Source organism: Bidens hawaiensis, unplaced genomic scaffold, assembly GCF_021521415.1.
Source record: "Bidens hawaiensis isolate Kalapana, Puna unplaced genomic scaffold, B.hawaiensis_p1.1 tig00024637_1, whole genome shotgun sequence".
NCBI classification, from domain to species: Eukaryota; Viridiplantae; Streptophyta; class Magnoliopsida; order Asterales; family Asteraceae; genus Bidens; species Bidens hawaiensis.
In genome coordinates this window covers 153,640-214,587 of record NW_027493896.1, presented here as the reverse complement: position 1 = coordinate 214,587, position 60,948 = coordinate 153,640, and the positions used below count along the sequence as shown (strand labels likewise).

The 60,948-nt window shown below is 36.7% G+C and overlaps 4 protein-coding genes across 4 annotated transcripts; 3 read left to right on the top strand and 1 right to left on the bottom strand.

Annotated features, from left to right (window-relative positions):
• Positions 1–1,544: 1,544 nt before the first annotated feature.
• LOC143569677 (deoxypodophyllotoxin synthase-like) lies at positions 1,545–5,285 on the top strand. Its single transcript, XM_077055531.1, has 4 exons — positions 1,545–1,785; positions 2,195–2,312; positions 3,747–4,071; positions 4,888–5,285. Exons 1-4 carry the CDS (start codon positions 1,545–1,547, stop codon positions 5,131–5,133), a joined length of 930 nt encoding a protein of 309 aa, XP_076911646.1. The 3' UTR covers positions 5,134–5,285.
• Positions 5,286–8,570: 3,285 nt separating this feature from the next.
• On the top strand, positions 8,571–10,920 carry LOC143569676 (uncharacterized). Its single transcript, XM_077055530.1, has 3 exons — positions 8,571–9,154; positions 10,040–10,225; positions 10,539–10,920. Exons 1-3 carry the CDS (start codon positions 8,681–8,683, stop codon positions 10,818–10,820), a joined length of 942 nt encoding a protein of 313 aa, XP_076911645.1. The 5' UTR covers positions 8,571–8,680; the 3' UTR covers positions 10,821–10,920.
• A 2,469-nt stretch (positions 10,921–13,389) lies between these two features.
• Positions 13,390–18,123, top strand: LOC143569694 (uncharacterized). Its single transcript, XM_077055547.1, has 9 exons — positions 13,390–13,561; positions 14,910–15,542; positions 15,640–15,728; positions 15,817–16,170; positions 16,260–16,529; positions 16,615–16,827; positions 16,912–17,133; positions 17,221–17,740; positions 17,825–18,123. The coding sequence occupies exons 1-9, from the start codon at positions 13,390–13,392 to the stop codon at positions 18,034–18,036; spliced, it is 2,685 nt and encodes an 894-aa protein (XP_076911662.1). The 3' UTR covers positions 18,037–18,123.
• A 9,332-nt stretch (positions 18,124–27,455) lies between these two features.
• LOC143569675 (mitochondrial arginine transporter BAC2-like) lies at positions 27,456–29,865 on the bottom strand. The gene is made up of 2 exons (XM_077055529.1): positions 29,632–29,865; positions 27,456–28,188 (listed from the first exon to the last, which is right to left on the bottom strand). Exons 1-2 carry the CDS (start codon positions 29,863–29,865, stop codon positions 27,457–27,459), a joined length of 966 nt encoding a protein of 321 aa, XP_076911644.1. The 3' UTR covers position 27,456.
• Between the last annotated feature and the right edge of the window lie 31,083 nt (positions 29,866–60,948).

Sequence of the window (60,948 nt, the reverse complement as noted above, 5' to 3'; positions counted from 1 at the left end):
ATCGGTGGCACCCATAGGCGGATGTAGCATGGTGGCAATGGTATTCGAGGATACCTCTGAACTTTTACGGCAAAATTTAATTTTTTTTTTTCGTTTTATATATAGGGTACCCTTAACAATCTCTAAACAAAATTATTTATTAAAAGCTCAACACCTTAAATAAATTATTATTAATTAAAAGCTCATATTTAGCTCAAATACAAAGTAATTAAAGGCCCAATGTTAATAAAAACCCACTTATTGTTGTACATGACATAAAAGAACACAATTCAAAAAAAAATGGTAATTGAGACTTTTTATTGTAGAATGGTTTGATGTATATTCGTAGTTAGAATATAGTACTAAAAATCCTAAAAAAGGAAAAATCTATTAGGTATTTGTTTAATTTTAATTCTGAATATTATTATATTTTTTCATTTACCTTGTATGAATGTGTAGTAACGCATGGATCATAACTTTAATCTACTCATTTTTTTAAAATAGATTTTCTTTTAACGACTATCTAACTTACTCCTAAAAACACTACACCAATGTTCACCACGAGAATCGAATACTCAAAAACCCTGGGCCTATATATTAATATTAAATCTATTAAGAAATTATATAGAAAACTAGTTTGATCTTCCCGTTATTTAAGTTTTTATTTTTAATCGTTTTGCTATTTTATGATGATTTATTTTAATTTTTAGCGTAGTTTGTTTTAATTTAATACATATATATTAGTGTAGTTTGTTATTATATTTTTTTGCGTTTGGGTATTTTCAATTGAGATGTGTAGGTTTTTTAGATTTTTAATGAATAAAAATACACGAATGTGAACATGTTAGATTTTTTTAAATGGACAAACATGAACACAAATATTTGTCTAATGAAAAAGGGGACGTTGATGTAGTTGACGATAGCCGGTAGTATCGGAAGTTAACCGGCGATGGAGATGATAGACCAACAATGGAGAACATGTAAAGAAGATAAATTGAATTAAGATTTGAGGATGAAAGTGTTTACCAATAAATAAGATCTTATAACCCATTTGAGAGCTATTAGGGTTTGGTAAGACCCATAACCCGTTGAAATTATTCTTTGATGATTAAATGGTTATTTCACAAATAAATGAGATGTTATAACTCGTTTAAGGATTATTCGGGTTTAGTGAGACCCATGACCCGCGAAAATTATTGTTTGATTATGAAATGGTTTCACAAATAAATGAGATGTTATAACTCATTTAAAGACTATTTGGGTTTGTAAAACTCATACCCATGATTTTGGGTCAAATGCATGAGAAACCTCCATTTAGAAATTAAGCAATCTGGTGGCTTTAGAGAATGGGGGGCAACCTGAGAGCGACACGTAGAATTTCATAGTAGGCAATTATATAGATAGTTAGATTAGATAGATGAGGTTACTAAAGTTATTTAAAGACCCGTGTTAATATGTATTAATAAACTTAAAATCATTTAAAATAATATGAAAACACTCCCATCAATTCATCTATATAAGTATAACAAAGAACCATTTGTTACAAACTAGAAACCTTGTTCCAAATGACTTCCCTTCCAGTTATTACCATGTCCGTAAAAGAGTTGAACTCGAGTTTGAGCTCTTGGGCGACAACATGCCGTGAAGTTACACGCGCACTCGAAGAATACGGGTGCTTCATAGCCGAATATGACGGGGTGTCTTCACAACTTCATGATGCAATCTTTGTTGCATCACAACAAGTGTTGGATCTTCCCCATGAAGTCAAGATATTAAACACTTCAGAAGAAGCAGGCCATGGTTATTGTAGGGGTATGGTACTAAACCCGGTTTTACAACCCTAAATTTATTATATTTGGCTTATTTTATTATATGGACTAATACAATGTTATTGGGCTGAGGGGGTTTGTGGAGGTAACCCTAACTGGGCTAGGCCCATTAGCGTACCATGATGGTGGCCATGAGGCTCTCTATATAAGGAGGTCTCCACCTCCTTGTTAAGGGGGGATGCTCAATAAGAGCCACCACCATATTTTTGTGTCTGTAAACAAGAGATCCTTGAGATTTCTTAGCAGTCACCTCCACACCCCCGAAAAGCCATTGCAGGTCTCAGGCAATCGAAGAAGAAGATCAAGTCGTGGTTCGTTCATCTCGAAAATCCGTGGGAACATCGTCATGGATCAGGTCAGATTCATTTCATGCTTCGACAGTTATGCTGGCAAGTTACCTGAGATTCCATGTTTTGAAAGATTGAGCATTGAAAAAGCAACCACTAAACAAGGAGTTGAAATGTTTACAAAACTCATGTGGCCCTCTGGAAATGACACCTTTTGGCATGGACTCTCTAGTCTCTACTTACCTCTTGTGTGTATAATCCAGCATAATCTCGAATGTTTACGGGGCCTTGATCTAGTATGGCTAGTCATTGTTCTATAGGGATACTCATAATTTAGAAAAATTATAATATAGATATGAAAAACAAATAAAATTTGGATAGAAACTACGCCTGTTCACGAGCCGAGCCGAGCCCAAGCCAAGGCAAGCTCGAGCTCGGCTCGAGCTCGAACTCTTAATCGAGCTAAAAATATGAGCTCAAGCTCGGCTCGGTTTAAATTGAGCCGGCTCGGCTATGCTCGATTTGGCTCGAGTTTACATATAATAATAACAATTATATGCAACCGTCAAGTTAAACTAAATAAATATGACGTTAAGATCAACACCAACTAAATACAAACTTAATAAATACGTCTAATACAAAATTAAGCAGAGAATTGGCGGTCGACGGCGGAGGATGAGCGGCGGCCGATGGTGGAGGTGAATATGAGCGCGGCGGAGGTGAATATGAGCGTTTATAGTTAGGATGGAAAATGGAACATATACTTTGAGTGCGTGAACTATGAAGTACCATTTCTCAGTTACTCAGTATATGAAATTATAAATATGGACTATGGAGTGAGAAAGGAAATTGGGCCGGATTAAAGGAAAACCCATGTGTTAAAATAATTGGGCTCGATAATTATATGCATGTATGTATATATATAATAAATTAAAATAAAATAGTTCGAGCCAATCGAGCGAGCTCGAGTCGAGCCGGGGCTAGCTCAGGCTCGGCTCGTTTAGAAATCGAGTCGAGCTAGGCTCGGCTCATTTACAATCGAGCCGATTTCGAGTGAGCTTTCTCCAAGCTTTTTTCGAGCGAGCTTCGAGCCGTGAGCTTTTTGAATAACCCTAATAGAAACTACAATATGAGTTACAATTGAATTAAACCAAATAGGAAAGGGTAGAACTAATATAGTTAAGAGGCACATGTTTGACATAGTTCACTTAAAACAGATTACGTGTTTCATTTAAAAACGTGTATGTGGTATGTCTCCAAAGATATAACAATAAGAAGCAGTTTGTACTACTGGAGTTGACCAGGGAGCCTGTAATTCACTCTATAAAGAATGATTTGTGTATTTTATATATTTGAGTCATTTTAGAGTATACAAATAAAAAGTCTCTAAAAGCTCAAGTGTTTTTAGCACCTTCAACTAAGGTAGAAACCTTGGTTTTGTAGTCAAACCAAGCATTTATAATTTTATATATGTAAGTAACTTAAACATTAGATTTAAAATGTAGTAAACGTCTCTAATGACAACTTGGTAACTTTAGTGATATATAAGCTTAAACCGTTTACACTTTTCTATTACTACTATTGGCCATAGTAGTAACCGTGGGAAACCGAGCAGTAGCAATGCTTACAACTTATGATTCGCACGTTTCAGTGAAACTGCATTGACATTTACAAAGGCTGTGGCGGAACTAGAGGTGATAGTGATGAGAATGGTGGCAAAAAGTTATGGAGTAGAGCAACACTACGAATCGCTCCTTGGGTCGACAGAGTATATCCTTAAGTTCAATAAATACCACAAGCGTTTAGGGGATGAGCCACACTTGGGTCTCATTCCTCACACGGATAAGAGTTTCATAACGATTATCCATCAAAAAGAGCAAGGAAAGGGCTTGGAGATTCAGACAAAGGATGAGAAATGGGTTGAAGTTGATCTTTCACCCTCGTGTTTCATAGTCATGGTCGGAGATGTTTGCATGGTAACTTGTTACTAGTATAAATACGACACGCTCACACGCACACAAGTAAACCTGGCAACGAAAACTATCTTTAATTTGAAAACTCGTGAAACCACTTTAAACACTAACTTTTTAAAATTTTAATTTCTTTCATTCTTGTTATATGTTATTAATCTTTGTCAAAACAAAAAAGAAAAAAATATATGTGTAGATTCTAGAAATACATATGTGTATCTTATACGAGGTAAATATTGTACATATATGCATTTTCGTGAACTACATATACTTTTTTTATTTGATAAAAATCAATAACATATAAATAAATAAATAAAAATAAAAAATAAAGTGTGTGAAAGTGTTTTCACGAGTTTTCAAGTATTTTAGTAGTTTTAATTGAAGCCTTTCACTTATATGTATATGTGATGGTATATATCAAACAGAACCAAGCATTAACTTTTTTTCTATGAGAACATAGATTTTTTTACTTTTAACATTAAAAAGTTTTATGATACAAGAAAATAGATGAATAAAGCATAACGTTTATAACTTCCAAAATTTAAAAATATGTAAATAAAAAAACTGTTTATAAAGCGTTCTTAAACACTTGCAAGTCATGTATATTGTATAGGTTATATATTATCCACACATGTGTAGTTAACTATTCATTCAAAAGTTTAAAAACCATATGTACAAATTAGTCTTAATGTTATTTTTATGTACTTAACATACGCATTTGTACGTATAAAAAAATTATGAATTGTTGATAAAAACGTATGAACTACTTATATATAATATATACAAAATATCTTAGTGTTTTTATGGTTTGAATTTTGTTAGGCATGGACAAATGGAAGAATGGAAGCACCATTCCATAGGGTGATGATGCAAGGGAAGAAAGATCGATTTTCGATGGTGGTGTCGTCGTATATCCGAGATCTCAAGATACAGGCACCTCAAGAACTGGTTGATGAAGACCACCCTGTGAAGTATAAGCCATTTGATCACTACAAGTATATTAATTACCATACTAACGTTAATGGTAGAAAACTTAAATACCCCCTTAAAGTCTACTGCGGAGTTTGATCGAATTTCTCTCTTTTAATCTCGTTATTGTGTGTATTACTTGTGAAATAGTTAATTCCAGTGTGCTTAATAAATTCCACTTGTTTAAGGTTTTATCGTTTTCAGTAATTATCATTTCATGGTTACAATGATTTGAAATTGATTATTGATGGGATGTCTAGTCCTATACCACTAATATTTCTTATCGCATACACATGAGCGAATCCAAGAACTTTTTTCCGCTTGTGTCACCTTTTCGGTTTATGAATATCTATTGACTTAATGCATAAGTCATTTTTTTTTCAGTATTTGGTTTATAAGTTGTTGGTTAAGTTTAGTTTTGATTATATGAGCAAAATCAAGAAACTAGATGCATGCATGTGTTTTGGTGGATTTTGACAAATATTAAGAAGAAAATTTTATGAATTACATAAACAACATTATTGAATCATAAAATGTAAGAAAATTATAGGTATAATTCCGAATCTTGGGTAAAATGGTGACAAATATCGACTAAGAAGAGAATTTTAACTAAAACTGACCTAAATGCAATTTGACAAAACCGATTAATCAACTTGAGTAAAACTAAATTGAATGATCAATTATGCTTCCACAAATGTATTTCAGCCTAAACTGTATTGAAGGTGATCTAAAAATTCACTTATATTTTGGTTTTAAACAAACAAGCCGGTTCAAAGTTAACATTACTGTTTATTTGAGCCTAATAAGTTGTTTTCTAAAATCCATGTTTTTTTAAATAACTTTTTATTAAAAATATGATTTTACCAATAAGATCTAGCTAGCTCCTCATAAAAATGGGTCTTGCATCAAAACACTGACCGAGTCAGAGTAACATAGGGCCCATAGATGGGCTTTTCATCAAGTAGAATTAACATGGCCATGGGATATAATTGAATATGGGCTTTCAAATTTCATTTGACAATTTGACCCACCACCAGTCCACCACAACTAAAGCCAAGGTGTACAAAACCGGGTTTTTTTTTTCAAACCAAACCGAAATGGTCAAACCATGGTCAAATCCGGTTCGGTTAAAAACCGGTTTAGGAGCATGAAAGATCGAACTGGTCTAAATCGATTTCGGGTGAGAACTGTTTTTTTCTCAAACCGGTCCGGTTTTAAATTGTTTTGGTAGTTCAGAAGGGGAACTAGTGGGTTGGTTTGGGATCCGGTTTGGTTGAAACCGTTTTTTTTTGTCATAACGGTTCGAGTTGGCTTGCAGCGAACCGGGTCCAAACCGGTTTTTTTACACCTCTAACCACAACGATGGGATCATGGGAAGGTTGAGTGACTTGAAATCTTGAGATCATGGGATCATGTGTTTGGAGGCCTAAAACGTCGTTGATTATGTGTTAGCTAACTCGTTAGCGAGACTACCTAGCACATCTTTGACAATGCGTTAGAAGACAAATCTTAAAAAACCATATTGATAGGATATATTTGAAATCTCACCATTAAAAGACTATTTTAATAATTTTTTATTTATAAAATATCACTAAATTTTACATGTTAATAAAGGCTGATAACATCATCATGCTTCAATTCTACCTTCATTAAATATTCAACATCCATTCTACCGAATTCCCGACAACCATCAATGACGACATACTTGCTGTTAATATGCATGTTAGTAATATTATTTATTTAAATTTTAGAAAAACTAAAGAAACCATTTAACTTTTAATATTGTACAACTATCAATATTTCTATAGACGTTAAATAAAATGATATAAATTAAACATTTATCAGTCTTTATTAATTATTATTTTCTAACAACAATTTCTAGATTTTTTTATTTTGCAGGATTTGAACGCTCAAGCTTTTGGTTATTAAAAAAAGCCCTAATAATGATCAGTTTTATATTTCTTTCGTTCAATTTTTCAATCTAAATCTAAATAGTCATGCAAAGATTCCATAATAGTGGAAAAGTATTTGCTTATTGAAAAGCAAAATGCGTTTGACAAATCTCCTAAAAAAAAATTGTTTTCGCTTTTTAAAAAACAAATCAGCGAAAAAAACACCCTGAAACTTAGATTATATTGGTAGTTACTTCATCAAATAATATTAATAATAATTGAAGTTAGCTTACTATAACTTTATTTCAATAACTAATTAATAAACTATCATTATTGATATCAAGGTGCTTAATGATTTAAAACCTAAACTATAATTAAATGGCTTTTATTATAATAACAAACAGTTACTCCGTATAAGTTATTGATAAAATAACTTATATTTATCACACAAACATAATAATCACCTATTAATGGTTAAAAAAATAATTATATAAATCCATTTTCTAACCAAAATATAAATGAAAAAGGCTGGCTAGCTACCGACACTGTAGATTTGCTTTATTGATGCAAACAATTTTTGTAGCCATGGAGCTAGGCTCGGAACCAGGTTCGGCAACCGTTGTTTGGTATAGGTAGGCTCGGATTATGGCTCGGTGTTTGGTCCTGCCATGCATAAGATTGCAATTTGCTACCCCACTTGACCATGTTAACGTCACTCATCAAAACATATCAATAAAATGACCAAAATGTCCTCGCCTGTTATCGTTGACAAAATGTCCATTGATGATAAATGTTTATCCTGAAACTCGTTGAAGAAATAATTTTTAGTTATTACTAGACGAGTTTTATCCGACTAGATTCTGCCACTTGTTTAAAATACTTGTCGGAAGCCAAAATATATTTTTTCGGAAGCAAAAATAAATCTCGTAGGAAACCAAAATAAATCTCGTCGAAAGCCAAAATAATCTCGTCAGACTCCTAAATAATAATGTCGGCTCCGACAATTTGTTAAAAGAAAAACCATTGACCTGACAGTTTTTTAACACGTGACGGTATCTGATTTATTAAAAATCCCAGGTCATCATCATCATCGTACTAAGTAAATTCCACAAATAGCAGAATTATGGTAGGGTCTGAGGAGGGTAAGATATAGACATTCTTACTTCTACCTCACAGGAATAGAGAGGCTGCTTCCGGTGAGACCCCCGACTCGATAGTAGTTTTGCATCAAGCCTTGGACATAAGGCACATAACACAAAACCAACGGGACACCGGCCGATTGGTGCATGTACCCTTGTCTTTCAGCTATCATCGCCACCACATGATGTCTGATTAGCCTTCCAACATTTTTAACGTTATTTTCACGAGATTAGTAAAACAACGTCAGAATTAGTGCAATTTCACTGTTGCCCACCCAAAGTTCACATATATATACATTATATGTGTGCACCGCAAGCAGGGCGTTTAAAAAACATTCAAACGATTTACAATGTAGTGGCGGGTAAGCAAGCAACAAGTTGCGCCACAATCCCTTCTAGATAGCAAATTCAATTCTACTAAAAATTTAAAAAGTGATCAAGTCGACAGATTTTATGACAGCCATTGTGGAAACCAGTCGGTCAAAATGGGCATTTTGGTCATTATCCCAAACATATCTCCATTCCATAATATAGACACCAAGGACACAACATGTGTGTTTGTGTGTTTTGTGTGTTTCTGTTCTTGTTTTTACAATCTTTCCTCAAAACAAAAACATGTTGCACACAAAATCTGAGTCAGATGTCACCAGTTTAGCTCCATCTTCGCCGTTAAGATCACCGAAACGACCGGTATATTTCGTGCAAAGTCCATCAAGGGACTCACAAGATGGTGATCATAAACCATATTCAATACAAGCTACACCTAATTACACAAGTCCTATGGAGTCTCCTTCACACCCTTCAATGGGTAGGCACTCAAGGAACTCGTCATCGAGTCGGTTTTCGGGTATTTTTCGGTCGCATTCGGGCAGGAAAGTTGCTAGGAATAAATTAAGGAATGATAAGGGGTGGCCAGAGTGTAATGTGATAGTAGAAGAAGGAAAGTATGATGAGTTTGATGATGATAAGAAGTTTACTAGAAGATTACAAGCTTTAATGGCTCTTTTGTGTTTTGTTGTGTTGTTTACTATTTTATGCTTGATTATATGGGGTGCAGCCAGACCTTATAAAGCTGAGATCACTGTTAAGGTTTGTTAAATTCACTTTCATTTTAGTTAATTTATGAACATCATGGTGTTAAAATTATGCCTGGTCTGAAGCGGATTTTAAAATTTAGACGGTTTTTTCTTGTTTAGGGTCATACACGTGAGAATATGATTACACATATTTACATATTTTTATACGATTTATAACAAGAAAAAATCACGCAATTCCAATAGAAATATATTTGACAGATTGAGAGCTGACGGAGTTGTGAGCCCCAGGTTTCTGGTTTTTTTACTATTTAAAATGCGTAAATATTAAACCTTTTTTTTAATTCAAAACAACTTTTTTTTTAGGGTCATACACGTGAGATATATGATTACACATATTTACATATTTTTATACGGTTATAACAAGAAAAAATCACGCAGTTCCAACATAAATATATTTGATAGATTGAGAGCTGACGGAGTTGTGACGGAGTTGTGAGCCCCAGGTTTCCGCATTTTTTACTAGTTAAAATGCGTAAATATTGAACCTATTTTTTAATTCAAAACATTGTTTTTCTTGTTTAGGGTCATACACGTGAGAATATAGTTACATATTTTTATACGATTTTAAAAATGACAAAAATCACACAATTCCAACAGAAATATATTTGATAGATTGAGAGCTGACGGAGTTGTGAGCCCCAGGTTTGTGCTTTTTTTACTAGTTAAAATGCGTTAATATTGAACCTTTTTTTTAACTCATGTTAATTTGATGGTGTTTTGCATTGATTTTTGAAAGTCATATTTGATTATTTCATAACATATAACAACACATAAAAATATATAATCTATAACACATGCCATTTGATTATTCTTGATGGAAGTTATTTCTATATTTATTCCTAATCGGTGATGAACGATTAATATGCATTTATTGTAGAGTTTGGCTGTGAATAATCTCTACATCGGTGAGGGTTCGGACTCATCTGGGGTCATAACCAAGATGCTGACATTCAATGGTTCATTGCGGCTTGGTGTTCATAACCCGGCTACATTCTTTGGCATCCAAGTTAGCTCCACCCCGGTGAACCTAATCTATTCAGAAGTTGTGATTGCAACCGGTCAGGTTAGAATTAATATTCTTCACTTATTGTGTATCTAAATACATGATCCATTGATTACTAGTAATAATGTATACGTTGAAAGAGCGACGGGTTGGATAATTTGTTAAAAAAAGGGTTATTTCTTAGCACCTTTGAAACTATTGAGTCCGGCTGAACTGAATCGCAAAAAGTTTTTTTTTCCGTTATTGTGTCACATTTAGTAGTCGGCTTATTTTAATAAAAAATGATTTAGTAGGTTGTACGAAAAAACAAAATAAAAAATGAGTTCTTCATGGTTCTTTATCATGTATACTAATTTTGCTATTATGATCTTAGTTAAAGAAGTATTATCAAGAAAGAAAGAGTACGAGGACGGCCATTGTGAACTTACAAGGAACAAAAGTACCCTTGTACGGTGCGGGTTCAGGGCTAGTTATCTCAGATACTGGAATTTTTGAAATTCCATTGAAGTTAGAGTTCAGGATCCGATCAAAAGGGGAAGTTGTTGGTAAATTGGTGACCACAAAGCATAGGATGCAAATCTCTTGCAACATGACATTGCCATCAAACACAATAAAACCAATTAGATTCAAAAAGAGTTCTTGTATTTACAAATAAATTACAATCTTTTTTCATATAGATATTTGTAAAAATGAGTGAGTTTTGATAAATATGTGTTCTTCCTCATATTATAGATCAAAAAATGTTTTTGAATTCACATATATGTAGCAAAATGTGTAAATGTTGGTGTGATAATAAAATTATAGTGGAGTGTGAAGTTATGAAGATGATTTTTGTGTACTGTTTTTAGTAAGGCTGATAAAATGATTTTATAGACTTATATATATATATATATATATATATATATATATATATATATATATATATGTGTGTGTGTATAATCGAGTTGGATTGAGCCAAGATTTTCTTTGATCAAACATAAAAAACCATGTTAGTAGTGAGATAGATAATCTATAAACATATAAGAAATTAACCTTTTTACAATCGTTACAACGTGTTGAGAAAATTGCGAGAATAGTTGATTTCGGACAAATTCGTATGCCAGTCAAAAAGATTGTATCGGCATAGAAGCAAAGTTCTCAAGCAAATTTTATTTAGTCACTTATTTTAACAGGGTATATTTTGTTTTGTTTGTTTTTTAAATGTAGCAAACGACTCAGTTTAAAAAACTAAAAATAAAATAGATACCTAAAAAACAAATACTCAAAAGTAAATATAAAAACAAACTCAAAAATAGACTGCTAGAAAAATATTCATGTGTAAAATATAAAGGACAAAAAAAAAAGTAAAACGACCAGGTTTATAAATTCCAAAATGCATTATTATATGCCCATTATTATCATGAATTTTTTTATTATATCAACATTAGCAAATCAATTGTCTCTCAGTTAACCACGTCAACAATATTCCAAAACAAAGCTTATAAAATACTAGTGGGTTCAAACGACCAAACGACCAACAATGTCAACATTTAAAATTAAAGACATTTATTTATTATTATCATGATAAAGTTATGTTTTCATATTTACTCTACTTAAATTGTCAAAGCTTATTTGGAGTTTCAAATAAAATGATCAATATAACTAGAAGAATGGTGGCTTTGTAAATGATAATAAAGTTATAGTAATAAAGTTTATTTATTAAATTAAATTTAATAATCGTATAACCTAGCTAGTCATTTAAATCAAGTATATGATGTGGTTCCATTGATTTAAAAATAAAGCCAACTTATTATTATGCATTTCAGTAGTGACTTGGTAAGAGCATTTAACTTCCATTACTATGAAAGGAACCTAACACAAGAAAAAAACCAGTCAAGTAGTTGCCTTTAATTTTTGTTTGATTAATCAAGACAGTCTTTTTCTATCAAGTTGAGAACAATTCAGTACCACGAAGTCGGGTCCATTTAAGGGTGTAAATGAGTCGAGCTGCTTGCGAGCTACTTTAAATTGAATAGTGAAAAAGCTTGATCGAGCCCGAGCCTGAGCTCAAACCTAAAAGTAAGCTCGTTTAGTAAATGATCTCGAGCCTGAGCTTAATTTATCTAGCCTGAGCCGGCTCGCGAGCCTAAACAAGCCTACCATTTATATAATTTTTTAATATATATTTAATAAATATTAATTAATATATATAATGTTATGAAAATATAACTAAATAATATATATTGTTTTATACATAAAGTTATAATTGAAAATGTATATACATAAATAATTATAAATATTAAAAAAATTGATGAATAAATAGTAAACGAGCCGAACTCGAGCTTGAGAATCTACTCACGAGCCGAACTGAATTTAATCGTCAACGAAGAGGATTTGATTGAGTATCGAGAAGGCAATGTATTTGGCCGAAATACCCAAATGAAGTAAATCCATTTTTTCATTTCCTTGGAAGTCCACATTTTGGCCAAATCTCCTTTTCACTTTCCATAATAGTATTATCGAGGGGCAGATACACAAATCACTTTAAATAGAAGAAGTCGAGTAGACAAATTGGGCCCTGTGAAAAAAACATAAAAAATTAAACTGACATATAATATTTTTTTAAAGGACGCCGAGAGGAGCTAGGGCTAGCTCGAGAGTAATTTAAAGTCTAAGCGAGCTAGCTTAAGTTCAACTCAGCTCAAATTGTTACCTTAGCTATAACTTTGAGCTCATGTCGCAACAAGGGAGGAGAATAGAATGAAAAAGAAAGCGGATTTACTGAACACGCGGCCTTGCAAAATGACAGAGGATCTTAATCGAATTAACCAAGTCATTAACAAATCAAAAGATAAACACAATTACTTTAGAAATAAAAATAAACCGTATATATCTAAACGTGTTCCCGAGCCGAGCCAAGGTGGTTTTGAGCTCGGGCTTAAAATTAAACGAGACAACTCAGCCAGGCTTTAACTTAATTTTGAAGTTAAACGAGATTAAGATCGAGCCATGACTTGAGCCAAGCCTAGTACGACTTTGGCTCGGTTACAAAAAAATGAGCCATCTCAGCTCAGGATGTTTCATATCAAGTTTTATTTGCTAGTTTTATTCGAGCGAGTCTAAATCTTTTTGAATAGGCTTATCTATATATTGATTATGGGCTTATGGCACATAATAATATGGGCCTTTTAAGCCCAAATTACAACTATAAGAAGTGGTGGTGTTATTAAATTTTTGGCGGCAAAATGTCTTCCATGGCACGGAGTGAAGAAATTGGAGGCGAAATGAAGAAGCAGCAGAAGATGAAATTTGGGGGTTTTCCATATAAAGAGCCCTACTCGATTCAAATTGATTTCATGAACGCTCTTTACGATTCGATCGATAAAGGCGGAATCGCCATGCTCGAAAGCCCCACAGGTAATATTTGATTAAAGTTAAATGAGTTTTATTTAAAGAATATGCTCATTTAAGCTCCCGAGCCGGCTCGAGTTCAATAAGTGAGGCTCGGGCTCCAGCTCGTTTATTAAAAAAAAGCCTTTTTTAGGATTGGGATCAGACTCGTTTATTAAACAAGCTTATTTTTACGCACGGACTCGTTAATCAAACAAGCTTATTTTTATGCTCCGACTCGTTAATCAAACAAGCTTATTTATAGGTTCGGGCTCGTTATTTTTAGGCTCATTTATTAATCAAGCTTATTTTTAGGCTCGGGCTTGTTAATTAAACAAGCTTATTTATACGCTCGGGCTCGTTAATTAAACAAGCTTATTTTTACGCTCGGGCTCGTTAATTAAACAAGCTTATTTTTAGGTTCGGAATAGTTAATTAAACAAGCTTATGTTTACGTTCGGGCTTGTTAATTAAACAAGTTAATTTTCGGAATAGTTAATTAAACAAGCTTATTTTTACGTTCGGGCTTGTTAATTAAACAAGCTTATTTTTAGGTTCGGGATTGTTAATTAAACAAGCTTATTTTTAGGTTTGAGCTCATTTATTAAACAAGCTTATTTTTAGGCTTAAGCTCGGGCTCGGGTTGTTTGTTAACAAGCTTATTTTTAGGTTCGGGATCGTTAATTAAACAAGCTTATTTTTAGGTTTGAGCTCATTTATTAAACAAGCTTATTTTAGGCTTAAGCTCGGACTCGGGTTGTTTGTTAAACAAGCTTATTTTTAGGTTCGGGATCGTTAATTAAACAAGCTTAGTTAAACAAGCTTGTTTTTAGGTTCGAGCTCATTTATTAAACAAGCTTATTTTTAGGCTTGTGCTCGGGCTCGGGTTGTTTGTTAAACAAGCTTATTTTTAGGCTCACTGGCTTAGGCTTGGGCTTGTTTGTTAAACAAGATTATCTTTAGGCCGAGCTCAGGCTTGTTTGTTAAACAAGCTTATTTTTAGGCTCGGGATTGGCCTCATTTGTTAAATAAGCTTATTTTTAGGCTTGGGGTTGGCCTCATTTGTTAAACAAGCTTATTTTTATGCTTGGGCTTGGGCGGATTTAAAAACAAGCTTATTTTTAGGCTCGAGCTCAGACTCATCTAAGCTCAGCTCGATTCGAGCTTTTTGCGAGCCGATCTCGAATAGCTCACGAGCGGCTTGGCTCGTTTGCACCCCTAGTAGATAAACTTGTGGGTTTTATACTTTTGTTTATTGTCTAATTAGGAGTTCGAGTTCATCTCTAATTGTACTGAGTCATGGTCTAAATAAGTAACCTAATAAAAGTTGTGATTATGTGTTATTCGGTTTGATTGTCGATTGGGACATGGACAGGGACAGGAAAAACTCTAAGTATAATCTGTAGCGCACTGCAGTGGCTTTCCGATCGAAAGCAAAGTCAAAATACCAACAGTTCAGGCGATACGCATCAGAACGGAACGACCGGAGATCATGGCGAGTTGGACGACGATTACGAACCTGATTGGTTATGGAACAGCTTTGTGAATAAAGAGGTTGTAAGTCCTAAGAAGAAGGTTAAGGCGAAGAAAAGATACGGGTTTAGTAGTAAAAAACGCGATGAGACCGAAATAGAGGAGAGTTTTCGGGATTTGTTTAATCAGTTTAGAGAAATCGAAGGTGATTTGGAACATAATAATATGAGAGTGAAAAGTGATGCAGAGAAGTTAGATGATAAAGAGTTTCTGGTGGAAGGATATGTGAGTGGGGACGAAAATAATGGATTAAGTAAGCGAAAAGGCGGTGGAATATGTTGCGGTTCGTCTTCGAGTGATGATGAGGATAAAGAGTTTAGTGACCAAGAAGAAGAAGCAGATTTTAAAATTTATTTTTGTAGTAGAACTCATTCACAGTTATCGCAGTTTGTTAAGGAATTGAAGAAGACGGTTTTTGCTAATGAGATAAAGGTTGCGTGTTTGGGGTCTAGGAAAAACTTCTGCATAAATGAAGGTAAAATGTATTATTATTATTATTATTATTATTATTATTTTGCTTATTTATGTTAAATGAATACACGGTTAAATTTATTTGTGTTTAAATTTCGCAGATGTTTTGAAGCTTGGGAACTCGACTCTTATTAACGAGCAATGTTTGGATCTTCAAAAGAATAAGAAAAACCAAGTTTCTAAAAAGAAGGTATAACTGAATCTTTGCTATGCATTAGGAAATATTAATTTTTTTATTCAAATAATGACAAAATTTATTTTCTAATGTTGGTTTTTAGAATTCGGGTGTCGAGGGAAGAAAACGCGAAACAAAGGCTGCAAATGGATGCCCAATGCTTAGTAAAAATAAGCTACAAAAGCAGTTTAGAAACGAAATGACTGAGAAAGGCCCGTTAGATATTGAAGATCTTGTTCGTGTTGGGGGCAATTTAGGAACTTGTCCATATTACGGTTCTAGAAGCATGGTTCCTTCAGCTGATCTTGTGGTTCTTCCTTATCAATCTCTTCTTTCTAAATCTTCACGGGAATCGCTCGGTTTAACCTTGAAAAACAGTGTTGTTATCATAGACGAAGCTCATAACCTTGCTGACTCGCTCATTAGCATGTATGACTCAAAAGTTACTTTATCTCAGGTAAAACGAGTAACTTTTAGCAGCTGTTCTGTAATACCGTTAATTGCATAAAAAAGTAACCGACTTTGTTTCGTGGTTTCTTGTTGCAGTTGGAAGTTGTTAATTCTTGTTTAGAGGGATACTTTCAACGGTTTCACAACCTTTTAGGACCAGGAAATAGAAGACACATTCAAACGTTATTGATACTCACTCGTGCGTTTATACAAACTTTATGCAACAAGGAAGATTCTAGTTTGGTAAACTCTAGTGGCTCGGAGTGTTCTATGTGCATCAATGAGTTCGTGTTTTCTCTCAATATCGACAACATAAATTTAGTGAAACTGCTGCTGTATATTAAAGACAGTAATATGATTCACAAGGTGAATAACTTTCTACCTTTTGTGATTAGTGATTAATATTTATTATTTGCATAGTTGCTTATGGTCTTATATATTTGTCACTTAGGTTAGTGGATATGGAGATAAAACAATTAACATACAAAATGACACTACAAGCATTTTATCGGCGTTTCGTGCGTTAGCTGGAATATTACTCTCGCTAACAAATCAAGATAGTGACGGGAGGATAATAATCTCAAGAAAAAAACCAACAGAATCTGGACAACAAGGCGGATATCTAAAGTATGTTATGCTCACCGGTGAAAAGATCTTTCACGAGGTTTGTAAAAATGTCATATTTTGTGTTATAAAATTAACATGAATTTTAAATAATGTTAGCTTTGAATAATTGAACCGTTTATAGATTGTTAATGAAGCACATGCTGTTGTATTGGCTGGTGGGACCCTCCAACCGATCGAGGAAACACGAGTTCGGCTCTTTCCATGGTTGCCGCCAGATCAGCTGCATTTCTTCTCGTGTGGTCATATAATCTCATCAGACAATATTTTACCTATTTCTGTTTCAACCGGGCCTTCGGGTCAATCTTTTGACTTCAGCTATAGCTCTAGAAGCAAATCATCCACGGTCAGTAATCAGTATCTCATTTTTACAGTTTTATGCATTTATAAATTATAACATTACTAACGCATATTAACTTTAATAATATTATAGGTTAATGAGTTAGGCCTTTTACTTTGTAATCTAGTAACAGTAGTTCCACAAGGTATTATTGTCTTCTTCTCTTCATTTGATTATGAAGAATCTGTTTACGACGCATGGAAAGCTTCCGGGACCCTTGGTAGAATCATGAAGAAGAAACGTGTATTTAAAGAGCCGAGAAAAACTACAGAAGTTGAAATTGTTTTGAAAGAATACAAGGAATCAGTTGATACAAATAATGGTGCTGTGATTCTCGCTGTGGTTGGAGGAAAGATTTCAGAAGGTATTAATTTTAGTGACGGGTTGGGCCGATGTATAGTCATGGTTGGGCTGCCATACCCAAGCCCGTCTGATATTGAGTTGATGGAACGGGTCAAACATATTGACCGTATTGGTGACTCGAAAAAAGATTCGAATGTTACAAGCTTTAGTGGAGATACTCAAGCTGGATTTGAGGTTTTAAGAAGTTGTAAGAATAGAGGCAGAGAATATTACGAAAATCTTTGCATGAAAGCGGTGAATCAGTCGATCGGTATGCATATATGGTTTTAAAATTATTATTCATTGTACACATTTTGTTTTTGTCATATTGATATTATGGTTTTTTAATTATCAGGTAGAGCAATCAGGCATATTAATGATTATGCAGCAATCTTGTTGGTAGACACACGTTACACGTCCGATGCTACAAAAAAGAGCTTCTCTCACCCGACAAACAAGCTTCAAAATTGGATTAAAAACCGTCTTATTTCAAAAACCAGTAGTTATGGAGAGGTCCACCGGTTGCTTCATCAATTCTTTAAATTTCACAAAAGTAAGTCACATTAGTCAGTAGATATTAAGATACACAATTTTTGTACCTTTAGCCTCTAGTTGGTGAAATCAACTTTCTAAATGATAACTCAAAATATTCGATACCTGTTTTCGTGTCATTTTTATATTATTTGAATCTTGTATAAAATGGTACAGAATAAAAAAATATGTTACATATAATAGAAAGAAAAAAAAGCTTTTTTTACTTGGATATATAAAAAGATAGAAAGAAAGTTAGATTTTGTTGTAATTAACCTTCTATAATGAAGTTGCATGTTTCAGACTCACATATGCATTGCTTTCAATGCATTCTGTTAAATTATTTTTCTTTTCACCAACACACTGGTACCACTTTATTTGAAGATTGTTTAAGGGTCCATACAGCTAAGCCCCTAATAAATACAATGAGTGCAAAGTACCTTTCTTCATTTGTGTCAAGATTAATAATTTACTTTTAGCAACCAACCGTTGGGGCGTGTTAAAATGTTAAATACAGAACCAGTTTTAAGTAGAAAACCATATATAGTGAGAAAGAGAGAAGTAGTTATGCAGTTACATAACCGTTTTATAATATGTTTTGGTTCTCACACTTATCTACTTGAGTTGGTCCTGTATCAAACGGCCCGCTAGGGGTGCAAACAAGCTGAGCACGAGCTCAACTAGGCTCCAGCTCGGCTCTTTTCGAGCTCTTTTTCTGAAGCTCGAGCTCGGCTTGTTTCGAGATCTTTTGTAAAGATCGACTCGGGCTTGTCTTGTTGATTATTTAATAATTAAATAATTAATTTATATACGTTTTTAATTTTTTTTTATATATATATTGAGAATAACCTTATAAACGAGCCTAAGCTCGGCTCTTTTAGAGCTCTTTTTTTGATACTCGAGCTCGGCTCGCGAGTCGTTTTTCAAGCTCATGCTCGGCCGCTCGGCTTGTTTCAAGATCTTTTGTTAAGATCGACTCGGGCTTGTCTCGTTGATAACTTAATAATTAAATAATTAATTTATATACATTTTTAATTTTTTTTATATATATATTGAGAATAACCTTATAAACAAGCCTAAGCTCGGCTCGGCGTACCTTAAATGAGCCAAAGCTTGGTAGTGTAGTGTGAAATTCGTACATAGAAGTACAAAAGAGGTAAAACTCCAAAATACACAAGGCTCGTTAAAGCTCAACGGGCCTAAACGAGCTTCCCATACAAGACTCGAGCTCAGGCTTGATAACTAAACGAGCTTTATTTGGGGCTTGGGCTTGGCTTCTTTGAGCTTTTTACACCGATCTCGAGTTGCTCGCGAGCAGTTTAGCTTGTTTGCACCCCCAACGACCCGCCCTGTGATATTTGTTTTTAATCAAATGATTAAATTTATTGTGAGACATACTATTGCAAATGGAGCCAAATTTGGCTCAAGAGACTCAAAACATGAGAATGAATATTAGAATGTACCCTACATCTTTAACTTTGCTCCTTAATCAGTGGCAAATGCACTTTTGACAACATATGGTCAAATATTCAAGTGTACATTATCATTTACACATCCTTTTTTCTCTTTAAAAATATATATACCATTTTATATCTTTACACTATCACAATTCATACACTCTACTTTTTATCAGTGTACAAACAAAAAGAAACCAAATCCCTCTTGTCCCAGTAAAAGATTTCAGTTTATATTTTGAAATTTCAAACTTGCTGCGGTTTGAAATACATTCGACATCAAACTTTTAGTTTAAACAATAATTATCGTAATTTAATATCAAAGCTGTCTACATCTTGCTGCGGTTTGAAATACATTCGACATCAAACTTTTAGTTTAAACAATACATCTTACCCTCCTCAGACCCTACTATAGCTTTGCTATTGGTGGGATATACTGAGTACGATGATGATGATGATGATGAATTTAATATCAAAGCATCTTGTTAGCCTTTTGAATTTAGCTTGGGTAACGAGTCAGAATTATTTCGGTTAAAATAGATCATCTGGCCCGTTTTCTTTTTTAACTAGAGTAATGGGTCAGAATGTTTTCGGGGCAAAACAAATAATCTGACCTGTTTTCTCTTTTGCTTGGATAACGGGCCAGAATGTTTATGGGTCAAAATAGATATTCTGGCTCGTTTTCTTTTTTTAACTAATGGGTCAGAATGTTTTCGGGGCAAAATAGATAATCTGACCTGTTTTTTCTTTTGCTTGGATAATGGGTCAGAATGTTTTCGGGTTGAAATAGATAATCTGCCCCGTTTTATATTTAACTAGGGTAATGGGTCAGATGTTTTCTGGTCAAAATAGATAATCTGGCCCGTTCTCTTTTGAACTAGCGTAACGGGTCAGAATGTTTTCTGGTTAAAGTAGATAACCTGGCCCGTATTCTTTTTAACTGCGTAACGGGTCAGAATGTTTTCGTGTCAAAAAGATAATCTGGCCCCTTTCTTTTTCAACTAATTATTTTTTTACTCGTTGATAATAAGATGTCGAATTTCCGCCTTTAGGATTAAATAACATTCTAAAAGCTCATGTTGTCACCATAAATATCAATTCTTCCATCTCTCTCTCTAAACAAAACTTCAAGGATAGGCCAACAACAAAGATACAAATGCTGATCAGAAAAACCATACGCAAAACGAAAACTTTCTTCAACAAAACCATTCAAACCTTCAAATCCTTCGTCTGCGGAGGATACAAAAAGCTAAGAAAAGCTCCATCTTTGACCCTATTCTCCACCAACAATCCAAAAATGCAGCATCTAGACAACTACAAAGAATTCTGCGAGCAATGGGACACCGACGACAAGACCACCAACGAAAGCCTCAAACTTTCACAACAACACGACGTCGAATCAAACCAACCCATGATCACCTCACAAGATCACAAACCAATAGTCAATATTAGCCTTGACGAACAAAAAGACGTCGGATGTTCTAAACATGTAGACGGTGTTAATCAAACGAATATTTTGGAGCGAAAAATGAAGGAGTTGGAGATGATGGATGTGAAAGATGAAGAACATGTGATGGACATTGAAGAGGTGTTACATTATTATTCTCTACTCACAAGTCCCATATATCAAGATCTTGTTGATAAGTTTTTCACAGATATGTATTCAGATTTCAATATTCAACAGCCACCAATAAGAAGTAACAGTCTTAGTAGTTCAATAAGGAGGTTAGGCCCCTTGAACATCTAAAATATCATATTAAGTGTGCATTTGAGTGTGTGTTTGTGTGTTTTTTATTTACTTTTTTTCATCCATATGGAGTGATGTTAATTGTTTATTGATTATGTAGCTATAACTACATATTTATATACAATGAATGTTTGGTACAAAATCGGTTGTGTGTCGCTGTTTACCAAGCAAATACGGGTCTCGTTTGTCTGAAGTTTCAGTCAAACGCGACTCGCTTTTGTCTAATGTTTTGTTAGATGGGAATGAAATAAAAGTTTTGTTCCATTTGATGATGGACCTACTTGCCTACTTGGTCCAAGATATTTTTGATTTAGAGATATACTAGCATAGTAAGTATAATAACTTTTTGAGTATGTATAAAAAGTGTAAATATGCTTAGCTCAAGCTTAACTCGTTTAGTTTAAAAGCTTAAGCCCGGCTTGTTCCCGGCTTGTTTAATCATGATATCTAAAGCTCAAGTTTGAATCAACAATAGTTTTTCAAGCTTGTGATTGACTTATTTATATATTAAATATTTATTTCTTCTATTTATATTGATAATAATATATTTATCATAGTATTTATAATAATATTTTCATATAACTACATATATTTATATAAAATAAAAAAATTTATATTTTTATAGGTAATATATTTGTTTAGACTCTAGAATCTAGTCTAATCAAGTTTAGTATGCAAAACTTGGGCTCAAGCTTGTGTATTTACATAGCTCCAATTTAGGCCCGGGCTCATTTAAATTCGGCTTAGTGAGCTGATTTTGAGTCTCCTACAAGCGACTTATTAGACATATTAAATATGACAATAATTATATTAGAGAGATTTAATTATAATATAGTCTAGTATATAAACATTTTCGTACATAATATTATTATTTAATAATACAAATCATAATTACATACGTTTAACTTGGTATCACAGCCAGGTTTGTAAACTCTAAAACAACCGCCATACAATCGACTCCCCCCCCCTCATCATCATCATCAATCCATGGCTCTTCTTGCTGCCTTTACTACCCAAGAGAAAACATCCCACAATTCCCACAAGTTTGCTTTTACCTTATCCCCTACAAACTAAATGTACTAGATCACAATGAGTCACCCGTTTCTTGTTACCAGCAACATGTTTGGCCATGCCCCTCCCCTACAATCACAATCGAGGGTTCTGGCTCAGACAAATATGCAACCCCAACCGTGACCCGTATTCCCGTAATAACCCTAATCATGCTACGTGGGTTGCTAATGATGCCCATGCATGTCCGCATGTTACTTATCTCTATGGTATGAGAAGCATCTTTTCATCATGTTCATCATTTTGATTTGAACAAAATAATGGGTGAACTAGCACTCAACTTAAACTTAATAAAAAAATCATAACTCAAATTTTAATAAAAAAAATGTAAGGCCCCGTTACCGGTAGCCCTACTTTCGTGTTGGATTTACTCATAAACGCAGTTCTAAATATCAGAGTTAATTAAAACATTCGCGGAACATTAAAAACATTCAAACTGTTACATTCCATAACCATAATTTTTGTTTTATCGAGCATTCATAGTCATTAAAAAACAAAACATAGTCTTTTAAAATAAAACATCATAGCAAAATCTTCAGATGCCAGCTTCGTCCAACTCTGCCATGTGTCCTCCTCAAGCTACCTGCCTCATTCTACTCACCTGCGTGCATACTAAAAGTCAGCTACGCTGAGTGAGTTCTAGTTAATCACATAATCATACAATACCTTCTTACATTTCATACTTAACCTCTTAACTTTCTTTCATACACACATAAGTGCATATACTTTCATTCTTACCTTCATACTTTCTTTACATACATAATCATACGTTTTAAAGAGCCTTTCGCCTATAACCTCACAGATATTATAAGGGTCTGGTCCCTGACATCACAGATATTATAAGGGTCTGGTCCCTAACATCACAGATATTATTAGGGTCTGGTCCCCAACATCATAGATATTATAAGGGCCTGGTCCCTAACATCACAGATATTATAAGGGTCTGGTCCCTAACATCACAGATATTATTAGGGTCTGGTCCCCAACATCACAGATATTATAAGGGTCTGTCCCCTTGTTTCGTGTAACTGTACCGTACCTGTTCATACATACTTTCCTTGACAATACGTGCAATCTCCGAAGAGCGTTCACGTACCATCATCATAACATACATACATTATGCATACATAATATATTCATACTACCACCTGACGGTTCATGCAATATCCGAAGATCGTTCACGCATCGTCAAGCAATCATCATACATAAATCATACAGGGCATACACTTACTACTTAAGATAAGTGTATTAACTATCACATCGAGTATGCACACAGCCCCGAAAACATAACAAAGAAGTGGGGCTAGAAACTCACCTGAATCCTGTTACGCTCTCCGTTAATCGTTATTCCCTTCTTGAGCTGTGCACGGCTAACTGTATAATATTTACATGTATCAATTAACTACTACTACTCATGTTGTATTTCTATCTTTATATAACCCACAACGAACGGGGGTCCGGGGGCAGCGCCCCTGGCAGCGGGGTCTAGGGGCGGCAGCCCCTAGCAGGGTCCAAGGGGCAGAGCCCCTGGCTGGGGTCGAGCTGACAGGTCAGCTTGGAAAAATTTTATTTCCATTAACTGTCTTAACACATTTTTCATTAGGTTTTTAATTTATTTTCTCATTTGCTAACTCCAGCGAACTTATCATTAAGTGAACTTAACAATAAGCGAACTTAACATTAAACGAACTTAAGCATAGGCGAAGTTAGTGATCGGCGAAGTTAACCCTAGGCGAACATATGCCAGGAGAAGTTATCATGGGCGAACTTATCACCAGGCGAAGTTATCAGTTAGGCGAACTTGGCCTTAGGCGAAGTTATCAGCTAGGCGAACTTGGCCTTAGGCGAAGTTATCAGCTAGGCGAACTTGCTTACAAGCGAACTTGCTTGCAGGCGAAGTTCGCTTGTAGGCGAAGTTGTCAGCAGCCGCCGCTGTTCATCTTTAATCCCCAAAATCCTTATCGTTTTACCGAGAAATCCATGGGTATGGTATTTGACTAACCCGCGATCATTCCTATGGTCGTTTTTGGATAAGGTTTGACCCGAAAACACGCAAAGTTTGGACCTTTAGGCTTAAAACATTCAATAAGGTTTTCTTTAACGGGCCGCTCATAATCGCAGATTCGTTAGGTTCATTTTAACATCAAGTTTGCCACTTTAATACTAGTTTAGGCCCGATCTACTATGGGTTTAAGTCTCAAGACTAACCGTTCATGAAAACGTAAACTTTAACATGGAGAACATACCTTTAACGCGTTTGAAGGTTACGGTATAGCTTGGTTACGAAAGTTAGGCCTCGAATCTATCTTGTGTCACGAGAATATATCCAGAATCGATGCTTGTGTGGCTCGGATCTCACCTTCACTCTCGGCCGAAGGTTTATGGTGTAGGGGTGTGTGTGTTTTTGAATGTGTAGGGATTTGGATGGAAGAATGAAGATTTAGGGTTTAAGGATGGTTTAAGGGAGTATTTATACTCCTTAAAGCCCATGGACCTAAGGCCCATTACCCTTAATCTATCTCAATTGAATCCAAGTCCATGATTATTTCTTGTTTAATATTATAAAATTTAGGATGTTACAAAAAACGAAAAATGTAAAAACACAAAAATGTTTCCACCGTCTTCCTTATTCTAAAAAAGACAATATATTTTAAAAAGTTTTCCCGTTTTAATACCAATCTATTTCGACATGAACCCGTTTCAACCTCTTACATGACCACACCATTTTGCTACTCATATTCCAATAGAGATCCAAAAGTTAAAAGTGTTGCTTACCTTCTATTGTGTATGCATTGCATGTGCTAAGTACAAGAGTTACTCCTTCATGGTGCATAAATTAAGTACGGTACAAGTCATTCATTGTCTACTTACTAATTTTGGTGGTGCATGAATCACTTTCACTTAAATATAGTGTCGTATAGATAGACATACGTAACAACCAACAACTTATGCATGCCCAAAAGGTTAATCTTATACTATAAATAGTTATGATACTTATCTATACTATGGTTCTAAACTCACGAGTTATTTTGGTTTGGGCCGGGATAGGTTCAGGTTAAAAGAGGTCGGGTCAGAACATGTTTCGGGTTTTTGCTTGTGCTCTAAGCAAGTCTAGTATGCAAAACTCAGGCTCGAGCTTGTGTACTATTAGAGCTCCAATTTACGCTCGATCTCATTTAAACTCAGCTTAATAATTCAAGCTTTTAGTAAACCGATCTTAAGTATCTCACAAGCAACTTGACTTATAATATTACAGTATAAGATAGTTACACCTTTTGGACATGTATAAATTGTCATGTTTGTCTATATGACTATCTATATGACAAACAAATAAACAACTATTCGCGTACGAAAATAAAATAACAAACATCAAGTAGTTTACATATCGATAATTAGGAGTTGATAAACGAAAACATAAACATAAAATCACCGATCATAGATTCGGTGATACAAGAGTCTCAACATATATGACTCGACCAGATCTATACTCTACACTGGGAGAAGAAAAACAACGATAGTGTTTTGTGAAGTCGTCGGCGTTCATTTTTTTAAAAGAATTGTCATCCTGATCCAACACGGCAAGCCAAATTGCCAACACCGGCTGTGCATATACGTTGCGGCTCACCCTCGTTGAAAGCAGCCACCTTCACCCATCCGTCGCCAGTACCATCCATCCTCCACAATTCCGAATGCTTCAATAGTAGATAAGATACACATAGGTGAAGGCATCCATTGAGAACGACTAAACTTCCAGAATAATAATCGTCGTCTCCTGAATCTAAAACATGAGGAAATTGTATTTTCCTAAAAGTTTCCGTCTTAATGTCAAAACATATAATGCAACTAAAGCTCTGAGCCTCATAAATGTCGAAGTTCTCGCTTTGAATGATATAAGTGAGAGTGAAGTAAACACATTGGCCGCAGAAAATAGCAGGAGACGAAATACTGAGCATGAAGTCACTACAGACAAACGGAAACTCAATCTCTCTCCACGAGTCTAATCTATGGGAATAGACATAAGCCCTTGGACGGGTCACGAGACTGCTATGAATCAAACATACAAGTTTGTAATCATTACAAGAATCGTCGTAATAGAAACCGACAGGATCTCCAATGTTAAACTGAATGGAAGCGCGTCACCCTTCGTCTTCCTCTTCATCTTCATATCCGCAATAGAATCGCAAGAAACCGAAACCATAAAACAAAGAACGATAGATCAAAAGTGTACTAAACAAAGTAACAACTAACAAACACCTAGTTATATATGCTTTAACCTTAGACAAACAAAATCCAAACGTGGTACACAACTTATATAATTAACTTAACTTGCAAAACAAGATAAAGATGCATTTAAACCTCATATAATAACTTGCAACACAAGATAAACATGCATTTAAATTTTAAACTAATAACCCAAACCTTACTATAATATATATAACTACTAATTAGTTAATTAAACTTATCAAATTAACCCCCTCAAATTTTCAAGTTGTTTATAATTAACTTTCGATAAAAATCAACCTGAAACATAAAACACAACCGATCTTGTTTACCATTCAGTTTTGTGTTTCGTGAAAAAACAAAAAGGTCGAACCAAACCCAAAAAACCGAAATTTGAATCGCTTATGATTTATAAACTTGGATATATATTTTTTTTATTTTTAACGCTAATCGGTTATGTTTTGTCGACTTGTATGAGATTAAATCATTGCAAATGTGAATATCTATTATTAGCTCTTATTATTCTATATCAAAATGTACAATATTATATTAATTGTTTTTTTTTAAAGAAAGTATTGGGCTCAATTTCAAAATATCATGGGTAAAGTATCTCTAGCCCAAAAATTACTAGCCCGATTAGCAAAACCAAAAATACCGAATCAAAAACCGAATTGAACCCAAAAAATGCAAAAAACCGAAACCAAACAGTTTAGAAAAACAAAATTTTGAAACTTTGGTTTCCGGTTCGGTTTTAGCTCAAAACCACACCGAATCACACTACGCACGTGTTTGATGTCAGGCCCATATCAACCCAATGACCTTCATATGTTATGAAAAGGTAGATACTAATTTCAAATATCAATACCTTTCATTACCATCCATTCTTTTATAAGTTATAATATAACTTATATAAGATAAGCAAGTTACATTAAACTGATGAATATTTGAATCCTTTACATATAACTGTCACTTTGAACTAGTTTCAAGATCATATCTTTGATGCAAATCTGTTTGAATGGTGTTCATATTATTACTACCATTATTGTTGAAAAACACGCGTAAAGCGGTTTCATAAGCCGTGAAAATCGCTCCGTTAACCACAAAAGCCCGACAAACAGCAGTCCCCAATCCTCTAAACAACACACCATATCCATCACTCGTCACGCTTTTCCTAATACAATCAACAATCCCATCGTACCGTATCGCAGAATTAGGCGTTTGCGCTTGAATTCTCGTTTTAACAACATCTAACGGGTAACAACAAACCCAACTAGCAACACCCGCGAGCCCACCAGCAAACAACATAGTATTAAACTTTTCTTGACCGCTTTTCCTGCACCCCGGGTGCAGTTTTTCTCTCATGAACTCGTATGTCCAGAAATAGAAACCATGCGACGGTGCGTCTCGTAATGCTGTAATCGTTAATCCTCTGTACATTCCTCGCCAGCCCTCGGTTGTTATTATGGTTCTTGCAACGCTTAACGGGCCTTTTTCCATATTTTGGGTTCGGGTTTGAGTTTGGGTTTGTAATTGTAACCGAATCTTGACGAGTTCGATTGGCGAAAGCATTAGGCTTTGTAATGCCCCTGCACCTATTCCACCTAATGCAACACCTTTGTAAGACGGCGGCTCGTTTGCGTGTGCTGACGAGTCGAATGATCGCGACAAGATTGCGTAGATTTGGAACACCATTGCATTCTGTAACAACCAACAAATTTATTAAAATGTGACTGAAAGCAATAGGTCATAGGTGTGTATGAAACCAAATCGGAAAAACGACGGTTTGGTTTTATGTTTTTGTATAAATTGAAGTTACAGTTCGGTTTTGGTTTTGCATGTAATAAAAACCGAACCGAATTTATTGAGTTTCATTTTTTATTTTTTTATTTCACGTAATTTATAACAGTTTAATAAATATGTAAACCAAATATACAATAATCAATTAATTATTAACTAATAAAATGATTCATGTCCAAATTCTTTATTTTGAGTCAACATTTTTCACCCAAAATTTTAAACCTTAAATGGCAAAACCAAAAATACCGTAACCGAACCCAAACCAGCTAAAAAAAAACGAAACCATGGGCAAAGCTTATTAAGGGCCAGGAGTGGCCCGCCCCCTTTTTTTTTTTTTGCTTTTTTCTTTCAAAGCAGTGTAAATTAACCCGTTTTTCGCCTGAAAATTTGTATACGTCATGAATTTACACCGTTGTTTTCAGCTGAAAATTTGAGCCGGCCCCACCCTCATAACTCGTTTAAGAAAATTTCCATACAATTTCCCCCCACCCCCTTAGACCATGTGTACTGCTAGCGTTGTGGCTAGCGTTTTGGGTGAAAACGCGGGGGGTACACCGCCCCCCCCCCCTGCGTTATGATAAATTTTTTTTTGGTGCGTTGTATACAAAACGCGCATGGTGGCACAGAAATCAAAAAAACCAGCCGTTGGAGCCGTTGAGATTTAAAAATATATATATATATTAATTATATTTATACTATATAAACAAACCAAACTCATTTTTTTTAACACACTCCTACTTCTATACCAATTTATATCTTTTACACAAATATTTCTACCAAAATGTTTCCAAACAACAACCAAAATATTCTCGGTTTCGGCCAATATGCCCGTCAAGGCAACCAAAATCCACAACCGAACCAATCTACCGCCCCGACGCCAACCGTACCCGTCCCGCAAATGTATGACCCGCAAATGGCCGCGTACATTGCACGGCGCCACGTGGAAGTTTAATGTAATTTTTAATTTAGTTTAATGTATTTTTTATTTGGAAGTTTAATGTAATTTTTAATTTTATGTTAATTTATTTAAATGATTTAGTATTTAAAAAAACAAATAAAATTAATAATGACTGGGCGCCAGTGGCGCATAACCCCTGGCAGTGGAGAGTTATGACTACAGCCTGTTTTTGTACAAAACCATACGTGGCGCATAATCCCTGGTAGTGGAGCTTTATGACTACACATGGTCTTACATTTTCGTCAAAACTTCGCCACTGACCAAAACTAGACGGTTTTCAAAGATTCTAAACCCGAAGTTTCGGTTTCTGGTTCGGCTTTATCCCAAAACACACCCAAACCGAACCATGCACACCTTATAATAATAATAATAATAACAACAACCACCTGGAATGTAACTGATGCAAGAGGAGCAGCCATGCCTCTATAAAGAGCAAGAGGACCTTCTTTAGTTGCAACATTTTTTAATATGCTAAAAGCTGACCCAGAGTTTGAGTTTTGTTGCCGGACTCTTATGCTATCAAGTGGGTATCCGGCGATAATTCCGGCTATGCCACCACACCCTCCGGCCACAAACTCCTTACCCCAACTACTTGCAAGAAACTCTGGCCAAAAGTCCATTTAAGGAATAATAATAATAATAATAATAATAATAATAATAATAATAAGAAGAAGAAGAAGAAGAAGAAGAAGAAAATCACAAAGGTTTTGGGATCTTGTAGATACTGAATGTATCAAGTGGATGTAGATAGGCTTTCAAAACAAAACATGTGTTGTTGTTATGTTTTATTTATGTGAGGATAATTTAATTTTTATTTTTATGTTATGAGTTAAGGGTAGAAATGGAATTGTGATATTTATTTGTTTGGTGAAAAGGAGTGTGATAAGGACATGACTTTTTGGAGAGGTCATGTGAGTGAAGTAATCATCTAAAAGAAGAAATTAGAGAGAGGGTTAGTTTAGTTAGGTTGTTTAACTAAAAAGTGTATAACATTTAGTGTTATGAAAATAGTAGGGGTTGTTTATGAGTTGAGTTAGGGTGGTTTTGAGCTCGAGCTTTAAATTAAATGAGGTAGCTTAGCTAGGTTTGAATTCGATTTTGAAGTTAAGCGAGCCTAAGATCGAGACAACGAGCCGAGCCATGACCCGAGCTGAGCTTGTGTTGATTTTGGTTTGGTTGCAAAAATGAGTCAACTCAGCTTAAGTTGTTTAAAATCATGTTTTTTAGCTAGCTTTATTCGAGCTTTTATCGAGCGAGCCACGAGCTTTTTGAACAGCCCAAACAAACAGTGATTTTTTGTTTTTCTAATTAACTTATCTTGTAACAAACACATTATAAAATTAGAAAATAAATAAATAAAATAAAAGTATGTTTGCATGTTATTTGATTGGTGGAGGATAGTGGACCCTACTTATTAAAGGGTGTTACGGAGGTAATACCTCATTTCTTAGCGCCCTCTTAAATTATACGACGAGGTGTTTAATTGGTATTTTGGGCGAGGTGGCATGAGACGTCACCTCACAACGCATAGCCTTAAAATAGCCTTAGAAGAATATTTTTATGAAATCTTTGTAAATAATAAAAGCCAAGGAAATTGGAATAGAGATGGTGAAACTGAAAGCACCCACTCACACTATTTTGTTGGTAGTTGGACGTGGCTTATAGTTATCAAATGGAAAAGTAGAAAAGAAGTAAAGGACGAAGTTTGGCTTCAAAGTGGGCCATTATCTTGAAAATGAATCACATGTTCTCATACATGTAAATGTAATATTAACATAAATTTAAATTTTCATCTAGCTTAAACATGTGATATAAAGTATAGTCTATTCTCATTATTGAGAAATTACAAATAATAATAATAATAATAAGAGAATACATATAAAAAGATATTATTTAACTGAATATCGAGAATTTTCAAATAATTATAAGGATCAACGAATGAATCTTTTATGAACAAAAAGTATAAAAATAAACAAAATAAAGTTTACTTTAAGGCTGAACGAGTGAACGAAATATTCCGTTATATTCCTTTCCTCACCGCAGAGAGAATGATGTGCCTTATGGGGAAAGAGGGGAACATTACTTCCCTCTAAGAGGGCCCACATTGAGTGGAGTTTTGCGTGGGTTTTCCATGCGAATAACCCCGCTTAATTTTAACTCTTTTCTCTGTTTAATAAGGAGAGAATCAAACAATGAAGTATTTTTTTAGTGGAATGAAATGAAGTGTGATGTAACGTTACGTAAGTAATAGAGGTGTAGACCACATAATCTTAGCAAAATTATAGGATTGTAGTAACAAAATATTATCGGTTTAGCAAATCAAACAAACCAATTTTGTAAGAACGAAGTTTGTAACTTAAAACGTTTGCGATTTTGTTTTTGGTTTTCCTTTTTTGTTGAGTTAGTTTTTTCATTGGTTTATTTTAAATATAATAATGGATTAAATTGAAAGTTTTCCACAATTAAATGGAGATGGAAACTTGGAAAGTAAAGTGGTTTAATGACTAGATTCCAAGGTTGCTTATTTTAATATTTGTTTTAAATTTATACGTTATCTTCATCCAACTAATTATACAAATGGAAATAAAAAGTTTTCCACAACAATTATTTTAAATATAATAATGGATTAAATTGAAAGTTTTCGGACATTTAACGTTATGACTTATGATAATTGTCTGTCACTTATGAATGCAATTATAGCTATTTATTTGTCAAACAACGTGTTTTAAATCACTCACAAAGAATATACAACGTCTGTCACGTTAGGTTATTAGTAATTCAAGCATAAAAAATTACTAACATCAAATATTCTTGCTCTGTCACATAAGATATTGCTATTGTGGATACTCTTACGCTTGAATTTCTTTAGAATCTAAAACATAAAATATTTTCACCAAACTACTAATCTCATTTACTTTTGTATACTTCGATTTAAAAAAAAGATACACAATTAAATCAAGATTTTTATATATGTTATAAGTCATGTTATATAAATTTTATAAGAAACTAATGTTTTTAACATTTTTTGATACATGTTATGAACAAAGTGCGTTTAATATCTTCATAATAGTGTGTATCATGAAGACGAGATCAAGTGATCAACTTAAATTCTAAAAGAATAATTGACCGATTAAGATATAAGTGTGACAACTCAATATAAATAGGTTGTTATGAGTCAGAGTAAGCCACTACTTCGTTCAACACGCCCACGCTACTCTTAGGAAACAATATTTATATTTCTTTATAAGTGTAAGAGATCTCCTTCATTTTCATTTTTATGATAATTTTAATTAGGGCAAATGCTAACTAATATTTATTTTTTTTCTTATCTTTCAGTTGAAATTACACTTCATCTAATAACATTATTGGACCATTAAATGATTGAAATCATAAATCATATTTTTAAAACAAAACTTAATTAACCCTACACGGCTGCACTTATTAAAGATTAAACCCCATTCCTCACTCAGTTGTAGCCCAGCAGCAAAGTGCAACTATAACCCATGCAGAATGACAGAATCTTAAATGGCCCAACTAAAATTATTGTTTTTGTCATTATTAAACTCTGATCCAATAATCCATCTCATATAGAGACAGGGTACAGCTTACAAGTTACATCCGTTACCCAATATGCTAAAACCCATAAAAAAAGATTTATAACCATTGATAGGGTTGTTCATGAGCCGAGCCGACTCGAGTGAAGGCTTGTTCATTGCTTGGCTTGTTTACAACTGAACCGAACGACTGAAATTCAAACCGAGCAAAAATCGAATCGAGCATTATTCATTTAGTTTTCACTTTAAAGTTTTCAATAAAAAACAAGTTTGAAGGTTGTAAATATATACTTTGTAAACATATTAGTATTTTTTATACAAATTTGTAATAGGTTCTAAATTTTTATGAGAAATAATTTTGAACTGAGAAATAATGAACATGCAAAGAAACTTCTGGTATTCTGAAAACTAAAAACAAACAAACAAACTACAAATTGACGGAATTAGGAAAATTTTAAATGGTTTAAAAAATTGTGTACTTATATTTATGTGTGTTTATATATTTGTTCATATATAGTTATATATAAAATAAATTAAAAAAATTCGAGCCGAACCAAGCGGACCTTTGCTCGTTGCTTGGCTCGTTTACAAACTGAAACAAGCAGAGCGGCTCGTTTACATTTACAATCGAACGGAAAAACGAGCAAGCATTTTTCGAGCAATTTCTGAACGAACGAGAAGTGGTTTGGACGACCTTACCATTGACACCCAAAAGCAATTGATTTTTTTTATGTTACTTAACTCCTTTAAGTATTTAGTCTATTTTAAAACCAAATACACCTATTCAAAATAAACCTACATTAAACCAGTTATCCATTAAAATAAATCATATTGACAGTATTTATATGTTTGATTGTTTCAACACAATGTTAGAAATGCAAATCCATGAGTTTAGCAATCTTTTTAATGAGGTAACATCTAAATGAGTCTATGTGATGGCTTTTGTTAATTTAATATAAAAAAATACTAAGGTTAGCTAGATGTATGTATATGATTTGAACGATGATGATAAAAAAGAAGAAAAAAAATTACTTGCTTAAATATGAACTCCTCACTTACATTAATAATTTAAAACCCAACAAAAAAAACTTTGTCAAGTTGAATGGTTTTGTCAAGATTGATGATACACAAAGAAACATCTTGCATTAATTTTTGTTATACCGTTCGCTAAAGTTGTCATTAGTTTTAGCGGAAGCAACGGCAAGTATTGAGAAGTGTTTCTTTTTTATGATGTGGAGTTCGATTTGCATATCGAATGGGGGATTGATGATAGTTGTATTTTTAAGATCCATAAAAAGTTTCTTAGTAATATTTATCCTTTATTAAAATATGAAAGCCAATAAAGAACAAAAATGATATTTTCTGTTTATTATTATTTTTAAATGACGCATTTTATCATGCAATTTTTAACATGCTTAATATTATAGTTTTATCATGTTATCCAACTTAACCGGACCGAAAACCATGTATTAATCCTCTACAAATAGTAAATACACAAATCCATAAACACATATACATGCATCATGTAAAGACACACATAAAATTGTCAAAATCAAAATGTTATTTGCTTTGGAACTTGAGGTTTATGAGCCCACAAGATTTACCCTCTATACCTAGAAACCATGATTTTTATTTTTAAAGTAGTAGGTTTATTAAGAAAAAAATGATTTCTAAATATTTGATAATAGACTAAATGGGTTTTAGGTATCTATTTATTTTAGATGGCTGGATTAAGTTTATCACTTTTAGTGTCGTTTCATGTAAGCGATAATGTGTACATTTATGGTGACTGGATCAACCATCTCATATGGCTGGTTCCAAGTTTATTCTCTTACACATCACTTCGCCATGTGGCAGCACAAGATGAGACCAGTCATCTAAGAAAGCTAGATTGAACTCCTTGCTTTCATTTACTGTTCTTCAAGCCTGTTCTTCAAACAATGCTTTGCTAGAAGGACGGTAACTTCATATTCAAGCATGCGTTTAGAATGCAAAAGTCCAGGAGTAATGGTTACAGCACGATCACACATGACCGGGTCTATGTGATAGCCGATCCAGTCATCATATATGTACACGTCGTCACTTAAATGGAATACCACTAGAAGAGAGAAACCCAATCCAGTTAACTCAGATAGCTGGATAAATTCACTACTTTGAAAAAAAATCTAGAAACCATCAACATGCTTAATGTTTTCAAAAGTTTATTCAACACCATCAAGCACAACTAAAGCACAAATCATTCCAAGAATAAAAAATAAAAACTTGTCTTTCAAGAAATAATGAGAAAAAAAACACCATCTATTCTATAATTAAATGTTATAAATATATCATTATAGTAAATATCAACTTCTAAAAATAAATTAACTTCTTTCACAAGGCTCCATATTCTTATTGTAATAAATAATAAACATCATTCTCTTTACATTTATTCTTTGCTATCATGTCAGTTTCACGACATAATATATATTTATATATATTCACTTTCATTTCGCAAAATAAAGGTGTAAGTTTGGATTTTGTGTTCGTTAATTCCAAAGGTGGTAGCCCCATGTTTTGGTTTATATATTTTTTATTTTTAAATAAATTTAAATTCTCTCTTGGAGACTCCACTTCTATTTACATTGCTTTCAGTCATCATTAAAAAAGCCTTTGAAGTTGTCATGGTAAGCTAGCTAATATTATTATTATTATTATTATTATTATTCATCTCCTTATGTTGTTGTTCTTCATATGTAACAAAATTTAATGTTATGTTGCAGTCTCTTAGAATATCATTGTTTGGATCAGTTGCAAGACAAGTGCATGCAATGACGGTTAATCCGGTTGCAACGGTTACCACGATACTACATTATAGTCATCTCCTGCCTCGCGATCTCAGCGTTGGTTTAGCGAGACGTCGATTGATTCGTCATGAGTTGCTCAATCATAGTAACTTTTTGGTTAATATTATTGTTAATTTTTTGACATGTTTTTGGTAGTTAGTTAGTACAAGGTAATGCTGGCAATGTGGAATCTAATGTTTTGTTTTGAGGTTTGTAGTTAGTTTAAAATCATTTTAATTGTAGTTTAAATTTTAAAATAGTAATGTATATTCAATTTTGGTGTTGAAGATGCTTAAATAGTAGTTTTGAAAGCATACGGGATGACCAGTTTTGTAATTAGTAGTGGTGGAGGTGTAAACTAGTCGAGCTCGACCAAGCTCGAGCCCAACTCGTTTAGTTTACAAAGAGATTGAACTCAAGCTTGGCTCGTTTCAAGCTTTATTTCTAAAGTTCAAGTTTGATTCGTGAGTATTACTTTCAAGCTCAAGCTCGATTTGTATATAATCTATTAAATAATTAATATATATTTGTAAGTCTAATTTTTAATTGTAATTTTACATGAAACATAATAATGCATATTATTTAGTTACTTTTATAATAGTTTTCATATATAATAATATATATTAAATACAAAAATATAATAGTTTTTTTTTATGAATAATAGGCTCGTTTAGGCTTGTAAGCCATCTTCAGTTCAATAAGTGAAGTTCAGGCACGACCGAGCTAGTTTACTAAACAAACTTATTTTAGGCTCGAGCTCATTTAAGCTTGGCTCAATTCAAGCTTTTTACCAGTCAATTTCGAGTAGCTCGCGAGTGGTTTAGCTTGTTTACACCCCTAACTTGGCCGACCGAACACCATCTGTATAGTTATTCGTTTTTCATGTTTTTGGTATTTTTTTTTAGTATTATCACAACTGGTACTCGGTTTATATTTTCACTCATTTTCAATATCGGTATTTTTGGTGTTAATTTGATCACTAATAGCCATTAGTATTACCACTAATAATGGGAATCTTGAGCGTATCCAGAATTATGTGGCTTTATTTGACTATATCCATTAGCCACTTTCAAAGTCTAAAAGGAACAAATGACCCACCATTGTTCAAGTCAAACACAATTGGACCTTTAATTGGTGGGTGATTGTGATTTTTAAGCGTTTCCGTGTAAAATTAAACCCTAAGACACATGAGAATAGAAGTGCACAATTCGGGTCTAAACCCTAAACCAAACCGGTTGTGGTCTAGTCAAACCGGGGTCGGTGAGAAACTAGTTCGAGTTGAATCCGGTTTTAACAATTGTAAATTCCAAACCTGGAACCAGTTGGGGTCGGGTTAGGACCGGTTGGTGTAGGAACCGGTAGAGAGGGTGTATAACCGAGAGCGTTTTTTGTGTTTTTGACACTTGTTTTATTTTTTTTTAGTTTTGGAGTGTTTAAACCGTCAGAACCGAGTTCAAACTGGTTTGTGATCCGGTTTCCGAGCTTTAGGTCGTAACCCGGCTGGTCCAAACAGGATCCACTTCAAAGCATTCTAGCGGGTTCCTTTGTCATCGGTTCCTACCTGGGTCGGGTTGGGTCGAGGAACTGTTTTTGGCAGGGGTGTTACTTATTAGTCCATTAGACAAATAAGTGGGCTTTTAAGCTTTGGGTAAATGGGTCGCCAATTGAACTTAATATAAATGGGTGATAGTTTAAGATGGCTTATCAGTTTACTTAATTACTTTAGGTTACTTTAATGAGTTAAAAACACTCAATTAATATGTTTTGTGTCACGGTCACATTTACGTGGGTGCCATTGTAAAAAAGGTAAAAAACCATAAGTTAAAATCATTTTTAATTCACTTTTTACACGACCAAATTAAAAAAATTCTACTCATTTGTTTTTTCAACCTCTCATCATTCTCTTCTATTAAGAATATTAAGACGATGGATCAATCCAATTCAAGTAGTATTGAGTTGCATTTCGACTATCCGATTCTATAGATATTGAGTTTATGGCCAAAATGGGCGTCGCAACAGTCAAACTTGAAGATACGACACGATCAATGAAAAGATTTGTGCCACGTGATCGATAATTGGCTCATCTAGTTCTATTGAATGACTACTTCGTCGAAATCTCAAAGCATGACGCTAAGATGTTCAGAGCAAGATTTCGTTTAAAATTAATTGTAAAAAGTGTTGGTGATGTGTACTCCAATTTGCATGGCTTTGAAGTAAAAAGAGTTTGAGATAGTTAAAGAAATGCATGAGGATATATATTCTATCGATTAAGCAAATTTGTCTAGTGGTAAGAGGTCTGCCCTTTTAATGTGGAGACGCAAGCTCAATTCCCACTTGGGCCAGTTCGAAGGAAATCTGGGTGAAGAGACGAACCAGGGTTTTAATTCGACATGAGGTGAGAGTTAACGGATTCCATTTGGTTCCCGCGCATCAGGGGGTACGGTCTCATGGCGGTTAAGAAGTCGACCTTGAACATAGCCCCGAAAAAATAGGTTTACACGTAAGATTCTCTGCCGTAAAAAAAAATATTAAGTATTAAAGATTTGAATGGAACACTATATTAAGTAATCAATGGTCATTACCTGCTTTCTTTCAATTAGCCACACATTTGACATACCCATTTTCTAATAATAATAACTAGTGTTTTACCTGGTGCATTGCGCCGGGATAGGGGTAAAATCCAAGCGTTGTCGGTCTCAAACACTAAGGCCGTAAGACTAAGAGAATTCGGTCGGTTTCGGTTTCGTTTATTAGTACCGAAACTAAAACAAAAAATTATAAAAATTAAGGTGGACCAATGGAGTGGCGTTGAGTGGCGTCGGTCAATATTATAAAAAAACCTGAGCACACTGTTAATTCCGGACGTTGAGGAGGTGAATCTATGCATATTCGATCGGTTGTCGTCACATTTGTTATGGTACCGGAACGAAAACAAAAATAAAGAGGCATTCGGTTGATTTTTATTACATTCGTTACAAACCCAAAAAAATAAAAATAAATATATAAATAAATAAATAAAGACCTAAAGTGACCACACATGATTGGTGCCAATAGACCGATCACGATCCAACGAACGTTGAGGAGGTAAATCTATGCATATTCGATCGGTTTTCGTCACATTTGTTACGATACCGGAACGAAAACAAAAATAAAGAGGCATTTGGTTGATTTTTATTACATTCGTTACAAACCCAAAAAAATAAAAATAAATATATAAATAAATAAAGACCTAAAGTGACCACACATGATTGGTGCCAATGGACCGATCACGATCCAACGACACCAAATTTTCCAATTGTTATATATAATTTGTTTAAAGTTATCCACCAAAAAGCAGGAACGTAAATATTCGAAACAAGACCATACGAACAAGCTTTTAGAAAGCATCAAGTTCTATAATTAACAGTAATAGCATATATTCGTTAACTTTCTAATGTAAAATACAGTTGTAATAGCAATAACAACGGTAAGTATATAATCTATTAAGTATTTTTTTTGTGATATATGATAGCACGTTGCATGTGCTTACAAGTTAATTGTACTCAAATGTATATTGAGTTTGATAGTAATTGTCTACTTATCTAGCATAAGGGGATAGGTACTTTCTAGGGGCGTTTTCTCAGGTGAAACCTATGCGACAGACGCTTTTCACTTTGTCGTTACTCCACTACGAATGCCCTAAGTTCATAAAGAAATGTATTTCTTTCCATTTAACGTATCATATAAAGTTGTATATGGTAATTAACTTTTTTTAGCCTTTTAAATTAATTATTTTATCGAAATCAGACTGTTATTACTGTGTTCTTCCACTCTTTTCCGACTATTAATCCTTCATTGGACGCCTTACCTTCACAATAAATGTTTTTAACACCTTTGTTATAATCAGGGCCGGCTCCGAGAAAACGAAATATTTTTTGGGCCTAAGGCGAAAATTTTTTTTGGCCTAAGTAAAAGGAATATTTTATTGGGTTAAAACAATTTAATTTTAAATGGGTTTACTTGCTTAGGATTTGAGTTGTGTAAAAAACTTACTTAAAAATGTTTCAAATAAGACTAGAACCCACAACCTCTTGGTTCTTTGTCATACCTCTTTGCCACTAGACCAAGCTATTGTTTATGTAATTGTGTTGAAACATTGATTATACATAATTTGTTTCATAAAAATACACATAATTTTTTTTATAAAAAAAAGTTCGGGCCTAGCGGGGTGTCGGGCCTATGGTTGTCGACTACCCTGCCTCACCCTTGGGCCGGGCCTGGTTATAATATCCATTTCATTGCTCACACTCAAAACACACACCTTGTCACACATAAGTTGAAATATGTGTAAGTGTGCTTGTTTTAGTTATACATATATATGTGTATATATATGTGTGTGTTGATTGTGATTTCTACTTATAATTGGGTTTACTTTTAGGTTTTGAAGTAAACGATCTTGTTTGAACTATTAAAACACAAATCCTACTTACGGATAATATTCAATGGATTCACCTGGACTCGAATGAGTTTGATGAACCATTGTGTTACGATACAAAATGTAATAGTGCATGATCGATTAAGAGAGGAAGAAGAAGAACACAGAAAGAAAGGAGTTAATTCTCAAATCATCGATATCCTTCTCATTCACGACTCTAGTATATGTACATGAACATATATTACAGATATAACCTTAAAATATTAGCCATTTACACTTTATTCCCTTTACTATTACTACCTAACACATTGCATATCGTGACGGTGGTTAGTCATGACCACCACCATACTTGCGGGTAAGTGCCTCCGTTTATTTTCTAATGGGTTTGGGGGGTTTCGCGGATTTTATACGCTTCGTGTCCTTTATTTTTGGCGAATAATTTTGATGAACCATTGCGGATGGTGTTGGCGCTTCATCCTGACCACCACTATAACACTTTACTTTGGGGGAATAATTTTTATGAACCATTGCAGTTCGTGATGGCGCTTCCTTATGACCATTGGCGGTTTCCCACGTTTTTCTTGGTTTTTGATAAGTTGCAACGTGTCCATCCGAGCTTGAATGTTTTTGATGAACCATTGCGGATCGTGACGGTGGTTTGGCATCAACAATATGGTTATAGCCAATTGGAGAGTAGTTTTTGTGCACTATAGCATCAAGACCTGGTGCTTGATCATAGGTTTGACCGCTCCCATTAGACGAGTACCCAACTTTTTGAAAAGTCGAGTGAGACGGGGCTTTAGCGTGAGTTTTATAACCCACCGTGCGTTTATCATCGATCGGGAAGTGAGATTCATCATCCCTATTGAAGAGGTATGCACCCGCCTTAACATCGAGCGGGGCGGGTCAACCCACAAGATATAGACAAGAGGCTTGAAATCAGGATGTCATGAAGACGCAAAGCCAAAACCTATGCGCGTGGCGCATATCACATATGCTCACGCATATCACATATGCTCACGCATCACATATGCTCACGCATATCACATATGCTCACGCATCACATATGCTCACGCATATCGCATATGCTCACGCATCACATATGCTCACGCATCACATATGCTCACGCATCATATATGCTCACGCATATCACATCTGCGCGTGGCGCATCTGCGCGTGGCGCATCTGCGCGTGCGCGTATCACATATGCGTGCGCATATCACATGCTCACGCATATCACATCTGCGCATGAAACATCTGCGCGTGAGAATAAAGAGAAGACCTCGCGCATCCCCAGGATAGGCGCATATCACACATGCACACAATCAACCACGTCCTTATCCAAATCAGGATAAGGACAACCATGATTGTGCTCATCAGACAACCTTCCAGAAGGTATCCTTTAAGGAATAAAGAATATGCTGATGTTGACAGCTGCCAATGAAGGGTGGACAACTCAGCAAAGCCCATGTGCTACCACGTGATTGCACATGGGTCAGGTGAAATACCTTGGTCAGAGAATAATCAATGAAAAAGCACCAGGTGTCCTAAGGACAAGTGGCGCGAAGCAATAGGAGGAGGCCAAAAAGGCCCTAATTGGGTCTGAGCCCAATCATTGGAAACCCTAATACTATAAATACCACACCACCTCCACAGTGGGAGGTAAGCAAGAAAATATATTCTAAGTCCTTACTCACTTTCACATTCTTATCATCTTCTCCTACAATATCTTATTCTCACACCGGAGGGTTACCCCAAAGAGGACCCCTATGTCCCTTTCTGAGGGGTAAGTTCACGGTGCTGCTCATTTTGTAGGTGGAAGAACTCATATTCCGGAAAACCATCGGTGATACAGCACACTCATACCCGAGGAACGTTGATCGTATATAAGTAAGTCGATCCACGCTTCTTCATTGGCGCCATCCGTGGGACCACGGCAACAAAACCACTATTTCACCAATTTTCTCTCTGAAAATCTTCACCATGGTTTCCGGTGTTCGAAACAGCGATCAAGTTCTGGAGGATAATGAGCTTGAAGATGTTAATGAGGGACATCAGTTTCTGAGGGCGCCGCGTGATACTGCGCGCACCACCAGTAACCATCCCTTCATCACAACACCTCATAGCCAGACTGAAACTCCTCCAGACGATCTCACGTTCCAAAATCTGACTGGTGCAAAACAAAAAGGACCAATGGGTCCGGAAGTTGAAACCAATGACCCTAAAGAATGGCTCATAAACGAACAACGGCGTTTAATGGACAAATACAATGAACTGGTAAAACACAAAAAGTTAGCCGACTTGACACAAAGGCTCGCATTTGATAAACAAACCATTCAAGTAACAACAAAAAAGGCGCGCGCGCCGGAAGATGGTCACTCTGTTCACACCGAACACGCTGATATTAGTGATGAGGAAGAGGTGCACAGCATGAGTAAGACGCGAGATACTCATGCAGGAGGGTCACAGCTCCGCGCGCACATGAACATAACGCCTGGAGCCAAAGCTGATATGGATCTATACACACCATACAACCCACAAGCGAAAGAGCAAGTGGACGTAACCACACCATATAGGCCAGCCATCTTGGTAAAACATTCAAAATTCACTGAGCGCATCGCGAAGGCTCCCATTCAACACAAAACCAAGACGCCAAGTGGTTTAGGCAAGTACGATGGCACAACAGATCCAGACGATTTCTTACAAGGTTTTTACAACACTGGAAACCTAGAAAGCTGGACGATGCCAACATGGTGTCACATGTTTGCTCGCTGCCTCACGGGCGCAGCGCGTGTCTGGTTCGAAAGCTTGCCGACAGGACAAATCGATGGGTTCGAAGAGCTATTGGAAAAGTTCCAGGCTCACTTTGTACAGCAGCGCAAACACACGCGCGACCCCGATGACATCATGCACTGCGTGCGCAGGAATGATGAAACCATTGAAGACTACATAACTCGTTTCAATCAGGAATCTCTTGCAATTGGAGGTATCACTGAACAACTCTTGCGCGTGGCCTTTATACAAGGTGCGCGCAGTGATCAACTCCGCAGAGCTCTCATGAGCAGAGATGGCATGCCAACCACTTGGGCTAAGCTTATGGAAGCATCGCGAGTCTTCGCGCGAAATGAAAAACAAATTGCCCAAGACAGAGCAAGAGATAGAGGGCATCAAACAGAAACACCACGCAACAATGAAAGGAGGGGCAAACAAAACTCCGTATGGTCCAGGTTGCAACAAACCAATTATTCTCCCGCAGAAAAGCAAGCGCAACAAAGTTCACCCCAGCCCCAAAAAGACATGCTTAATCGCGGAGAGGGGGACAGGAAGGAAGGCGCCAGAGAGCCTAACAGACCTCTACCAAGAATATGGACCCCCCTCACCAAAACTCCTTCGCAAGTGTTAAACACAGAGAATGTCCAGTTTAAAAGCCCCAAGCCATTACTCCATAAGGGACCATCAAACAGTGGCAAGTATTGTGAGTTTCACAAATCCACAGGGCACAACACCGATGCATGCCACCATTTGAAGGATGCGATCAAAAAAGATGTAAAATCAGGCAAGTTGGCTCACCTGGTAAAAAATCCAAGACCAGAGAATGAACAACCAGACGGAGCCCCAACCAGTAAAAAGTTCAAAAGAATCTGTGTAGCTGAAGGAGGAAGGCAAGGGCAAAGATCGAGGAAGAGAAGCGCGCAAGTCCAAGGGGATTGGCGCGAGCAACAAGTAATCTTCCCAAGAATCAGAGGAGGCCCGTCTATCAGCAGTCCTCTAGTCATCACTGCACACATCGCTCATTATGAGGTGTCAAAAGTCCTGGTGGACACCGGCAGTGAATCAGACATCATGTATGAGCAATGTTTCAGGAAGTTGGATCCAGCAGACCAAGCAAGGCTCGAAATTGTGAACGCACCAATCTCGGGTGTCTCAAACGAAATTATTCACCCCCTAGGTCAGGTAAAATTCGAACTAACTATGGGGGATGAGAAACACAAGCGAGCTGAAATTGTCAACTTCTTGGTCTTGCCCACCACTTCATGCCATAATATGATCTTGGGTAGAGGAACGATTGCCCAATTCAACGCCATACCGTCACCAGCGCACGGCGCGTTGGGGTTCCCAACACCAACAGGAGTAACATTTGTATACCGAGATCATTTGTGCGCAGTAACAAGTATACCTCGAGAAGGGAGAATGAAGCTTCCAATGGCAAACAACGCGCCAGAGGAATGGATTCTCAACCCAAAATTCCCAGAACAAACAATCACAATTGGAGCTACGATATCAGATGACACAAGGGTGATAATGAAAAGATTGCTCACAACGTATATATCGGTCTTCGCGTGGCAACATTCTGATATGACTGGGGTTCCGCGAGACCTGGCGCAGCATTCTCTCAACACATTCAAGTCTGTAGAGCCAATTGCTCAAAAGAAAAGAGTCATGGGAGATGAGAAGGCAAAGGCCATGAATGAGCAAGTAGAAGATCTACTGCGCGCAAATATCATCCGCCCAATACGATACCAAACATGGGTAGCCAATCCTGTGATGGTAAAGAAGAGCAATGGGTCATGGAGAATGTGCATTGATTTCAAGGACCTCAACAAAGCGTGTCCAAAAGATTGTTACCCCCTCCCAAACATTGACGCGAAGGTGGACTCTGTGGCGACATTTAAGCTCAAATGTTTCCTGGATGCCTATAAGGGCTATCACCAAATTCAAATGGCACCACAAGATGAGGACAAGACTGCTTTCAGAACTGACAAGGGTGTTTTCTGTTACACAAAAATGCCCTTTGGTTTGAAGAATGCAGGATCCACTTACCAAAGACTCATGGATGCAGTTTTCAACGAGCAAATTGGAAGAAACTTAGAAGTCTACGTGGATGATTTGGTGATTAAAAGCAGGGAGGAAAAACAAATGCTCAAAGACATCGAAGAAACCCTTCGGCGCCTAAAGGAAGTAAACATGAAGCTCAACCCAAGCAAATGCACATTCGGCGTAGAAGAGGGGAAATTTCTCGGTGTAATGGTCACTAAGGATGGTTTCAAGGTGAACCCAGAGAAGGTGGAGGCTATTCTCGACATGCTTTCGCCATCCACCATGAAGGAAGTTCAAAAGTTGAATGGTAGATTGGTATCAATTAACAGGTTCCTAGCGAACCATGCAAGCAAATCTACCCCATTCGTTAACACATTGAGAAATTGCTTAAAGAAAAGCCAATTCAAGTGGACGCCTGAGGCCGAGCAAGCTTTCAGTGAGATAAAAGAATGTCTGATAAATCTGCTTGCGCTCACAGCTCCACTACCTGGCGAAACTCTAACGTTGTACCTGTCAGCAGGAGAGCGCGCCATTGGCGTAGTGTTGTTGGTGGATCGCAAGGGAATCCAAACACCAATCTATTATGTAAGTCGGGTGCTGACAGATCCTGAGACGCGCTACACCATCATTGAAAAGTTAGTTTTATCACTAACACATGCGTCGCGCAAGCTTCATAGATATTTCAATGGTCATCCCATTGAAGTCCTGACTGATTATAACATCCAGCAAGTCTTGCGACGTCCCGCGCTCTCAGGAAGGCTGACAAAATGGGCGCTGGAATTAGGGGAGCACACGATCACCTACAAACCTCGTCCAGCAATTAAGGGACAAGTCTTAGCTGATTTCATTGCAGAAATCCCTGAAGGAAAAGTCGAAGAGGCTCAGCGCGAAGTAGACCCTCCGCAAGCCAATAATGAAGAAAATGTTTGGAGATTATTCACTGATGGAGCTTCAAACAACGAAGGGTCCAGCGCAGGCCTCAAACTGGTGGATCCAGAAAATCATGAGTATACTTACGCAATCAGGTTGGATTTCAAGAGCACCAACAATGAAGCTGAGTATGAAGCCCTGCTGGCTGGTCTGCGCATCGCGCACAAGTTCGGAGTTAAAAAGCTAGAGGCTCATGTCGATTCATACTTGGTAGCAGCACAGGTCAATGGCCTTTATGATGCCAAGGAGAACACTATGCCTCTGTATTTAGAGCAGGCGAAGAAACTCACCGAGCAATTTGACTTCTTCAGAATCATACATATTCCGCGCAATGAAAACAAGTCTGCCGACGCGCTGAGCAAGATGGCATCAACCAGCTTCGATCATTTCGGCAAAGATGTCAGAGTGGAAGTAATGAGCAACCCGTCGGTGGAAGCGAAGTCTGTCCTTGTAATTCATACAACACCTTCATCATGGATAACTCCAATAATGGAATTCTTGGAGGGAAAAGTACCAGACGATCGCGCACAGGCGAGGAAGATAGGACACAAGTCGCAGAACTATGAACTGCTTGATGGTACGTTATATCGACGCTCTTATCTTGGACCGCTCATGAAATGCTTAGACGCCGAGGAAGCAAGCTATGTGATCAGAGAGATACACGAGGGAATCTGTGGAATACATGCTGGCCCGCGCATGGTGGTTGCCAAGGCAATGAACGCAGGTTACTATTGGCCAGGCATGTACTTGGACGCGTTAAAAGAGATCCAAAAATGCAAAGCGTGTCAGAGCTATGCGCCAAACACCATGCGGCCAAAGAACAACTTGATTCCGGTGACCTCCGCATGGCCTTTCCACAAATGGGCAATCGATATTGTGGGTCCCTTACCACAAGCGCAAGGGCGGTTAAAATTTTGGGTAGTGGCAGTAGATTATTTCACAAAATGGGTTGAAGCCAAGCCACTAGCAAAAATCACAGCCGAGGCAATGAAGCAATTTATTTGGAGCCACATCATATGCCGTTTTGGCCTGCCCATGGAAATTGTGAGCGACAATGGCAAACAATTCACTGACAAGAAGATATCCAGTTGGCTCAAAGAATTGCTCATCAACCAGGTCTTCACTTCAGTATACCACCCTCAAGGGAATGGCCAAGTGGAACGCGCGAACCAAAGCTTGCTGAATGGGCTGAAGAAAAGGTTGGAGGGAGAATCCCATTCATGGGTCGAGGAGCTACCTAATGTCCTGTGGGCGCACAGGACATTAAGCAAAACCAGCAATAGCGAATCCCCGTTCAGCCTAACCCATGGAACGGAGGCTATGATTCCAGCAGAGATTGGATGCCCATCCTATAGAGTGCTCATGATGAGTAAGACGGATAATGAGCGCGAAAGGAGGTTGGATCTCAACTTACTTGAAGGGCGCAGAGAGGCGGCTATCATCAGTGAAGCCAAATACAAGAAAAAACTAGAAAAATATAACAATCAGCGCGTGAAAGAATGCCACTTCAAGAAGAATGATTTTGTCCTTCGGAACAATGAAGCTAGTCGCGCGATACCCCCGAGAAAGATGTCCCCCAACTGGGAGGGACCTTATCAAGTCTCGGAAGAATTGGGAAAAGGCGCATACGCTTTAAAAGATTTGAATGGAAAGAAGATCCCGAGCACATGGAACGCAGCACAGCTTAGAAAATGTTTCATGTAAAAATTGTCAAGTTTGTAATCAAGGCTTTTTAAGCCATTATGAATAATGATACGCGCTATTTTCTCTTAATGTGTGTTCTATTACCTTTTGCATACATGTTTCACACTTCCCTTTATTAATTTTGAGCAATATGACAACATTGTATTGACATCAAACTAAAAATAAAACGAAGTAAAACATACATGCGCGAGCTTCAAGCTTAAACGCGTTAACGAGTTTTAACTCTAAAACGTCAGGGCCTTAGCCCAATAATATGAGCCTTAGCTCAGGGCCTTAGCCCAATAATATGAGCCTTAGCTCAAATTACTCACAACATCCATCCTACATGCTGTGCAGCTAGACCATAAAAAACCTAAGCACAGCTAAGGCAAAGCACATGCCAAAACATAGTTGTTAAGGTCTCAAGTCGAGGTCGCGCATGGGATTATAATGGATATCAGAGTAACACATACTGACACGTAAAGGCTAAAAAACTCATTCATAATTCCCTATAATAAATGCGCGATAACGTCGCGCAAAAGAGGAATAATGAAATGCCAAGGTACGTGTCAGCATATTCAGAATATTGCAAAATAACTTGAAATATGACAAGGATTAAGTGAAATAATTTCCTTACAACCTTGTTCAAGTTTCAATGTGCAAGCATATCTTATATTCAACAAGCAAACAGATGCAATATAAAGAGATGAATTGGGAATGCGCAAGATGCGAATAAGGAAAAAACAAAATTTCATTTCAAAACATAGAAGTTTACAAATTTACAAATGATGAGATAAAAACTATAAAAAAAAAAAAAAAACATGAAGAGCTTTTCAAGTCTCTATATCAATATCAGCCTCTTCATCGTCCTCATCATTACCTCCTCCCTCAGCATCTGGCGCAGCCCGCTCCTCGTCATCTCCAAACTTACCATAATCAAGTTGTTCGTCTTGAATGGAGTCGTCTTCTATCACGATAGTGTCAGGAGTAGGTCCTTTGGCCACACCAGAGCCGCTATCAGAGGCAGCATTGCCCGCGCCATCATCGCTGCCACCAGTCCCTTCACATTCATCAAGTAATTTCTTTAGCGCGCCAAGATCGGGCTGGTCAGCAAGCGCGGCTATCTGCAAGTCACCAGGAAAAGTATGAGTACAAAAGATTAGGAAAATAAGTCAAAGTAAACTCATTAAGGTTAAAATACCTACTCAAGGATGGGAATTGGAGTATTCAAGTACTTCTCCTTCACCTCGGCCATGTCAGCGCAGACAGCGTCGAGCTGATAAGGGTAGTTGGATGGATTCTTCTTCAGCATGCCATATTCATAGCCATCCTTAAACCCTTAAGCTCGACCCACCAAGCGCGATGCTGCATTGCAATCCATCACAAGGGTCTGAAACTCGTCTGAGTATTTCATCGCATAAGCGCAACGAGTCACACCCTGTGAAACTAGCCATTGACGATCCTGCGCGAGGGAAGAAACATACGTCTCAAGAGCAGGAATCTGAGAGTTTAACAACTCAACAGTTTCCTTGGCTTGTTTTAGCTCTTCTTTGTCAGACGCTGCTGCCGCCAAGGCTTCATTCTTTTCCGCTCGCGCAGCATCGAGCTCTTTCTTCAGGCGCGCAACCTCATTCTCTAATAAAGATTTGTCAGTGTTAGCCTGCGCAAGAGTTTGGTCACGCGCCTCTGCCTCCAACTCCAGGTCACGCGCCCGGCGCGCGTACTTGGCGGCATCCGCTTCTGCCACCTGCAGCTTCTCCCGCGCAGCTTGCAGCTAATGCCCGCGCTTCACAAAAGCAGCGTTGGCACTTGCCTGGTTCTCGCTATGTTCCGCTTGGAGTTTTTTAGCCCTCTCTCGGGCATCAGAAAGATTCCAAGCTGAAACCTTAGCCTTTCGCTTGGCCTCCACAAGGGCATCACGCACTTTTATATAATCATTGCGAAGCTCTTGGGAGGCAGCAAAGAACGCAGACCCAGCAAAAAGGTGGTCATTAAGCAAGTCCACGCGAGCGCGGTCCTCTTGAAACCTCCTCTCAGCCGGAGGAACAGAGTGAGCCCAGAAGTCTTCACATACGCCCATGGATTGAAATGAGCTATCTTCAGTGATATTCCAGCTCGGGCGGTATATGTGATCGGCTTTCTGCAAACACAAAGCAACGTTTTAGTCATCTAAACACTAATCTGGAAGTCCGCACAGCGGAGCAAAACAAACTTATACCTGCGGAGAGCCGGCAGAAAAGTCATCGCCAGCCCCACGAGAAGAAGGCTGCGCCACGAAATCTCGTGGCGCTACAGGGCTTGCGCGGCCACCATCAGGGCCTTCAGAATTGACCTCCTCATCATCCTCTGTAACAGGTCTCTTCCCCTGCGACTTGGAAAAATCAAAAACAGTCTCACGAGGGCTGCGCGCAGGAGGAGGTGAGGGAGGTCTTGACGCCGTTAGATCAGCGCGTAAAATAGTCTCCTGCTCCTTAGTAATCCCAATGAGAGGAGATTTAGTGCTTGTTGGAGCAGGAGCAGAACTAACGGCGCCGGCGCCAGCAGTGCCACCAGCAGCTTGTGTGCCAGCTATAATTCCTATGAAAAAACCAACAAGGAGAAATGATTCATGACTTGATCTAAAGGAAAAAATCAGAAAATCAAAGCGCAATAAATACCTTGGCGCACCGCCGTCCGTGAATTGAGCATCGCCATGAAGTCCATTTTCCCCCTTTTCGAGTGTAAAACAGGGGACTTCAAAGCAACCTTCGGCGCAGCCTCGGTACCTTGCTGCGCCTGAGGTTGAGCCACCAAAGTCGCCGGCTCTACAAACATTTGAGTGAACAAAGCTTCATTAATAACTCTATCGGAATCACGCTCATAAAACCACAAAATATAAACAAAGTATACCTGTTGGAGAAGATGAAACAGCAGGCGCAGCGCCGCTTCTCTTGTCCGTCGCGCGAAGAGATGAGGTGGCAGCACCATACCTCGTGTGGACGGGAGGATTGCCCACACCTCGAGGCAAAGAAGACGAGGAAAACTTGGAGGTAAATCCCTTGGTTTTCTCAAGTCCCTTCGCTTGGGTAGGAGGAAGATTCTGGGCAACAGGGGCATCATTTTTCTTCTGTTTTTTACTGGCCCCTGCGCCAGTTTTGCCTTTAGCTTTGCGCTTGAGTTGTGGCGCCTCAGCTGCTTCCTCCTCCACCTCCTCTTCCGCAAGCTCCAACTCATAGTTCTCGAGCGCATCTACAATACATGCAACATAAATGTTAACCAAATTTGGTATTCTAAAGGCATAAGCATAAGTACAAAGGCTTACCAGGCGCATCGCTGTCAAAGCAAAATTCTAAATCGACAGGGATGAACATATCATCGAAGCGATCGGGGAAAGCAACTTCCCCAGCGCTCAGCGCGACATAGCCGCCCTCCATATGCTCGTCATAGGCGGCGTGGACGTATTCCTTGCTTACTGCATAAAACAAGACAAATGATATCAGCAAAACGAATTATATTCGCGCAGAAATAATGCAATGAGCTAATAACTCACATAAGCCATCAACTTGGATAACAGGCTCAGTCGCGCTGTCGGTCCACCTCCTGCTCATACCAACCCCCACCAGCGCCTCCTCGCAAATATTCTTGGCGGGGGATGGTTCAGCAGTCAACTTATTAACCCATGCGCCAGTTGGGTTCTTAAGAACATTCACATCCGCGGGCGCAGAAGTGATCGCGCGCATGGTCATGCGGATGGGAATCACACCAGCCTTAATATAAAAAAATTTCTCAGACCAGTCATGAAGGCTTTTGAAGGAAACAGTGCAGCACTTGACCTTCTGACTGCGAGGAATGAATGAGAACCAAGAATCTTGGATTTTTGGCTTATAAAAATATTGAAAGCGCCGAGGGGTGGGCTCCTCGCGCTGAGCTTTGCACATGAACTCAAAATGAGTCATGCGCACAAGCCCAAAAGGATGGACTTGGGATATGTGAATCCCATGAAACTGAAGGAGCGCACCCATAAACCTTGTCATCGGAAGACGAAGGTTACAGTGAGTGAAAAAGTGAGAGTATAAAGAGATATAGCCGGTGGGCGGATCTGCCGCCGTTTGCCCGGTCGTCGGGAGCAGACAGCTGTACTCAGGGAGAAAACCCTGAGAGGCGACGAGATTATCGAAGTCAGATTGTTTCAATTTGCAGAGAATCTCATCCCATCTCTTCACCGTTTTGTTCTTCCCCACCTCCTCCGACGAGGCCTCGGCAGCCCGTTTACCCTTGCCGGTCTTCTTCAAAGTGGACATAACCAACGACTTTACACGGCGTTTGCTGGGGGAAATTGTGGTGTCTGGGTTATCAGACATACAATTGTGAATCAAACAGTATGGTTACTATTAAAAAAGCAAACCATTAAGTCTAATATCTATCTTACCTCGCTCGCGCGAGACAAGACACACATTAGACTGGGGGGGCTTGAAGAGGTATGCACCCGCCTTAACATCGAGCGGGGCGGGTCAACCCACAAGATATAGACAAGAGGCTTGAAAGCAGGATGTCATGAAGACGCAAAGCCAAAACCTATGCGCGTGGCGCATATCACATATGCTCACGCATATCACATATGCTCACGCATCACATATGCTCACGCATCACATATGCTCACGCATATCACATCTGCGCGTGGCGCATCTGCGCGTGGCGCATATCACATATGCTCACGCATATTACATATGCTTGCGCATATCACATGCTCACGCATATCACATATGCGCATGAAACATCTGCGCGTGAGAATAAAGAGAAGACCTCGCGCATCCCCAGGATAGGCGCATATCACACATGCACACAATCAACCACGTCCTTATCCAAATCAGGATAAGGACAACCATGATTGTGCTCATCAGACAACCTTCCAGAAGGTATCCTTTAAGGAATAAAGAATATGCTGATGTTGACAGCTGCCAATGAAGGGTGGACAACTCAGCAAAGCCCATGTGCTACCACGTGATTGCACATGGGTCAGGTGAAATACCTTAGTCAGAGAATAATCAATGAAAAAGCACCAGGTGTCCTAAGGACACGTGGCGCGAAGCAATAGGAGGAGGCCAAAAAGGCCCTAATTTGGTCTGAGCCCAATCATTGGAAACCCTAATACTATAAATACCACACCACCTCCACAGTGGGAGGTAAGCAAGAAAATATATTCTAAGTCCTTACTCACTTTCACATTCTTATCATCTTCTCCTACAATATCTTATTCTCACACCGGAGGGTTACCCCAAAGAGGTCCCCTCTGTCCCTTTCTGAGGGGTAAGTTCACGGTGCTGCTCATTTTGTAGGTGGAAGAACTCATATTCCGGAAAACCATCGGTGATACAGCACACTCATACCCGAGGAACGTTGATCGTATATAAGTAAGTCGATCCACGCTTCTTCACCTATTTTCCGTGTATAGCATGGACAGAGCTTGGATTAAATCCTCATAACTATAATTCATTTTTGGTGAGTGGAAAAAGAGTAGTAAGTGTAAGTTACATGAATGTGTGGGTGTTTTAAGCAAATACAAGTGATGCTTGTAGTCCACCAAGTCAATGTCAATAGTCAATTTTTTTTTCCCTAGAATGGCATCCATACTCAATGGTCATTTATGTTTTAGCCACACGTTTAGCATACCATTCCAAGAATAATTTGTTTAAAGTTATATATCCACTAAAGCATCAAGTGAAACCTATGTCATGAGCGGTTTTCACTTTGTCGTGGCTTCACAACGAATGCTTGAACTGTATTTTCTTTACATTTAACGTATCACATTTAACTGTGGCGTTTTATGTATTAATGAAGTGAATATATAAAAACAAATGTAACAGGTTGTTAACTTTTTTAAGCCTTTAAACCATTTTACCACATAGTTGATGCGTTGGGCTTAAGGAGTGTTGTAATAGGTGAAGTAATTCTCGGGTTGGAAAAATGGAAAGTCCAATCGAGAGGGTTCGAACCATCAATAGTTGGTGGATGTGGGAGTTGAACTGGTGTTGATTTCTATGACGGGGAAGGGGGGGGGGGGGGGAGTCGGCTCCAAGTTGGAGACAGGTCAGCAGTTGATTAGTGAGTTGCATTTGTTGTTGCATCACTTGCCCGTAAAGTAGGTTAGTCTCCAAGACCGAGAGAGAAGTAATAAGAACGTTAAAACAGTTTTCTAATTTTATTTCTTACAATATATAGAAAACCAAAACACAATACTAAAACGATAAGAAAGGAAATTAAAAATTAGATTTAAAACAAAACTTAACATTAATTATCTTTACTTAAACACAAACGGGTCAAACTTAATTCAACCATTGTTCACAATACATGAACAACCTCTTTATATATCTTAATAACAAGTCAACATGTCCGTACAACAATTGTCAACTTATAAATGACTTACAAGTTAGAATACTACCCAGTAGCTAGCATAAGTCAACACCATTTTAACATGTATACTACAAGATGCTCCTCCACGGTTCAACAACGTACGTACATGTTATTATACATAGGTCCAAGACATATGAATACCAACTCCACATGAATATATTCATAGATTGCAACAAATCAAACATCCATATCCATTTGTACATATATATCAAGAATCTATTAAACAAATAGCATCAAATCTATTATTTTCTACAATTTTTTTTCACATTGAGGCATTTCATTCGAACACATTACCGGCGAGCAACTATCGGGCATTAAGTTCATAAGTTTTAATTTACACTACGTGAACACACTGGATTTTTATGTGTTCTTTTCTCAAACTAACTATAAATAAAGAACTACCAACAATATTCAATGTAGATTTTAGATTATTAAACCACTTTACTAAAAACACCAATTCTAGTAAAATTTATTGGAGTTTTAGGTATGACATCACTTACACGATCAAGATGTCCCTTGTTCTAAGTGGCATGGTGATCAAGTTGGTGGACTAAATAGCTACAAGTACTCGGTCTATACGGAGATCTCTATGAGGTAAATTCTAAATAAATTAATTTTGAGGAAATTATATATATATATGTGTGTGTGCAAGTGCGCGCGCGTGTCAAATATCAATATAAATAAAAAAATGATAATCACAAATTAAAAATAATGATATTCATTCTTAAATATTATAAACATAGGAATTATGCTTTTTTTTTCTTAAATCAAAATCGGTTGGAGTTGACTGGCTATATCCAATTCCGGCTGAGGTTTACAGTATTTGATTGATTTTGAGTAACTAGGCAGAAATGAATAAAGTCGCATTGACACCATACCTTGTATCGATTAATTGACAAACACTCGGACTTCTAAACCTAGTTATACAACATTGTTAAGTGGTGATTAAAACCTTGAACCTTGATTTTCATCTTTAATTTCATCAAATGTTGAAGATTTCTTCCCCCACCATTCTCTTGCACACATTTCACACACATCAGAATTTTTTGCTGCTAGCGTGTGTTTTCTATAAGCAATTAACATGTTACAACCCTCAACTTTCTTTATTATCAAATGACCACCGAATTTAGATTCAGTCATTTATACTTACTTTCTCCACCAAAGTTTTGTTACAATTGCTACAACTTTACAAACTAATATAATAAATAACTATTTAAATTTGTATTATATATAAATATAAGGGTGAAATTCAATACAAATAAAATTAACTTACTAAACATACAACTGATACAAGTAACTAGAGTAATTATAGTTTTAAAGTATAACAAATATGTTATAAAAAAATAAAATAATACAATAATAATTACTCTAGTTCAACAGGTATGCTATAATAATAAATACTCTAATATTTATATATTTATCATAATTAAAGTCATTTGTATTTAATCTAGACACTATAAATATATTATGCTTTATCATTCATTTTATATAAACAACTTTGAAGCTTTAAATATAGTCATGCCAAAATTGGAATGTTACAACGTTTGCTTGGCGTGGATTATATGCAATGGATCAACCAGGATTCAAATGATTTTGACGAACCATTGCGGATCGTGACGGTGGTTTGTCATGACCACCACCATACTTGCGGGCGAGTGCCTCCATTTCTTTTCTATCGGGTACGTTCCAGGGTTCCATGAATTTTACACGCTAAAAGTCCTTTACATTTCTTTGCGGATAATATTGATCAATGGATTCACCTGGGTTCGAATGATATTGATGAACCATTGCGGATCGTGACTGTGGTTTGTCATGACCACCACCATACTTGTGGGCGAGTGCCTCCATTTCTTTTCTATTGGGTACGTCCCAGGGTTCCATGAATTTTACACGCTGAAAGTCCTTTACGTTTCTTTGCGGATTATATTCAATGGGTTCACCTGGACTCGAATGAGTTTGATGAACCATTGAGTATCGTGAAGCTGGTTCGTCAAGATCATCAAAACACTTGCGGGCAACTGCCTCCAAGTATTTTGCACTCTTCAAGTCCTTTACTTGCGGGTAATAATTTTGATGAACCATTGTGGATGGTGTTGGCGCTTCATCATGCCCACTATAATAGTTGGGGGCGAATGCTCCCAATTCTTTTTTATCAGGTGCGCCCCTGGGTCCCATGAACTTTCCACCTGGAAGGTCCCTTACATATGTTTGCGGATAATATTCAAAGAATTCACCTGGACTCGAACGATTTTGATTAACCATTGCGGTTCGTGATGGCGCTTCGTTACTACCATTATAATAGTCGAGGCCGTTTGCCCACTTTTCTCTTCTACTAGGTACAGTTGGTTTTTTGATAAGTTGCAATGTATCCATCCGAGTTTGAATGATTTTGATGAACCATTGCGGATCGTGAAGGTGGTTTGGCATCAACACGATAATAGTTGTAGTAAGTTGTAGAGTTGTTGTTGCGCACTATAGCATCAAGACCCGGTGCTTGAGCATAGGTTTGACCTGGCCAACGATCACCGCTCCCATTAGGCGAGTACCCAACTTTTTGAAAAGCCGAGTAAGTCGGAGCGTTAACGTAAGTTTTATAACCCACCGTGTCGGTCGGGAACCGAGATTCATCATCACTATTGTCCGTGGATTCATCCTGATCATAACCGGAATACATTTTTGGTGAGTGAAAATAGAATAGTTAATATTACATGAATATTGGTTGGTGTTTTAAGCAAATGCAAGAGATGCTTGTAGTCCACCAAGTCAATGTCAATAGTCAATTTTTTACTTTTTTTTTTCCCTAGAATGGCATCCATACTCAATACAATGATACTCAATGGTCATTTACATGCTTTTTTAACCACACATTTGGCATACTATTCCAATAATACTTTGTTTAAAGTTATATCCACTAAAGCATCAGGTTCTCATCCCACCCCATTTTCTTCAATTATGAGGTAAACATGTGTGACTAATAGTAATAGCATAAGTTCATTAACCTTTTAAGGTATATGTAAATTATAGTTTTAACAATAATAATGATAAGTATATAATCTGTCAAGTGATTTTGTTTTTTTGTTTTGTTTTATTTATTTATTTACTTATTATTTTTTTTTTTGTGATATATGCTAGCACTCTGCATGATATATGGTATTCATTTGCATGTGCTTTAAAGTTAACTGTACTTAAACGTATTGAATTTGATAGTAGTTACGTAGTATAAGGGCATATGTGCCGGTTAGGGGCGTTTTCTCAAGTGAAACCTATGTCATGAACGCTTTTCACTTTGTGGTGGCTTCACAACGAATGCTTGAACTGCATTTTCTTTTCATTTAACGTATCACATTAAACTGTAGCATTTTATGTACTAAGTGAATATACATAAAAAATGTAACAGGTTAACTTTTTATTAGCCTTTTAAACTATTTTACCACATGGTTGATGCGTTGGGCGTTAGGAGTGTTGTAATAGGTGAAGTAATTCTCAGGTTGGAAAGTCCAATCGAGAAGGTTCGAACCATCAATGGTTGGTGGTTGTGGGAGTTGATCGTGGGGTGTTGACTGGTGTTGATTTATGTGTCGGGGGGGGGGGGGGGTTGGTTGGTTGGTCAGCAGTTGATTAGTGAGTTGTGTCTGCTGTTGCATCACTGACCCGTAGAGTGAGTTAGCCTCTCAAGAACTATAGAGAGAAGGAATAAGAACGTTAAAGCAATAATCTGATTTTATTTCTCAAACAAAACGTACAATATATAGAAAACCAAAACACAATACTAAAACGATAAGAAAGGAAATAAAAGATTAGATGTAAAACACAACATAACTTGCAAGGATTGTTGACAATCAAAATTTGAGTTTTACTTCAACAACTTCATTGGTGGCATCCAAACCAACTCCTTACTGATTTGGGCTTGATTGTTTGCCATTGCTTTCTCGATATATTTCCTTGCCAACTCATCCACATCTCTATATATGGGCGGATAATATGTTGGTGTATCAATGGATCCATCTTTATTCGAATGATTATGATTATGATGGGCCATTGCGGATCGTGACGGTGCTTTCTCATGACCACTATAATAGTTGTTGAAGTCGGTTATAGAGGCGTTGCCGCGCACTACATCATCAAGACCAGGTGCTTGAGCTTGGGTTCGAAGGTTCACACTAGTAAGGCCATTAAGTGATTTCCAAACATTTTTAAAAGCCAAGTAAGATGGAGCTTTAACGTTACTTATGTAATCCGCCCTGCGTTGATCAGATTCGTCGCTCCTAATCGTAGAGGATGACATGGATGGAATATCTTGGGTTGCATAGTCATCAATGGAATGGGTTGGTGTTTTAAACACAAGCCAGAAATGCTAGGGAGTCAATGGCATCAATACTCTATTAAAGTTTTTTAATTTTAAATTCATTTTTTTAACATTTGTTGATATTATTTATAACTAATTAACCCTCTTGGCTTTGTTGGTTTTACGTAGAGGTGTCAATGGTTTGGTTTAAAATCATAAAACTATTCATTGTTTTCGTTTCAAGGTCGTTTTTTCTCTAGACTTATGGTATGTCGGTTTTAAAAGTTTCGAACTTACTGAACGGTTTGGTATACGATTCATGTTCAAAATCGGCCGTATAATACCGAAACGGACAATAAACTTTTAAGTATATTTTTGTTCCAATTATTTTATATTATACATTATCTATTCATGATGTTTTGTGTTTTAATAAAAATAAAACTAGCTTATTAACCAAGCAACACTTTCTATTATTTTATGTAATAATGTTTAAGTAGAATATATTACTTTGAATCATATCAACACTTTCTTTTGTTTTTAATCTTATTATGCGTTTAGTTTTCAAGTTATAAATCATATCAATACTTTCTGGTTTATGCAATTTTTTTAATAGTAAATTTGTTTTTTTTTTTGAATAGTTTCTTCTTTTTTATTATTTTTACTCCCTCCATCCCATTATAAGTGTCATAGTTAGACTTTTCAAGTCTTTCTTTTGCAACTTTGATCGTAAATATTTTTGTTCGTGTCATATAATACTTGATGAATATTATATCAATGTAAAATACATTTAAAACTCAATCTATTCATATATTTTACATCAAGTATTATCTAACACAAACAAAAATATTGTCGGTCAAAGTTAAACAAGAAAGACTTGAAAAATCAAACTATGACATTTATAATGGGACGGAGGGAGTATTTTGCATGAGTCCATGAAAGCCCAATCCGTAACCAAACTGTTTATCTTTTATTATAATATCTTGTTACTAACAGTTTGATCTAAAATAGTCAAAACCGGACCACGAACACCCTCGTGAAGCCCTTGATTGTTCCTCATGTACCTTGTTGATGTAACGAATTTAATGTTATAAACATGCCTTGATAGCTCCCATCATCACAATCCGGGTTGGTTAAATTCGGGCCCAGTCATGAATATATATAATCCTCCTTCCTTTCTTCAACCGTCTTAACCGAACTAGATTTCTTACCGACAATTTGGGCCCCTAGGTTTTAACACAATCTTGGTATGCGCGTGTTTATCAGTTTTGAACATTTAGTCAGGACATCCCGGCCCCTTGACCGTCTATAAAGTTATCAAGAACCACTGTTTGAAGACCGTATTTTTGGTTGAATATCGTGTTTAATTCGTAGAATGCAAATTTAATGGCATAATAAATTTAAACAAGAAAGACTTGAAAAATCAAACTATGACATTTATAATGGGACGGAGGGAGTATTTTGCATGAGTCCATGAAAGCCCAATCCGTAACCAAACTGTTTATCTTTTATTATAATATCTTGTTACTAACAGTTTGATCTAAAATAGTCAAAACCGGACCACGAACACCCTCGTGAAGCCCTTGATTGTTCCTCATGTACCTTGTTGATGTAACGAATTTAATGTTATAAACATGCCTTGATAGCTCCCATCATCACAATCCGGGTTGCATGAGTCCATGAGTCCATGAAAGCCCAATCCCATCATCACAAGTCTTTCTTGTCGGTCAAAGTTAAACAAGAAAGACTTGAAAAATCAAACTATGACATTTATAATGGGACGGAGGGAGTATTTTGCATGAGTCCATGAAAGCCCAATCCGTAACCAAACTGTTTATCTTTTATTATAATATCTTGTTACTAACAGTTTGATCTAAAATAGTCAAAACCGGACCACGAACACCCTCGTGAAGCCCTTGATTGTTCCTCATGTACCTTGTTGATGTAACGAATTTAATGTTATAAACATGCCTTGATAGCTCCCATCATCACAATCCGGGTTGGTTAAATTCGGGCCCAGTCATGAATATATATAATCCTCCTTCCTTTCTTCAACCGTCTTAACCGAACTAGATTTCTTACCGACAATTTGGGCCCCTAGGTTTTAACACAATCTTGGTATGCGCGTGTTTATCAGTTTTGAACATTTAGTCAGGACATCCCGGCCCCTTGACCGTCTATAAAGTTATCAAGAACCACTGTTTGAAGACCGTATTTTTGGTTGAATATCGTGTTTAATTCGTAGAATGCAAATTTAATGGCATAATAAACTGCTGTTTTTCCTTTAAAAAAATTTCAATATAAAAACATCTACCTGCTTACTTATTACAACACTTTGTGCACCCTCAGTCAGAATAACAGCTTACTTACTGATGTTCAAAATATATCATATCACAACATCATTAATAAATCTTGCGAACACATGAACGTAACGTGAAAACAAATAAAGTGTGTGAAGGTGTTAATTTAGCAAAAAATAAAGCTAAAATCAGAAAGTAAAACGAAACTTGTAATATTAATATAAATAGATAAGTGATTATTAAGTTAAAACATAATAAAAGATCTATTACATGATAGTTTCAACACACAAGTAAGTAACAGTCTAGTCCTAGCTAGTACAGAACAGAACAGAACAGAACAAAACACAAAAGCAGGGATTTTTTTGATCGATTAACGAAAACTCAAGGGCTGTGGCGGCTGCTGATAGAATAGAGGTGCACAAATCGGTTTTTTTTGAAAAAACCGGTTCGGTTATTAACCGGACCGGTTTTTTTTATCCAGAAAAAAACCGGTTCGGTTAATAACCGGAC

Coding starts and splice junctions, on each gene's coding strand:
- LOC143569677 (XM_077055531.1), top strand. CDS start 1,545: ATGACTTCCCTTCCAGTTATTACCATGTCCGTAAAAGAGTTGAACTCG. Junction 2,313..3,746: donor TCTGGAAATGACACCTTTTG/GCATGGACTCTC, acceptor CGCACGTTTCAG/TGAAACTGCATTGACATTTA. Junction 4,072..4,887: donor TGGTCGGAGATGTTTGCATG/GTAACTTGTTAC, acceptor GAATTTTGTTAG/GCATGGACAAATGGAAGAAT.
- LOC143569694 (XM_077055547.1), top strand. CDS start 13,390: ATGTCTTCCATGGCACGGAGTGAAGAAATTGGAGGCGAAATGAAGAAG. Junction 13,562..14,909: donor CATGCTCGAAAGCCCCACAG/GTAATATTTGAT, acceptor GGACATGGACAG/GGACAGGAAAAACTCTAAGT. Junction 17,741..17,824: donor AGCGGTGAATCAGTCGATCG/GTATGCATATAT, acceptor TTTAATTATCAG/GTAGAGCAATCAGGCATATT.
- LOC143569675 (XM_077055529.1), bottom strand. CDS start 29,865: ATGGACTTTTGGCCAGAGTTTCTTGCAAGTAGTTGGGGTAAGGAGTTT. Junction 28,189..29,631: donor TTGCATCAGTTACATTCCAG/GTGGTTGTTGTT, acceptor TGGTTGTTACAG/AATGCAATGGTGTTCCAAAT.
- LOC143569676 (XM_077055530.1), top strand. CDS start 8,681: ATGTTGCACACAAAATCTGAGTCAGATGTCACCAGTTTAGCTCCATCT. Junction 9,155..10,039: donor AAGCTGAGATCACTGTTAAG/GTTTGTTAAATT, acceptor CATTTATTGTAG/AGTTTGGCTGTGAATAATCT. Junction 10,226..10,538: donor TTGTGATTGCAACCGGTCAG/GTTAGAATTAAT, acceptor TTATGATCTTAG/TTAAAGAAGTATTATCAAGA.